This window comes from Dromiciops gliroides, chromosome 2 (genome assembly GCF_019393635.1).
Source record: "Dromiciops gliroides isolate mDroGli1 chromosome 2, mDroGli1.pri, whole genome shotgun sequence".
NCBI lineage: Eukaryota > Metazoa > Chordata > Mammalia > Microbiotheria > Microbiotheriidae > Dromiciops > Dromiciops gliroides.
The window spans coordinates 349868187-349940275 of NC_057862.1; the positions used below are offsets into that span (position 1 = coordinate 349868187).

At 35.2% G+C, this 72089-nt stretch overlaps 1 non-coding gene and 1 pseudogene across 1 annotated transcript; both read left to right on the plus strand.

The window, feature by feature from the left end:
• The first annotated feature begins 7973 nt into the window (after window positions 1-7973).
• On the plus strand, window positions 7974-9095 carry LOC122738860 (annotated as a pseudogene).
• Window positions 9096-27495: 18400 nt separating this feature from the next.
• On the plus strand, window positions 27496-27617 carry LOC122745136. Its single transcript, XR_006355421.1, has one exon. It is a non-coding gene; the product is annotated as a U6atac minor spliceosomal RNA (small nuclear RNA).
• Window positions 27618-72089: the final 44472 nt, after the last annotated feature.

Genomic DNA, 72089 nt, shown 5'->3' on the forward strand with positions numbered 1-72089 from the left:
CATCACCCTGAACCATGGCAAATTAAATGGTTCATTAACAATGTCTTCTTTCAAATATGCCTTTAGGTTAAAGGCTGCAACTGTTTAATGGTTTAATAGTTAATAGATACATGCTTAATTTTTGCTGTTATTCTTGTTTTGTAGATGGTACCTGTGATTTCACTATGTGTGGAAGTCCCTAGTATGTAAACTCCTTTCACTGATACATGTTGCCAAATTGTCTATAACTTTCAATCTTAGAAAATTAGATGGGGGCACTGAAGAGGTAAGCAATTTGCCATGTTAACACATGTTTTTTTAAAAAATTGTATATATATATATATTTCCTAAATTTACCCCACATCTTTTTTCTTCCCCCTCCTAGAAGTCTAACCTATATAATAATATTTTAAAAGGAAAAAGAAAGGGAAAATGAGAAAAAGATAACAAAAATGACATATATATATACATATACATGCATATACACATACACATATACATGCATATACACATATACATGCACATACACATACACATACACATACATGGAATACATAGATCCTTGCACACACATCAGTACAAAGGAGTTGGAGGTTATCTTCTTGTATCTATTTTTTTGTGCAAAGCTTTTTCTTTTTGTAATTTCACAATATTTGTTGGTAATTATTTTGTGTTCTTTCTATTTAAATTGTTGTAGTTGTGCATATTGTTCTGTTGCTTCTCTTTGCTTTGCATCTGTTCATTTAAATATTCCCTTGTATCTCTGTATTCATTACATTCATTGATTATTACTGTACAGAATTGTTCCATTACTGTCATGTAGCACAAATTAGTTAACTATTCCCCACTCAATAGGTGAGACTGCCAAGTGGTACAGTGCCAGGCCTGGAGTCAGGAAAACTCATCTTCATGAGTTGAATCTGGTTTCAGACACTAGCTATGCCACCCTGGGCAAGTCATTTTAGCCCTGCTGCCTCCGTTTCCTCATTTGTAAAAAGTGCTGGAAAAGGAAATGACAAACCATTCCAGTATCCCTGCCAAGAAAACCTCAAATGGGGGGTGAAGTCAGACACAACTGAAAATTACAGAACAATAGCAATATGGTGAGAATGAGTAGAAGTGAAACCTCTAAATGAAAGAGTATGGATATTTTAGCCACTTTACTTAGATAATTCCTAATTGCTTTCCAGAAGGGTTGTTCTGTCACACACACACACACACACACACACACACACACACACACACACACTCACACACACACACACACACATATTGTATGTCGGAAGCAGGGCTTGAAATCAACTCTTCCTGAATATAATGGTGAACCTTTATCCATTATCCTTAAATATTGCTTGATGCAAAATATTATACATTCATTCAAGCAATGATTATAGACATTCTTGAGAGGAGATGGCCTTGCCCATAATGTTACAACATTGAGTTTTATAAATAAGCATGGTATTTGCTGCAAACATAGGCCAAATAGAAAACTACTTATTTCTTATCCATACTTCTTATTTTTAAGGTTGAAAAAGCACATTCCTAAAAACTATCCTGTGAGGTAGATTATGAAAATAGTAGGTATTTACTCTTTTTACAGATGAGGAATCTGAAGTTCAGAAAAGTGAGATGACTTGTCTAAGGTCACAGAGCTAGGAAGATATAGGGCTCCTTGTTAAATGCAAGTCATCAAACTCTAAGTTGAGCCATTTTTCCATTACATTCTATTGTCTAATTGGATTGGTGGTTGGAGTAAATAAAAAAAAATTATCAATGAAAATTAATAGGAACAAATGCAATGAAAGAATGCTACACTGTGAGAAATGAAGAATATGAAGAATAAGACAAGATTAGAGTAGCAAAATTCAAGGATACTTTTTTCCCCAGAGGACTGGTAACTTGGAGATGAATATTTTGAATCATAGAAAGTCACAGACTATCTCCTAAGAAATAGAGAAGTTTCAAACTGAACTGATATAGAATATCTCCATGGTAATAAAAATCACAGAACCATCAAGACTTGAATTAGTTATGTGCTGAAGACAAAGTTTTTCTTTCCCATTATTATCTTTTTTTAAAAGAGGTTTTTACAAAAAGATCCCACATGTAATAAAATATTTATAGCAACACTTTTTGTTAGTGCCAAAGAGTTTAAAACAAAGTAGAAGTATACAGATGTGTTACAATGCACATATTTTTAGACTTTTTGATGTATTAATTAATTTTGTTTATTTTTATTCTCATTTTCTTTTTTTTTCTTTAAAATATTTGACACATGGGATGGTGCTCTGGGAGGGGGCAGTAATATTGGAAGAAATGTTAGTGATACAAGAAATTTTAAAAATCAATAAAAATTAAGATTAATTACTGCAATGAAAGAATGCTATACTGTGAGAAATAATGAATATGAAGAATACAGAGAAGACATTATGAACTGATGCTAAGTGAAGTAGACCTAGGAAACATATAGATATATAGATATATATCTCATGACTGCAATGATATAAGTGGAAGAAACAATAGCAAAAAAAAAAAATCAAAGCAAATACCTGAATTTTACTGTTATAAGATTATAATGTCCAGGATTAACCATGAAGAAGAGACATGACCCCACCTACTTTGCATAGATGGGGGCTGATAGATGTAGAACTCTGTATCTAATGTCAGAATTTTTTTGATGTGTAAATTATTTTTACTAAAGTATTCCCCTTTTTGTTATAAAGCATGGTTCTCTGGGAAGGGGCAAGTGTCTATTTGAAAATGAAGGTGATATTAAAACTAAACATGTCAATAAAAAATTTAAGTATTTTCTTACCTATGTCACATTAACTTCAATAGCCTCTCTTGTAAAGACTATATATACTTTTACTATATCTTGAAGAGGTAATATAATATTTAGGAATGTGGCAGTTTAATTGCCATCTGGAGGAGTAAACTGCCATAATTGGAGAGAAAAGAAACTGTTTATTGACAGAGGAAAAAATTAACCAAAATAATTTATTTTCTAAATTAACTGTCAAGAAGAAAGAATATAAAGAAATACTTCCTAAGAGCACTAAGTTTACCTCATTCTGGTGGAAAAAATATCCAGAAGAGAATTCTTAAATTTTTTTTTATTAACAGACCTCAAAGTTTATTGTAAAGTAGTAATCATCCAGACTACTAGGAAATGGTTAAAAGTAGAAAAGATTAATGGAATAAACTAGATAAATGAAAATAAAAAATAATTTAAAAAACCAGTAGCCCAGTCATTGATGACCTCAAGAATAGAAATTACTAACATATAGAATCCCAATATGACTAGAACTGCTAGAAAATTGCAAATGAGTAAGATAGAAAACAGATTTAAAGCAGCATCTAATACTATATGCAATCATAAACTGCGAAATAGATATAAGATTTCATTACCAAAAATCATAGTCTTAAAAGGGGGTAGGGGAAGCATAAGGGAAAAGTGTATTTTTCATAAGTTTACCTAAGATAAATTTTATCCATAAAAAGGGCAAATTTGATCATAAAATATAAAATAGACAATATTTATTAAATTTAATTTTTGCATTACCAAAATCAATACAGCTAGACTAAAAAGAGAAGCCATTGAGTGGAGAAAATATTTGCATCAACTATTAGTCAATAAATATAGAACATTAAGACAAATATATAAGATGAAGAGTCATTACATAGTTGATAATGATCAAAGGATATGAACAAGTTTTCGAAAGAAGAATTTTAAACAATAACCATATGAAAACAGGATGTCAAGGAGGACTAGTATCTTTGGTGTGAGGGCTGGCTGAGGCTTTTTCAGGGCTGCTCATCCACCTTTGGTGTCTACCTGGAATTCACCTCTCACTTGTGGTTCTAAGAAACTATACTATGTGTAGTAGCCACACCCTGGTAAAATCATCTTCATAGAGAAGCTAAGCCAGGTTAAGGGTAACCAACAGAACTCAAACCCATCGTTGAGTTAGGGGATTATCTACCCTCAAAATGTGAAGATTTCCTCATCAGAGTGGGTGGATGAGAAAAAATTATCCCACTGGCCATGAAAGCAGTTGAAGCACATGCTGTGGAGTGCTCCAAAGATGCCAAAGTCATCCAGGGCATGCCCTGGACTTCAGTGACTCTAGAAGACAGTGTGAGGCTGATGACTTTTTGAAGCTCTGCTTCACTTAAATCCAATTTATACAAGAGTCAAGATGTCACCCTATAAGGTCATTGGAGCTCTTTTTATGCTTCTCTAGGGTCTTGTATTTGAAAGTCAAATTTTCTATTCAGTTCATGTTGTTTTTTTTCATCACAAATGCCTGAAAGTCCTTCTTTTCATTGAAATTCCATTTTTCCCTCTGAAAAATTATACTCAGTTTTGTTGGGTAGATGATTCTTGGCTGTAGTCCCAGTTCCTTTGCCCTCTGGTATACCATATTACATGCCCTACAGTCCTTTAATGTAGATGCTGCTACATCTTGTTTTATCTTTACTGTAGCTCCACAGTATTTGGATTCCTTTTTTCTAGCTTGCTTGCATTATTTTCTCCTTGACCTGAGAGCTCTGGAATTTGGCTATAATATTCTTGGAGGTTTTCCTTTTGGGCTCTTTTTCAAGAGGTGATTGGTGGATTCTTTCAATTTCTATTTTACCTTCTGCTTCTAGAATATCACAGAAATTTTTCTTGACAATTTCTTGGAAGATTATATCTAAACTCTTATTTTGGTCATGGTTTTCAGGTAGTCCAATGATTTGCAAATTATCTCTCCTGGATCTATTTTACATGTCAACTGTTTTTCCAAGGAGATATTTCATATTGGCCTTGAATTTTTTTTTATTCAATTGTATTTGCTTTACCAAATCTTGGCTTCTCATAAAGTCACTAGCTTCCCTTTGTTCAATCCTAATTCTCAGGCAATTATTTTCTTCTGAGAGATTTTGTATCTCCTTTCCCATTTGGTTTTTCAAGCTGTTGACTTTTTTCTCATGAATTTCTTGCATTGCTCTCATTTTGCTTTCCATTCTTTCCTCCACCTCTCTAAATCTTCCTTCTATCTCCCCTACTTTCTCTTTAAAGTCCCTTTTGAGCACTTCTGTGGACTGAGACCAATTCACATTTTTTCTTGGAAGCTTTGGATATAGGGGCCCTGAGGTTGTTATCCTTTTCTGAGGGTGCAACTCGATCTTCCTTGTCACTAAAGAAACTTTCTATAGTTCTTAACTTTCTTTGCTTGCTCTTTTTGCCATCTTTTACTTGATTTTTAACACCCTCTTACAGTGGGGCCCTACTTACAAGTTACACTATCCCAAGCTTCAGAGGGTCCCAGGTGTTTGAGTTTGGGGGGGGGCAGGTTTATCTCTCTCCTGGCCTGTTCTCTGGTCCAAAGATAACCTCAAGCCAACTTGTTAATTAACCTGCCAGCAGAACTTTCTGTTCTGTGGTGGTTCTTAGCACTGATGAGCCTACACCCCTCCCCCACTTGGGCCTCCTGCCACTCAAGATTTCTTTCTGGTTCCATGCTGGGTTGGGATAGCCAAATTCCTCCTTAGGTCCCACAGACATCCCTGTATTTTCCACCACCCCCACCCCCAACCCCAGCCAGCCGTTCAGCCCTCTCAACCAACCATAAGTTTAGTTCCAGAAGATGCCAGTGCTGCAGCTGATTCAGAGGCTCAGGGGTAAGTTTCTCTGGTGCAGCCTGCCTGGGGACTGTGTTGGCATGATCTGGGTGTTGGATTCTGCTTCAAGCCCAGTATGGCTCCCTCTAATCTTTCTTTAGCTGGAAAATAATCTCAGCCCATCTTTTTGTGGGGTTTGCTGCTCCAGAGGTTGCTTGATGGCTGTTTTGGGGGTCATTCTTAAATATTTTGATTGGTCATCTTAGAGATTGGTTATCTAGGAAGTTAAATGGTGGAACTGTTTCCTGAGTTGAGTAGTTGCAGGTAGTAATTGGAGAGGAGTCTAGATAGCCTTCAAACTGTAAAATTTATATATGTCTTCATATTATTCATCATACCTTTCATAAATTATGTAGATAGTATATTTATTTAAGTCTCTGAGATTAATGGGGTTGAGAAAGATAGTAGAGGGAATCTATGAAAAAATAATTTCCTCTCATGTGTTTTGTAAATTGATGTAGAGTTAGTTAATTAATGAGAGAATTTGTGTACTTCTATTACTATGGGAGGAAACATTAGAACAGACCCCTTGATTGCCTTAGATCCCAGAATTTGAATTTATAAGAAAATGTGCCACTAACAGTTAAAGAGAAGGGTGACCATTATACTGAGGCTATATGTAGTGGGATGAGAGGAATATAATTACTAAAATCTGATACACATCTATTTTCAGTAATAAGTTCTTTTCTCACTTTCTTGATATAATAAGTCCACTGAAGTTAGGGTTCAGAAGACCTGGCTTCCATTCAGCTCCAACAATTATGAGTCCCATGAGTAAAGAAAAGTCATTTGATTTTTCTGATGATCTGTTTTTGCACCTTTCATACAGGAATAACAATCCTTATACTACTTATATCTTTGGGTTATTGTGAATATAGGCTTTTGCAAATAGCAAATTGCTAGACAAATGTGAAGTAAATTGTTATTATATTAACAAAGGCCAATATGATTTACTTATATGGTTATTCAATAGACAGAAAAGCAGGTTCCAAAAACCTTCCTATCATTGAGTGTATCCAGCCTCTCTTCCTTTTCAACTCTACCTTGCCATGTTTGCTGTAAAATGAAAAGACTTGGGCAGTGAAGTCCTGAAAGAAGGCATTTCATTAGTCCTACCTTAATCGAGTAATTCATTGGAAAAAAGTGGTTTGGTGCTAGGAAATTTCTGGATCATTAAGTAAAATAGGTTCCAAGTTATACTCAATTATACCACTATTATTGTGCAGGTTGGAGGAATTGTTCCCTTGTTTCTTAACAGGTTTGAATTGAATTATGGTCATTTCAGGTTTCCTTCTAAAGTGCACCATTGTGAGATCACAGGATAAGAAAACAATTCCTGAGCAATTAACATTTTGTATGCAGAGACAAAAAATTGGAGACATGTCCTTGAAGTAATACAAATCTTCATTCCACAATCATGCCTCCAGTTTGTCATATTTCAAGGGGCAGTGTGGTATACTGGATAGAGAGCCTTGTACTAGACTTAGGAGTCTTGGGTTCAAATTACTTGCTCTCCATCCACGTAAAAATTTTTCTAGCTATATACTTATGGGAAAGTTGTCACTCAGACCTTAATTTTCTCATCTACAAAATATGGATTATAATGCATGTACTATCTACTTCATTGGGCTATTGTGAGGATGGTACTTTATAAATCCTAAAGTCTGATAAAAATGTCATCTATTATTATAAATATAACCTGGGGCAAATTTGTGTCAGCAATTATATAATTTTTTTAAAAAATTGATTGGTGTTTTTAAAAAATCACCATCATTTCCTCCAGTATCCTTTCTCCTCCCCTTTTAAGAAAGACATAAAAATAATATTTAAAAACCAAAAGAGTAAAAAATCACTATAATTGATCAATATATTAAAAACATTTGAAAATACGTATAATGTACCATTCTTTCAGACTTTCCGTTTCTGCAAGGAGATGGGCATGGGTTATTTGAAATTTTGCAATATTAACTTTTGATATTTTTTGTTCTTTTCATTTTCATCATTCAAGTTATCTTTTTAAAGCAAAAGTGATTGTACTTAATAAAGGTTGTCTGTATCTATTGAGATAATGATGTTTTGGGGGATGTTTTTATTTTGAATATGATTAAATTATGTTGAACTTTTCCTAATGTTGATCCAATCTTGCATCTCTGGTATAAATACAACATTGTAAAAATGAATTTTTTCTCAGATAAATTGATAAACTCTTTTTGATGGGGTTTTTAAAAGCAGGTTTTATCAATATCTATTATATTGGTCTAGCTGATTGTCATGAGCTGTTTGACTCCTTGATTTCCGGGATTCTGGGCCCCTTTCTTCCCGTAGCCATGGCTACAGCCCCATGACTCCCCAAGGCCCTGGAATCCAAGCGTATTCTTCCTCTCACTACTCTGAGGGTTTTCTGGAGAAGAAGGGATCAAAAGACAAGGACTATGAGAAATTCTGGGCTGACTTCCAGAATCTCAGAATCTATCTCTACAACAGTAACTGAGACCCATCATATGTGGGAAAGGTGGATCTGAGCAACTTTTTGGCACTGCCCCCAAGGAGCATCAGGACCATGCACTCAGGTATTCAGTTATTCCTGTCATTGGAAGGTCAGGAGATCAAATTCAAGGCGGACAGCCTGGAGTCTCAGGAGATGTAAAAGGGTTCCATCATGACAGTGGTGGAGCTGAAGGTCCCTCACAACCTGACCCTGTTGCCAGGACACAGATATATGATATCTGAGGCCCTAACCAAGGAAAAGTATCACTGGGCCCAGGAGAAGCCCTTCTGCTTCCTGAATGTAATCTGGGTGGGGGTGCAGCTGTCCCTGAAAATATATCCAGACAGAAACATGCTACTGAGGCCTGGGAGTAACCACTCTGGAGGTTTCTCCATCTCTATCAACCAAATGGCCAATTGCACAGAGGTGGTGAGGCACAACAAGGTGAAGCACAAAGGGTGTGGTTATGTCATCAACCATTGTCCTGCTGTACTCTCCGTGATGTAGTGAACTACTTTGTTTCTAACACCAAGTGGACATTGGTCCTCTTCTGCCCAGATGAGTACTATAAGAAAGTCTTAGGAGAAGCCAAACAAATTCAGCTGCTGCCTGGTCTAGGCAAGGCTGCCTGGTTTCCCACACCTCTGCTATCTGTGCTTGCTCAAGATGAGAATTACATTATCCCCATCAGTGATGAGCCCACAACCCAACACATTAATGAAGATGCATTGCCCCACACATGCTTGATGGCTCCAAACACAAAACATAAGGGAAGCTGCTGCCCAAAGTGTCACCTGTGCCCAACAAGGCCAAGACAGAGCCCAAGGGTCTCATCAGCCCAAAGAAAGTTGCCCCAGTCTCTTCCCTGCCTAAGGTTCCTTCTGTCATGTCCATCTCCACAGATATCACTGAGGAATTGGAAAGAAAACTTCAGCAAAGGAGAGCCCACCTAGAGATGTGACACTGGCCATATACATGGGCAAGTCCTTAGCATCAGTGGACCCAGGACCTTATGTGGGCTCTGACCCCAGGAGATGCTGCCCATAATTCCAATTCCTCTTTCTACTCCCTCCAATTTTTGTCCTTTAGCTGGGAAGGGGCACATCTTGAGTCCCACCTTCTCTAGGTATACCTCATCCCCTCAACTTGGACAGTAAAGCTAAAGGAACATGTGTGTGTCTGTGTGTCCACACACATACATCCATATATACACATACATGTATACATACTTATATTTGTATATATACATACACATATATACATATACGCATACATACACATATGTTTGCATAGCCATCCATCCATCTATCTATCTACACATACATACTCCTTTAGCTTTAATCTGTGTGTGTGTGTGCGCGTGCCTATAGTTTTTCTCTGTACTTTATTCTTCTCTGATTTAGGTATTAAAGACTATAGTTGTCTCATAAAATGAAACTAGTAAAGCACGTTATTTATAAGTTTTTGAGAATAATTTGTGTGGTATGAGTAAGTGATAATTCTTCAAAGTTTGAAAGAATTCTCCTGTAAATCTATCAGGAACTTTTTTTTTCTTTTGGTATTTCCTTTATAGCTAGTTCTATTTCCTTTTCTGGGATTGAACTAAGATTTCTATTTGGTCCAGTTATTTTGGGTATTTTTTAATTTTTGAAAGTATTTATTTCTTTTATCTTCTCATTTTTGTTAATATATAACTGTGCATAGTAGATTCTGATATTTTTTTTCAAATTAGGATTTGACTTTGTGAATTTTCTCTTTTAGGTGATTCATCCACCCTTTTAAAATAAGATTGACAAAAGATTTATTCAATTTTATTAGTCTTTTTTTTAAAAAACAACAACATTAAGTTAATTACTCCTCTCTTTTCCATTTGATTATATGTTTGTAGGGATATGATTTTTCCCCTTTAGGACTGCTTCAGCTACATCCAGAATTTGGTATATTATTTAATAATTGACATATTCTTTGAAATAATTGTGAATTATTCAGAAGATTTATCATTTGATCCATTCATTATTTAGGATTTCATTTATAAGTATTTAAGTCTGCATCTTTTATTTGTGGTAAATGAACTGTTCACTATTTTTATTATGTTATGAGATGAAAAGGATGTATTTGCTCTTTCTGGCTTTTGCATTTGTTTATAATGTTTCTGTACCCTAAGACATAGTAATTTTTGTAAAAAAAAAAAAGTTCTGTGTGGTATTGAGAAATATGTGGTCTTTAGCAATATTTAGAAGATGCCCAAAGTCTTTTAGTTCTATTTTCTCCAATAATTTTCTTTTATTCTATATTTCCCTTAATGGCTCCAAACACAAGAGATAAGGGAAGCTTTTTTTGTGTATCTTATGTTAGACTGTAAGGTTTATATCTTCTTGTGGTTAAATTATCATTTCCTTTGTAAATTTCAGTACAAAGGCATTTGAAACATACATTTAATATTGATATTAGTTTGTCTTCCATGGTCCCTTTCAGCTTAATGTTGTTTCCTTGTCTATTCCTCTTTATCTTGGGAACATTTGTTTTTAGTTTATCTAGTTTATCCTGCTCCCATAGTTTATCTGTCGCATAGTAAATTATATTCCAGCCCCTCATTTACATACACGCACACGTGTGTGTGTGTGTGTGTGTGTGTGTGTGTGTGTATTTGTTCTTAGGTGTATGTCTTAGAGGGTTTTATAAAATCTGTCATTCTTTTTCATTTTATTAATGTTTTCTCCATTAACATTTTATATTGAGATACTAGGTGTATATGTATGTATATATGTATATACACCTAGTATCTCAATTTTATATATACATGTATATATATACATACATGTCAACATCTACATATATATATATACACACACACATAAAAACAATATTCGGTTTCTTTAGTTATCATAGCTTAATCTATTTTAAATTAACCTCATTCCTACAGGCATTCTTCCTTTCACCCTCAATGCGTCCCCCTTCCCACCCTTCTATTTGTTACCCATTTCCTTAGTTTGGAATTTTTCTTTAATACATCCACTTCTTTTTCTTTATTTATTTTATCTAGTTATTTAATTCTTACCCTCTTTTCTATTTTGTATTGCCTGTCTATTGAGTATGTAAGTAAAATCCCCCTTCTTCTCCTCTCTTCTCCTTCAACAATTTTTGCTTGTTAGGTTTTTGTAAGATTTAGTATTTTGTACATTGTATATTGTACACTGCCCTCTATTTTTTCCTTTGTATTTGCTTTATTGTGCCTTGATTTGTCATAAAGTCATTAGCTTCTGTTTGCTCTATCCTAATTCTTAAGCAATGATTTACTTCAGAGAGCTTTTGTGCCTCCTTTTCCATTTGGCCAATTTGGCTTTTCAAGCTGTTGACTTTTTTCATGACCCTCCTACATCACTCTCATTTCTCTTTCCATGTTTTCCTCTACCAATCTTATTTTAAATTCAAAGTCCTTTGTGAGTGCTCCATGTCTTGAGACCAATTCATATTTTTCTTGGAAGCTTTGGATGTAGGAGCTTTGACTTTGTTATCTTCTTCTGAGCATGTATTTTGATCTACCTTGCAACCAAAGAAACTTTCAATGGTCTGCTACGTTTTCTACCTGGTCATCTTGACCATCTATTTCTTGGCCTTTAACCCCTTCTTAAAGTGGGGCACTGCTTCCAGGACTCACTGACCCAAGTTTCAGGGGGTCTCAAATGGCACAATCTAAGGAGAGGCTCATTCTCAGCTCACCTGGCCTGTAAGAAACCATGGGCCCACGTGCTCTTTTACCTGGAAGCAGAAATCTGATTCTCTGTGGTCACAACCTTGGCATGCCTGTGCCCCTCTCCAACTGGGTCATTGCCACTGAAGTCAGCTTCCTGAACAGCACAACAGTGCTCTGCCTTATCTCCAGCAGTGACCCCTGATATCTTCCCCCACCAACTTATGCACCCACTCACTGGTCTGTGAGCCAAATTCCAGAACTAGTTGCTAACACTGATGATTCCAAGGCTCTAGAGGCATGGATCTACGCCACACACTGCACTCCTCTATCACCCTGGTACAGCAAGCCCTCCCTGTGATCCTTTTAATCTGTCTTTGGATGGAAAATGGTCTCACTCTATTCTTTTGGGAGTTCCCCTGCTCCAAGAATTCTCTCACGGCATTTTTTTGAGGTATATGGATGGATTGTGTCAGGCCCTCAGAAAGTTTCAGCCTTTCTTCCACCATCTTGGCCAAAACAGTACATTATTAATCTTTGTTTACCCCATGATAATTGTTTTCTTATTTGCCATGAAATTTCCTACCTGAGTCCATATCTTTTCACTCTTCTGGGCAGCAATTGCCTTGAGGAGCATTCCCCCTTTTACTAAAACAGCATGATTGATTTTTCTAATACTCTCTTCCTCTATAGGATCACTTATCAGGGGTACCCCTTTGTTATTATTCAGTTGTTTTTAAGTCATGTCTGGCTCTTCATGATTTCCTCTGTGGTTTTCTTGGCAATGGCACTAGGGTGGTTTGCCATTTTCTTCTCCAGATTATTTTAAATATGAGGAAACTAAGATAATCAGGGTTAAGTGATTTGCCCAGGGTCACACAGCTAGTAAGTGTCTGAGGTCAGATTTGAACTCAGCAAAGTGAGTTTTCCTGACTCCAAACTCAGCACTTTATTTAAAGTGCAACCTAACTCACTAACCAAGAAATTACCATATTATTACCCTATTTTCTGAATTGCTCACTTTGTTTCCTTACGCATTATCCTACAGTTTCCTTTCTTCCTGAGATTCCATAAGAGTTATTGTCCCTTCATTATTAGCCTTTTCCTTGGTAAAGCCACATCTATGTTTCCTTCTATCTTCTTCCTCCCTCCCCTTTTATGCATCCTTCCATTTTATAATTTAGATTCACAAAAACAAACAAAAACCAAACAAACATAGATTCACCTATAGGCAAGATGTTGTTCTGTTTTAACACCATCACTTTTATTTGACTTCAGCTTTCATCCTTATTTTCTTATGTGCATTTAGAAAGAATTTTCTTAATGTCCTCTGTGTTAATATTTTGTTGTTCTTGCTTGCTATATTTGCTTATACTTTTTATTTCTGTTGTCTGGGGTTTTTGAGAAACAAATAGCTTATTAAGGTCTAGTTTTCTTTCTTTGAATGTTTCAAATACCTCTTTTTATTTAACATTTACCTTTTTCATTTATGGTCAAGCTGAGATTTACAAAATAGTTCCCCTTGATCTGTTTCATAATCTCCAGAAAACATTGTTCCATTTTCTCCTTAACTTTATTGTGGGTTCAGAATAGTCTTGTGTTGAGTTTCATTCCCTTTTTTTTTGAAGATCATCCTCCTGGTTGCTTGCAGAATGGGTTATCCATCATTTAATTTGTTAAATTTTATCACCATATTTCCTAGGAATTGAAGCATAGTATTTTGTTGTTGTTTTTCTGGAGACAATCTGTGAATTTTGTCTATGTCTGCTTTGTTTCCTGTGTTCAGAAGTTCTGAGCAATGTGTTATTTTTTTCGTTATATTGTGCAGTTTTTTATTTGCCAAGTTTTTATGGGAGATGTCTAATCCATAGGTTGTCACTATACATTATTTCCTCAAAATCAATTTTTGTTGTTAGTATGGAGATCATGTTTGCTTTTAGCATTATGTCTTCTTGTTTTTCTTCCATATTGTCCTTTAATTCTGTGTATTTGCTTTCCAAATAATCTATTCTTTCTTTTGTTTCTTTGGTAAGATCTGATAGTATAGGTATAAAACTTTTTTCTATTGTTCCAATTATTTCTCTTGTTCTGGCCATAAATTCTGCACCCACAATTCTTATTTCTCTTTAAAACCATTCAGGAATAGCATGTTGTGGTTCTTTTCTCTCTTGGGAATTTACAGGGTCCTCTTATTTATGAGGTGTTGATTCATTTTCATTTCTCTTAATATAACTACTCATAGATGTTTGAACTTATTTGCCTTATCTAGAGGTCATAATTGCTTTTGTGATTGATATTTTCCATGTTAGTTTATTCACACATGCTCAGGCTTTTAAAAATTGATATTCTTCCATATGAGATCTTTGGCAATTTGTCCTTTTACCAATATTGCCCTATTTCTCACTTCTTGATTTTTCCCTAGGGCCTATTCCCTAGGTATCTCACCTTCATCCTACTTCAGGCAGACATGTTTTACCAGGCTTCTTGTTGTTGCTGTTGAGTCATTTCAGTCATCTCCCATTATCCATGACCCTATTTTGAGTTTACTTGACAAAGATACTGGAGTGGTTTGTTGTTTTCCTCTCTGACTCATTTGATAGATGAGGAACTGAAGCAAACAGTATTAAGTGACTTTCCTAGGGTCACACAGCTAGTAAGTGTATGAGGCAGGATTTGAACGCAGGACCTTATGACTCCAGGGTTGTTACTCTGCGCACTATAACACTGAGCTACAAATGACCTCTGAGGGGACAGAACTTGTCCCAGCTGGATTCTGGGCCCTTTGTTTCTAATAGACATATTATATCTATGCATACTATATACAGTGTTTTGCTCCAGTTCCCTCTTTCCCTCAGTTTTCTAGCTTAATACCATTTCAACACAGAATGTTTTACTCTCACCCAAAGCAAGCCTTCTGGTTTTCTGTGGCATTAGGAGGAAGGGTTGTAAAATTGAGTTCTATTATGATCAGTTGTGGAAGACTTGTACATCCCTATAAAGAGTGGGGGTTCCTCATGGAGGAGGAGCTGAGGATTCACATTAAGCACTATAAATTAGGCTTCTCTGCTAGTAGTTCATCATTAGCCAAATCTAACATGGAAGGAGAGCAGGTGCATAATCTTTTGTTTGCAGATGATTATGCTTTCAATGTAGCCTCAAAGGCCAAGATGCAGCAAAGTATGGATCAATCTTTTGTTGCTTGTCCTAATTTTAGCCTAACAATTAGCACCAAGAAAACTCAGGTTCTCTACCAGCTAGCACCACACCATTCTCACATGGAACCATCAGTTATATCAAATGGAGATATAGTGAATGTCACGGATAAGTTCACTTACCCTAGCAGTATACTTTCGAGGGATGTCCACATAGATTATTAGGTTGACATATGCATTTCCAGCACTATCTCAGTATTGGGGAGGCTTTTAAGGAAAGTATGGGAGATAAGAGGTATTAGACTGCCTGCCAAGCTGAAGGTCTGGAGAGCTGCTATCCTGACCTTATTGTTGTATGCCTGTGAATCCTAGACAGTCTACCAGTACAATGCCAAGAAACTGAATTGTTTCCATTTGAATTGTCTTAGGAAGATTCTAAAAATCACCATGCAGGATAAGGTACTGGATCCTTCCTTTAGATAAACTTCTAATCATTCAAACTCTACTGCAGAGAGCACATCTCTGATAGGCTTGCCATGTTGTTTGAATGCCAAAGGTAACTTTGCCTAAAATACAATTTTACAGAAAACTCACAAAAGGCAAGTGTTCATATAGTTGTCAGAAGAAGTGATACATGGACACCCTCAAGGTCTCTCTGAAGAATTTTCGAATTGATTGTGTGACATGGGAGAATTGTTAAAGGATTGTCCAGCATATCATGCCCACATCAAAGAAGGCACTATGCTCTCTGTGCAAAGCAGAATTGAAGTACCTCAAAAATGTGAGATGTTGAAAATTTAGAGAATCTCCTTCCCAAATGTTCATAAGGACTATTTATACCCAACCTCTGGTCGAGCATTCTTAGCTTGTATATGGTCTGATCAGCCAAAGTCAGACACTGTACCTTACCCCATCATAGTGATGTCATTTTGGTCCTCTTTGAGAGTTAAGAGCAATTATCAATCCACCAAATAATCAGGATTCATGATATTATAGACCACAGAGATAGATGAAATTGTTTTGTTTCTTGCATATATGTCTTTTTTGGGAGAGGATTGAAAGATTATGAAGGATCAGAGAAAATACTTAGTCCTCCATCTTGTTGATCATTCCTACATACTTTATTAAATATGCCTGATGATATGAGAACTGAGTAACAGAGGGAAGTGGGGCAGGACCCTAGAGTGTCTATGCATCTGCCAAGCCTAACTGCTGCTAGATGTGACTGTATAGGCCTGATGTTGATATGTGTATTTGTGTTTATTAATCTAGATTCATAATATATACATATGTGTACAAATATATACATATATACATTAGCCATACATATATGTATGTAACTACTATAGTTATTGCCATTGAAATTTTGTTTTTCCTATGGGAATTTCCTAGGACCTTAATTTCAGCTTGCCTAGTTTCTCAGAGCCACATGGTATAAAAGTAAGTAAATAAATATATGTTATTATGTACCAAGTTGATAATTTCAAGACATATATACTAAGAAGAGCTCTTTAGGATTTTTAGACAACTACCTGAACTTATGTATGATATAGTATTGGCTAGAAAAACTCAATGTCCCTATAGTCATCAAAGTATTCAGATCTCAGTTGTGTTCCTTTGCTAGTGTTGCTTGGCATTAATAAAATTGGAAGAGATGATCAGGCTTTCATCCCACATCAATGACAACAAAGGCTTAGATGAGAAACCTTTTAATATTAAAACACTTTAGCACTCCTTTAATCCAAAAAAGCAGCCTCCTGTCTGTGCCTCATTATCCACAATGACATCTGGAAGCTACAGGGCCTTTCTAATTTAAAAATATAGATTAGTCAGGGAGTAGATGCAATTATCAGTTGTTTTAGCATGTTGAACTCTAACTTTGTAGCTGTATAGCTTTATGTAAATGTATCAGCTATTACCCATGTCTATCCGATTATCTGCTTTCACCTTTCAAGATGCTCTTCTTTCACTATGTTTCTCACAGTCCACCTGCTGATGATGGCCCTATTAACTGAACTGTAAGTTAGATAGTTAGCTCTTGCTAATAAAATGCAAATATCACCCCACATGACCTTGACATCAACTAGTTGCTTTTGTAATTATCCCAGTCTGTTCTTGTAATTTTGGGGACCTTAAGGAGATTTTCACATGCAAAAGAAAAAGACAAGACAGGCCAATTATGCTTATAGCAATAGGCCTTGTTTAAATTCAAACAAAGGAAGATTTGAAGCCTAAAATGGAATATCCAGCAGGAGAAACATGTAAGTTAATGTTTATAAAAGAAGAATATCAGCAATGTCACCAGATTCTCAAGTTCAGTGGTCTTTAGATCATAGAAAGAAGAAGGGTGGGCATTTTCAGAGGTCCTACAAAAACTGCACTCGAATTTGGCATGCCCAGGTTTGTGTGTTTGTTTTGCTTTTTTCATTTTTTTCTTTCTTAAATGTAAACACTGGATCTCTTTATCTTGTCCAGGAGAGAAGTGTAGCGATCACTCATAGGTCTGATTCCACTATAGACCATCATAGAATCTAACCAGATCTGTTTCTGACGTGAGCCAGTTTCCCCCTCCTTAGGTAAACTGATGGAGCCCTGCTCTTAGGGGATGACTATATTGATGCAAAAGAGTATAGACCTTCATTTGGCAAAAATACCCAGCAGCTCAGATTCTCATGAACAAGAGCCATCAATCTCAGTCTCCTTTGTAGGTGGGATTACAGATATATACTGTCCATGCCTGGGCACACCCAGTTTCATAAGTTCTCCACCTCTATTCCAAGTCTACATCTGGGATGCCTAAATCCTTTATATTATCCCCATCAGTGCAGCTCACCAAGGATACGGTTAAACAGGGAGGACATCGACTCTCACTCAGGCCTGTCTGTTTTTCCATCCATGTTGTCTCAGTTGGTTAGATGGTAGGAATAGGTCAGGGGAGGCACTGGAAATACAATCATAATACATGAAAATTTTACAGAAAAAGGCAAAAAGATGGGCAACCCAGAGTACTATGGCAATTGAGACTTAAATCTTTAAGAGATGGCCCCAAACCACACAATGATCTCTGGCCTATTACAGTGAGGAAACATGAAATCAAAAAGTATATTTTCTGCCCTGTCTTTATCTAGGCCACCCTTTAGCTCTGTGATTTTAGGAAAATCAGACCAGGCCTACAAAATTCAGTAAAGCTGATCACCTAAGGAAAGGGGATGGGCAGAAGAGGTAAACCAGGCTAAACTTCTAGTAGAAGGCTTTATAGATAAATTAAAGGGAATCTGATGGGTCAGGATTTTTTGATCTTGGGAAACTGGTCTAAACTTATATTCATATGCAACATTATAGTCTAGAATGTATTGCCTTTGAAATTTTGTTTTTTCCAATGGAAATGTCTAAGGATCTTAATTTGAATTTGCCCAGTTTCTCAGGGTTACATGGTACAGAAATGAGGAAACTAATAGTTTATAAATATGAAGTCTGAAAGGATTTCAGAGACCCATCTAGTCTTAACCCTAATTTTACAGATGAGGATATTTCCTGGATAAAAGAATTGCCCAAAGTTACTCAAGTAATAAGGAGTGGCTTCCAAAGACTTTTTGTATTTAACTTTAGGTTATCTTGATTTATTAATTAATATGAGTTCAAACAACTACTTAATGTATCAGACTAAAATGGGATGGGGGTGATTTTGGCCCCACCTTTAATATTCATACTATGTATATTTTTATGTGTACATATTATTTTCTCCATTACAATGTAATTTCCTTGCAAATAGAAATAATTTTGTTCTTTGAATTTTATCTTCAGTGTCTAGAACATTGGCTGAGACATAGTAGATACTCAATAAATACTTGCTAATTCATTACCACCCCAAATCCTAAGATGCAATGATCACTTTCTCCCAAATTTTACATCATTCGAACATGAGCAACCATTTTCTACTTGTTGATCAAAATCAGCAAATTATTTCCTTGTCTTCTACAAGTCTAGAAGAATGAAATTGTTAAAGTAAATGGGAATTTTTCAGTTGATTTTCCTCTCACTCATCTCTGGGTTGATTAGATCCCTGGATAGTTGAAATTCCTCATCACTATTCATTCTCTCATATTTCTATGCCAGAATTGTGATATATTTCCAAATTCCTAACCTATTTTCTTCTTCTTTGTTGCTCTCCAGTATTATTCATATGACAATACCATGTCTATTTTCTGTCTATTGGCTATTAATTTAACAGTTCAAAAATTACTATCTACTCTGTGTAAGTCAAACATGAAATAGTCCTTATATTCAAGGAGCTTTCATTTTAGCAAGAGGGGGGAGGGGCAAAGGGAGGACAGAGATTCTCCATCATGCTTTTCATTTCAATCCAACGAGTATTTATTAAGGTACCTGATTTATGCAAGGCATCATGTTAGTGGGGATACAAAGACAAAATGCAAAACATGTTTACATTCTTCTGGACATTCTCACTCCACTTTCTAGATTTCTTCATATGAGCATATCTTTTCATATAATATTACTCTACCACCCTTATTGTAAATGGTTATAATTTTTGAATAAATTATGCATTTTTCTTCAGTCACAGACTCCTATTCCATCATGTCCTAATGATTCCTATCTGCTCAAACTTACCTCCTATTAAGATCTCTAGTTCACTTTATCTCTCATTCTTGTTTTGTTTGTTTTGTTTTTTATGTCTCATTCTTTTTTGTTGTTGTTGTTTTGTTTTGTTTTGTTTTTTGGTTTGGTTGATTTTTTTTTTTTGGTGAGGCAATTGGGGTTAAGTGAGTTGCCCAGGGTCACACAGCTAGTAATTTTCAAGTGTCTGAGGCCGGATTTCAACTTAGGTCCTCCTGAATCCAGGGCTGGTGCTCTATCCACTGCACCACGTTTCTGCCTCCTTATGTCTCATCCTTGATCCATCTGTCTACCTATATATCTAAAACTACAAGTGTAATTGCTAGTTTTTTTAATAGATATATCTTCTGTGAATCACTTCTCTATACTTCTGTTCTTCCTTTGACATACCTTCTATTATTTATGACAGGGGTTCTTAACTTGGGGAAGAGTTCATGGGTAGATTTCAGCAGGTTTATAAACTTGGATGGGAAAAAATAATTTACATCTGTATTTTCAATTACCTCTAATTGAAATTTAGGATTTCCTTAAATTACATTAAAACATTCTGACAGGGATTTCTTAAGCCTTGCTCAGTTGCTAAATGGGTCTATCACACACAGAAAAAGAACCCCTACACTATGATATCTTAACTCTAAGCACAAGGCAGTTATCTCCCCACCTATTTAACATTAATTCAAAGCTGTCAATCAATGGCAGGTAAGCCATTAGCAGCCCTAATTAGATGCCCACTATTATACTGAAGTAGATATTTTCTAAGGTCTTTGCTAGCTCTAAATCCTGTGATCCGGCATTGGAGAAGGTCTATGAGAACGACCTTAATATTCCCCATAAAGTGACTGATCCTCCAAAGTTCTGCACCTGGTTTCCTTGGAATTTTCCCATATGGGCCTATGAGTCATGAGGAGTTTGACTGGCAACAAGCACAATGTTGAGTGTTATGCTGCAATTCAGTTTATTTCTGAGTTTTTATTTAGTCAAAATGATGAGGATTCCAAAAGCCATAATGGTCTATCTTAATTGTTGTTTGCTCAGCCATGTAGGCAAAGCATAGAGGGCATTTCACAGAAAATGAGCAACTCAGGCATCCCTTGTTTCTACTTTTTGCTTGGAAAAAGTACCTGGAAAGTCTTCAAAAATGTTAATAGAGTCACTTGAGAAATACAATTTTAAGAAACTTATGAAGATTGAAAAATACATTAATTTCAAAGAATTCCTTTGAAACAATGGATATATAAAGAGTTTATTGGCCTATGAGATTTAAATAAATACATCATTTTCCCTTGCTTTATAAAATGTACAAACTCAACCCTGAAAAGATTTTTTCATTTTGCAAAATGCTTATTTTTTATCTTTATCAACAAGTCCCTTCTCTGAGATGCCTCAGAACAGTCTCCAGCATTCTCTTTTAAAAAACTCAGGATGTACTCAAGCAAATAAAATGAGTAGAGTGGTCATTGAATGAGTACTGCTCTTAGAGTTAAACAGAGGACCTGTCTGTGTGTCCCAGATCCCCTCTAGTTACGTAACCATAAGTGAATCATTTAATTTCTCAACAGCATGACTAAGGAATCATTCAAATGTTTCCTCAACCATAAAATGGCTTATCTATAGAATAGAAATAATGGCATTTACAGGGTCATTTTAAGGAAAGTTTTTTGTGGACTCATGATGAAAAATGCTACCCACATTCAGAGAAAGAACTGATAGAATCTCAATGCAGATTGAAGCAGATTGTTTTTCACTTCATTGTGTGTGTGTGTGTGTGTGTGTGTGTGTGTGTGTTTATGTTCTGTCTTTTTGCAGAACCTGACTAATATGGACATGTTTTGCATGAGAGCTTATGTATATCCTAGATAAAATTGCTTAACATCTCAGGGAGGGAAGGGAGGTTAGAGAATTTGAAATTCAAAATTTATTTTGAAGAATGAATGTTTAAAATTCTCTTTATATGTAATTGGAAAAAATGTTATTTTTTTAAAATCCTTTGTAAATGTTAAAGCCTTATACAATATAAATTGTACAATGTTTATTCCTTCGTTACTTACTACCAGTTGTGAATTTGAGTCCTATTAGGATACAATTTTCTTCTCTGAAAATTAAAGGGGTTGGGCAGATAAGTTCTGTTGTTAGTTTTTTATCCCCCAAATTCTCAATCAATGATTTGCAAAGAATCAGCACAACCCAAAGACCAAATGGCAGATAAAGTTGTATCAACCAAATTGTGACATGCAATTGAATGTGAAATCCATTGAGGTAGCTTATCAATTCATGTTTCTTGGACTGTTGTGGTAGATGGATGAACTGGATCCAAGTTTAAATAGAAGCAAGTTTAAATAGATCGCATTTAAAATGTTTTGCAGTACTTTCAATGATTTGAAGTATTTCCTTTAGTATAGTGTCTGGCATGTAGTAAGTACTTAATAAATGCTTCCTCCTTCCCTTCCTCCCTTCCTCCTTTCTTCCCTTCCTTGCTCCTTCCCTTCCTTCCTTCCCTGCCTCTAAACTCCTCTTTAATACTGATATTCTTCTGCTGATACCTTATGTCTCTGAATCAGAGAGTACCATGACTTTAGAAGTATCCCAATTGCATTTGTAAGGAACATTAAGATCACAGAATTCAGGGCTTGAAGGGACCTTAAAGATTGTGTGACCTGGACAGCTTTGACAGCCTGGTGAAACCCACAGACTCCTTTGCAGAATGATATTTTGAATACATAAGAAAAAATACATAATATTATCAAGGAAACCAGTTATCTTGAAAAATTTATAAAAATATATTTTTAAATAAAGTTCAGGAACCTCAGCTTAAGAACCTTTGTTCTAGTTAAATACCTAATTTTACTCATGAGGAAATTAAGGCTCAAAGAAGACAAATCACTTGCCCAAAGCCGCACAACCTAAGTCCCCTGATTTGAAATGTTGTATTCTTTCTACTTACATCACCACACTCACCTAAAGGGCAATGGCAAGAAACATGATGTAGATAAGCAAGCTGTAGCATATACCCTTTTATAACATTTGCAAAAGGTGGTGCAATGACATCATCAAGGGTATATAACTAGTCAATTTGATAAGCACCTAATATGTCTAAGGCACTGTAATAAGTTCTAGGGAATAAAGAGACAAAAACAGTCCTTGACTTCAAGAAGCTTACATTCTATTAGTGGAGACAACATGCAAATGACTATGTACACACAAGATATATAGATAGATACATGCATTTATCATTCACACTTATATGTATACAAATAATAAATTAAATATAAACAACTGTTGAAAGGGACCAACATTAAAGGGGAATATGGAAAGGTTCCTTCTAAAATCTGAGACAGAGGAAGCCAGGAGAGCATGGGTTAATTATGTAGTAAAATACCATAGTGATATTTACAAAATATATTTTTTAAAATATTTATTTTAAGGAAACAGGATATATTTTTACATAACAATCATGTTAAATGTATTTCCCCATTAGTCAAGTCAAAATACATTTCTTAAGAAACAAGAAGTAAGTCTTTAATTTGTTGAATGGGTCCCCTATGGAAAATTGATGAAAATGCAAGGTCAAAAATATAGATGAGATGTGGTGAATTGATTTTTAACTCATTGGATGCAAGCACTGTAGAACTGTTTCATCATTTTCTTTGTATGCTCTGTATTTCAAACACTACCTGGAATATAAGATGTTAATGAATGCTTGGTAAGTTAAATAGAATTGTAACAGTTAAGGAATTACCCAAGCCAATAAGACTGAAGATCCACTAAAGTATTTAGTGAATATAACAATTCCAAGGCAATAAAATAATACTCCTGGCAATATGAACATCCTCAAAATTAGCTTTCAAAGCATGCTTCCAACTTAGACTTTTTAAAAAATTTATCATTTAGCAGAGAGTTTCTTAATCTGTAATCTCTAGACTCCAAAGCTGTACATATTGATTTCTGGAAGTCCATGAACTTAAGGAACAATACATACATACATACAAACATACATACCCACATACATACATACAAACATATATGCATGCATACATCTTCCATTTCAATAACCTTTACTTTCCTTTGTAATCCTATGTATTTTATTTTATACATTTAAAAAGGTTGTTCTTCAAAGGATTCCATTGGCTTCACCAGACTACCAAATAGGTACATAACACAAAAAAGTGTAAGAATACGTTATTTAGTTGCTTGGGATAAAGGAGAGGAGGAGGGAGGAAGTCTTTAAACATACATTAGCATGGGCTTTCAAAGAACCTATACAGTTTTCATTGATATAATATAACTAGTCCAATTCATTTTATGGATGATGCTTCTCTAAGCCAAAGCTTCTTGAACTGTGGGGTCACAACACTACATGGGGTCATAGAACTGAATGTGGGGGTCATGAACAATTTGACAGTAAATGTTTGATCTGAATGCCTATTTTATATGTCTATGTAACCAGGGTTGTGTAAAAATTTCTCAGGCAAAAAGGGGTCATGAGGGGAAAAAGTTTAAGAAGCCCTGATCTAAACAAAGTCCTTCCTCCCCCACTGATTTCTATGTTAAATAAATAAATACTTTATTAAGACCCTAATATCTTCAAGGCCTATCATGTAGTAGGCACTTAATATTTATCAATTGATTGCTAGTTTAATTCAAGACACTATGCTTTTTTCTATATCTCAAAGCTAATTGGCTTATTGGTGATTTATGTGTTGTCTTTCCCCCACTCTAATGTAAGCTCCTTGAGTGCAGGACTTGTTTTTGTTATTTGGTTATTTGTTGTGTTTGTTTTATTTTTCAATTTTAATTTGTATCCTCTCTGTAGTGCTTAGTGTATACCTGAAACATAGTGAGATCTTAATAAGAAATTGTTGATTGACTATGAGACATATGGACTGCATCTGTCCAGGGACTAAGGGTTTGGCTTTCGACCAGCCCCATGTTCTTTTTTTCACATGGGAGGCAGGGCCTCAACTGAAGGTGGTGATATAGGTTTAGAACAACTATATTGCTCTCTGGGGAAGATAGGGCTCAGCAGAAGATAAACTGCCTGCTTCTCTAACAACTCAGCATTATTTTCCAATATGGCGATGGGAGAAGGAGTATTCAACCTCAGGGAAAGATTCAAAGTTGAAATATTGGATATATTCCTGGGCACAATTGGAGCCCATGAAAGGGAAATTTCACTGTCTCCTGGCTCTGACATGAGTCATTTTCTATATTCTGTTGTACATTTAAGTGTGTTTGTGTATATATTTGTGTATGCTTATGAAGATAATTGGGAGGGTTGTTTTTAGTATTTTATTTTTCCCATTTGCATGTAAAAACAATGTTAATATCTATTTTTAAACTTTGAGTTTCAAATTCTTTCCCCTACTTTGAAAAGGCAAGCAGTTTGATATAGATTATACATGTGTAGTCATGCAAAACATTCCCATATTCACCATGTTGTGAAAGAAAGTAGACAAAAACCCTTAAGAAAAACAGTTTTTAAAATATACTCCAATCTGTATTTAGATACCATCAGTTCTTTCTCTGGGGTTGGATAGTACTCTTCATCATAAGTCCATCAGAGCTGTCTTGGATCATTGTATTGTGAAGAATAGCTAAGTCATTCACAGCTAATCATCCCATGACATTGTTATTACTTTGTACACAGTATATTCCACTTTGCATCATCTCATATCTTTCTCAGTTTCAGAGCATCTTGCTCAGGAATTCTTATAGAACAATTATTTTCAATTATAAATCACATACCACAATTTGTTTATCCGTTCCCCAATTAATGGGCATCCCCTCAATTTTTAATTCCTTGCCACCAACAAAAAGCTGCTATAAATATTTTTGTATCTATAGATCCTTTTACTTTTTGTTTTTATCTTTTTTTGGATACAGACCTAGTAGTGGCATTGCTAGCTCAAAGAGTATGAAAGGTTGTATAGCACTTTAGCCATTGTACCAAACTGCTTTACAGAATTGTTGAATTAGTTTATAACTCTACCAACAGTGCATTAATATCTTATTTTTCCCACATCCCCTCTAATATTTGTCATTTTTCCCTTCCATCCCACTAGCCAATATAGTAGCTATGAAGTAATACCCCAGAATTGTTTTGATTTACATCTCTCCAATCAGTAGTGAGTTAGAACATTTTTAATATGGCTATAAATAGCTTTGATTGCTTCATCTGAAAATTGTTCATATCTTTTGATAATTTAGGAATTGAGGAATGGCTCTTATTTTTATAAATTTGAATCATTTCTCTTTAAGTTTGAGAAATGAAGCCTTTATCAGAGAAACTTGCTTCACATTTTTTCCAGTTACTATTGCCAACTATATTTCCTTTGATCCTATTCCCCATTCCCATGTGTTCTATTCTCTCTCTCCTTTCACCCTGTCCCTCCTCAAAAGTGCTTTGTTTCTAACTATTCCCTCTCCCAATCTGCTCTCCCTTTCCTCCCACCCCCTCTTATTATCCTTCCCCTCCTATTTTCCTGCAGGATTAGATAGATTTTTATACCCAATTGAATGTGCATATTATTCCCTCTTTGAGCCAGTTTTGATGAATGTAAGGTTCACTTACTCCCCTTCAGATCCCCCATCTTCCTCTCTACTGTAAAAGCTTTTTTATGCAAAAAATATTTTTCTTGCTTCTTTTATGGGAGATAATTTACCCCACTGCATTTCTCCCTTTCCCTTTCACCCAGTGCATTCCTCTCTCAACCCTTAATTTTATTTTATTTTATATTTATATTCATATTCAACTCCCATCCAAGTGCCCTAATAATGAAAAAGTTTTTTGAGTTATAAGTATCATCTTCCAATGTAGGAATTTAAACAGTTTAACCTTTTTAATTCCTTTATGATTTCCCTTTCCTTGTTTACCTTTTTATGGTTCTCTTGAGTCTTGTACTTAAAAGTAAAATTTTCTATTCTTCTCTGGTCTTTTCATCAAGAATGCCTGAAAGTCCTCTCTTTCATTGAAATCCCATTTCCCCCCTCAATTTTGCTGGGTAGTTGGTTCTTGGTTGTAACCCCAGTTTTTTTCCCTCCAAGATATCATATTCCAAGCCCTCAAATCCTATAATGTGGAAACTGCTAAATCTTGTGTTATACTGAATGTGACTCCACAGTACTTGAATCATTTCCTCCTGACTACTTGACATATTTTTTCCTCTAACCTCATAGCTCGGGAATTTGGCTATAATATTTCCTGTAAGTTTTCATTTGGGAATCTTTCAGGAAAGTAAATTGGGCAGATACATTAATATCTATATTATCCCTCCATTGATAAATATGAGGGCAGTTTTCCTTGAACATTTCTTGAAATTTGATGTCTAGGCTCCTTTTTTGGTCATGGCTTTCAGGTAGTCCAATAATTTTAAAATTATCTCTCTTGGATCTATTTTCCAGGTCAGCTGTTGGTTCACATTAGTTCACGTTGTCTTCTACTTTTTCATTGGTTTGGTTTTGTTTGGTTGTTTCTTGATTTCTCATAAAGTAATTAGCTTCCATTTGCTCTATTCTAATTAAGGAATTATATTTTTCACTCAGTTTTTTCTAACATCTTTTCCTTTGTGGCCAATTTCTAGTTTTAAGGAGTTTTTTTCTTCAGTGCTTTTTGTGCCTCTCTTACCATTTGGCCTAGTATGTTTTAAGATGTTATTTTCTTCAGTATTTTTTGTGTCTCCTTACCAGCTATTGACTCTTTTTTCTGATTTTTTCTTGTATCACTCTAACTTCTCTTCCTAATTTTTCCTCTGCCTCTCTTACTTTATTTTCCAATTCCTTCTTCTCAGAATGACCTAGTACAAAGTCTTCCTTTTAAGATGGTGGAGGAAAGGCAGTAAGCAATCAGATCTCCTGATTTGTTTCCAGGTTAAAGATCAAGCAGCCTAGTGTTGTATGAAAGGAGAGATTAGCACTCCCCTTGATAAGGATGGAAGAGGTCCTAGTGGCCTTTACAACACAAATATGGTTAAGACATTGCCACCTACTCTGTGGCATCTAACCATGTTTTGAGGGGGGGCAGCAAGGTGCTACAATTGATAAAGCACTGGTCCTGGATTCAGGAGGATGTGAGTTCAAATCCAGTCTTAGACACTTGAAAGTTACTAGCTACATGACCCTGAGCAAGTCACTTAACCCTCATTGCCCTGAAAAAAAGTCAAGCAGCCTGTGGTTACTTACAGACCAGAACACAGGCCATGTGAGCTGAGAACATGCCTCTCCTTAAATCTTACTACCTGGGACCCCCTGAAGCTTGAGATAATGCATCCTGGAGGCAGTGCTCCACTTAAAGAAGGAGTCAAGGGGGCAGCTAGGTGGTGCATTGGATAGAGCATCGGCCCTAGATTTAGGAGTGTCTGAGTTCAAATCCAGCCTCAGACACTTGACATTTACTGGATATGTGACCATGGGCAAGTCATTTAACCCTCATTGCCCTGGAAGAAGAAGAAGAAGAATGAGGAGGAGGAGGAGGAGGAGGAGGAGGAGGAGGAGGAGGAGAAAGAGAAGGAGAAGGAGAAGGAGAAGGAGAAGGAGAAGGAGAAGGAGAAGGAGAAGGAGAAGGAGAAGGAGAAGGAGAAGGAGAAGGAGAAGGAGAAGGAGAAGGAGAAGAAGAAGAAGATGAAGAAGAAGAAGAAAAGAAGAACAAGAAGAATAAGAACAAGAACAAGAACAAGAAGTCAAAAGTCAAGAAATAGGCTGGTAAGATGAGCAGGTAGAAAAAGGGGAAGACCATAAAGAGTTTCTTTGGTGACAAGAAAGATCAAGATAGATGGTTGCTAGCTGTGTGACCTTGGGCAAATCACTTAATCCCCATTGCCCCACAAAACAAACAAAACAAAACAAAAAAAAAAAGATAGACACTAAAATGAAGATAGCAACACCAGGCTTCTATATCAAAGCTTCCAAGAAAAATATGAATGGTCTCAAGTCATAGAAGTGCTCAAAATGGACTTTGACGATAAAGTAAAAGAGGTAGAGGAAAAAAAATAAGAGTGATGCAGGAAAGTCATAAAATGTCAAACAGCTTGAAAAGCCAAATGGAAAAACTCTCTGAAGAAAATAATTGCCTAAGAATAGGATTGACCCAAATGGAAACTAACTAATTTATGAGAACCGAGACACAATAAAGCAAATCCAAATGAACAACAACAACAAAAAAATAGAGGTCAATGTGAAATACTTCTTGCAAAAACAGCTGACCTGGAAAATAAGTCCAGGAAAGATAATTTTGAAATTAATGGACTACCTGAAAACCATTATAAAAAAAAAGAGCTTAGACATCATCTTCCAAGAGATTATCACATATAATTGACCTGATATTCTAGAAACAGAAGGTAAAATAGAAATTGAAAGAATCCAACAATCACCTCCTGAAAGAGATCCCAAAATGAAAACTTCCAGGAATATTATAGACAAATTCCAGAGCTCCCAGAGCTCAAGGAGTAAATATTGCAAGCAGCCAGAAAGAAACAATTCAAGTACTATGGAGCCATAGTCTGGATAGCACAAGATCTAGCCCCTTCTACATTAAAGGATTGGAAGGCATGGAATATGATATGCTGGAGGGCAAAGGAATTGGGATTACAACCAAGAATCACCTATCCAGGAAAACTAAGTATAATCTTTCAGAGGAAAAATGGAACTTCAATAAAAAAGAGGATTTTCAGGCAATCATGATGAGAAGACCTGAGCTGAATAGAAAATTTGATTTTCAAATAGAAGACCCAAGAGAAGCATAAAAAGGTAAACAGGAAAAAGAAATCATGAGAGATGTTAAAGGGTTAAACTGTTTACATTTCTACATGGGAATATAATATGTCTAACTCATAAAAACTTTCTCAAAATTAGGGCAGATGATAGGAGGAAATTTAGACAGAGGGCAAGGTAGTAATTGATTATGAAGGGATGATATCTGTAAAGCATTTTTTTGTTGATCTTTTTTTTTGGTGGGATGGTCAGGGTTGGGTGAGGGTCTTGTATTTGAGGCTGGATTTAGGTTCAGGTCCTCCTGAGTCCAGAGTGGGTGCTTTCTCCCCTGTGTCACCTAGCTGCCGCATGATGACATTTTAGGGTAGAATTGAGGGTTGAGAGGATTGAATTGTGAGAGGGAGAAAAGGAGAGGCAAAATGGGGTGAAATCCCACACGAAAGAAGCAGGAAAAGTGTTTATGGAGTGGGGACAGAGATGGAGGAGGAGCAGGGTAAAAACCTTAATTTCATCAGAGTGGGCTCAAGGAGGGAATAGTATGCACACTAAATTGAGTGAAGTAATCTGTGTAATCCTGCAGGAAAGTAGAAGGGGAAGGGGACAGGGAGGGAGAGGTAAAAGAAGGGAGGGAAGAGTGGGGGAGAGGGAAGTCAGAAGCAAAATGCTTTTGAGAGTGCATATGGTAACACAAGATAGAAAATATAGTAAATATCATGGGGGAAGGAATAGGATGGAGGGAAACAATAATAGTAACTGAAAAAAATTAAGAAATGTAAAATGATGATGATGATTGTTTGATGGATTGATGATGATTGGAGGAAAGTGAGAATTAATTGGTGAGGATTGATAGAGGAGGAGGACTGATTGATGATGATAAAGATTGAATGATGATGAGGATCAATTGATGTTGATGATGATTGATTGAGGATGATGATAAAACATATGGTATTTACTTTGCTGGACTATTGTGAAGAAAATTCTTTTTCAGGTATAAGGTACTATATAAGTGTTATCTATTACTGTTGTTGCAATACTCAGCCTCATGGGTTTATTGTAAGGAAATCTCTGTTTAAAGTACTATATAAATGTAGTTTTACTATAAAAATTTGAGGGAGCAGCTAGGTGGCGCAGTGAATAGAGCACCAGCCCTGGATTCAGGAGACTTGAGTTCAAATCTGGCCTCAAACACTTAACACTTACTAGCTGTGTGACCCTGGGCAAGTCACTAACCCAAATTGCCTCACACACACATGCAAAAATGATGAGCAGGATGCTATCAGAAAGACATGGAGGGACCTGCATGAGCTGATGCAAAGTGAAATGTACTGTATACAAAATAATAGCAATATTGTGAGATGATCTGCTGTGAATAACTTTGTTATATTCAGAAATGAAATGATCCAAGACAACTCTGAAGGTCCTATTAAAAATGCAATCCATCTACAGAGAAAGAACTGATGATATCTGAATACAGATTGAAGCATAATTTTTTGTTAGTTCCTTTATCTGAAGTTTCATTTTTGACTGTTTTCTTTCACAACCTAGCTAATGTGGAAAGGTTTTGCATGATTGCTCATGTATAGCTTAAATTTAATGGCTTGAGTTCTTGGGTTGGGGAGATGGAAGGGAGGAAGAGAATTTGGAACATGAAGTTTTAAAAAATTGATGTCAAAATTTGTATTTTACATGTAATTTAGGAAAATAAAATACTAAATATTTTTAAAGTCCTTTTTGAGCCCTTCCATGGTCTGAGATCAATTCATATATTTTTTTTTTCTTGGAGGCTTTGGATGTAGGAGGTTTGCCTTTGTTATCTTCTTCTAAGGGTATATTTTGTTCTTCCTTGTCACCATAGTAATTTTCTATGGCCAGAATTTTTTCTGTTGTTTGCTCATTTTCCCAACCTATTTCATGACTTTTAACTCTTTGTTAAATTAGTGCTCTGCTTTCATGGTGGAGGGCTCACTCTTCCAAGCTTCAGGGGTTTTGCATAGCTGTTTTCAGAGATACTTCTAGAAACCTGTAAGTTTTCAGTGCTTCTGAGGTGATATGATTTTTTTTTTATTCACACAAAAACATTTTATTTTTATCATAATCACACATTTTTGAACCAAAAGTATATAAAAAGACCAAAAAATTCTGGGAAATTGGCAATGGGTTAATATCAACTGTAAAAAAAAACAACCAATTATTTAATTTTAACTAGATGCATTATTTCAAATTCAGCCTGTGATGGATAATTAACACTGAGGAAAACAATCTGAGCTATATGACTTATTAGCACTCAATTCCTGCTACCATAACAGAATGAAGTTTGGTTCATAGGAATAAATTTCAGGTACCCTAAGTAGAACTTAAGATGTTGACCACAGAAATAGCATTTCTCATTAATGACTAATGCTGCTACCAGGAAGAGAGTACATAAGTACATACTTTTGGAAGTGAAAATCTTTAGTTCTATCAGTTCTTGGGAAGACTATTATAATATTGGTTATCATTTTTTTAATTGGCAATAAGCAGTCCTGAGATACAAGTGGTGTAGTTTTTAAGAATCTGTAGCTTAGCCCTACAGAGTTTTGGGGATAGTTCTGACATACTAATAGGCCAAACAATGATGCTCTTTATTTTCTTTTCTTTTAGCTTCCCCACAAATTATTGGGGAAATTATTGAGTAAAAAAGTTATTACCTTAAATGTGGGTCACAGATTTCCTCTGTGTGTAGCCCCTTCAGGACTCTGAGAATGTAGAGTATGTCCAATTTTAAAAATTCTTCTGTAGCCCCATCAGTGCTAAAGGTTTAATAGATTCAATAAATACGAGGTGATATGATTTAAGGAGAGGTATGTTTACTACTCTTCTGGTATATGCTCAAGTCTGTGAGTGAGCACAAGAACTCTTTTCCATCTTAGAACTGTGAGGTGGGTTCCTGATCCACTGTATCTGCTGCAAGCTCTGTTATGCTACTGCTCCTCCTTGGCACTCCCCCCAGGACTGTGACCCCAATTGGAGTATGGGCAAAGACACAGCTGTAATTTCCTTACTGTCTGTTGTCTGAGAGCTCTCTAAGCAGCTGCTGCTACTACTGATTCAGTACCTCTCAAGGCCTGCTCCTGGTTTGCTAGAGCCTGGTTTGCATTGATGTGGCCTGTACTAGACTGTGCTCCCACTCTCACCTTGGTACAACAGACCTTTCCTGTCAATCTTATGAATTGTCTTGGCCTGTAAAATTATTTTAACCTGTCCTTTTGCAGGTTCTGTTGCTCAAGGAATTGTCCTATGGCATTATTTAACTGTATTTAGAGGGGTTTGGGGGAGAGCTCAGGCAAGTCACTGCCTTTCCTCTGCCATTTTGGCTCTGATCCTGGGATTCTAGTTTTGCGAGGTTCATTGTTCTTTATTTTATTACCTTACACTGCATATATCTTATATATACATAGCAGGTTATATTCTATTTCCTTTGGTAAAATGTGAGTTTCTTGAGGGAAAGAAACATATTTTTGCCTTCCTTTGGATCCCCAGCACTTAGCACACTGATTGACATGAAGTAAATGCTTAATAAATGTTTGTTGGCTGACTGGCCATGCCATGATAGGTTTCAGGGTTTTTTTTTTGTATTGTTGTTTTTTAAAACTCAATAGGCAGGGCAGCTAGGTGATGCAGTGGATAGAGCACCAGCCCTGGAGTCAGGAGTACCTGAGTTCAAATCTGGCCTCAGACACTTAACACTTACTAGCTGTGTGACCCTGTGCAAGTCACTTAACCCCAATTGCCTCACAAAAAAACAAAAAACAAAAAACAAAAACAAAACAAAACAAAAAAAACCTCAACAGGCATGGGGGGCAACTAGATGGAGCAGTGGATAAAATACTGGCCCTGGATTCAGGAGGACCTGAATTCAAATCCTGCCTTAAAGAATTGACACTTACTAGGTGTGTGACCCTGGGCAAGTCACTTAATCCCCACTGCCTTACAAAAAAACAAAACAAAACAAAAAAAACCCTCAATAGAAATGAACCTTCTATAGGATGTCTTTGTTGGTTGTCCTTAATTCTAGTGCTTTCCCTAGTCATTTTTTCCCAAATTTTTCCTGTATATAGCTTGTTTGCATATTATCTCTCCCATTAGATTGTGAGCTCATTGAAGACAGGAACTGTTTTTTGCCTTTCTTTGTGTTCCCAACCCTTAGTACAGTGCTTGGCACATAGTAGGTCCTTAAAAAGTTTTATCGACTGAGTCACAAAATTCAACTAAAATTACTTTAATAATTAAAGTTTTAATTGATTAAATATACTATCTATCTCCAAAGAAAGAACTGATATTGATGGAACAAGCTCTTCACCAGAAAGTTCACTATAGAGGGACATGGCAATTGATTGATAGAGAACCATCTACTTAGAATAATGCTTGGCACATAGTGAGCATTTAATCCATGCTTCTTGATTGGTGGATTGATTGATGCCAAGGCAGGGGTTGAGAGGTGGTGAATGTGGTGGGGGTCGGGGGCGGGGCACGAGAGGATTCATTGTTTATAATAGGACAATAGCATTGTTCCTAGAATAATAGATCCTGGAAATAGTGAAGAATTTTGGCATTTAATACCATATTACTTCTCTTTCACTCTACATATCCAATCAGTTGTCAAGTCCTCTCATAGATGCTCAGTTATATCCTCTGACATTGCCATCACCATGTTACAAGTTCTTAAGACCTCATGCATTGACGATTGCAATAAATTCTTTGTTATTCTCCCTCTCAACTCTCTTTCCACTCCAGTTCATCCTCCATGCACCTGTCAAACTGACCTTCCAAGTCTAACCATGGCATCTCCCTCCCACTACTCAAAAAAACTCCAGCAGTTCCCTATTACCTCCAGGATCAAATATAAGATCCCCTGTGTGTCCTTTAAAGCCCTTCATAATCTGTCCCCTTTCACCTGTCCAGTCTGCTTATACCTCACTCCCCTCCACTATGATTCTAGGACACTAGCCCCCTTCTTCTACAAAACACTTCATCTTCCAACATCATGAATATTCATTGACTATCTTCCACAATTGGACTTTTCTTCTACAGCTCCATTTCCTGGGCTCCTTCAAGTCCCAAAATAAAACTCATCTTTTCAAGAAGGCTTTTCTGGTCCTCTTAAATTCTAGTGCTTTTCCTTTGGGATTACCTCCAATTAACCCTTGTTTGTATCTTATCTATACACAGCTGTTTGAATATTGTACCCCCCCACCCACTCACCCACATTAGACTGTGGGAAACAAGAATAGGAACTGCTTTTTTGGTTTTGTTTTTTGTCTTTTTCATTGGTTTGGTTGTCTTTTGTTAGTGCTTAGCCCAGTGGCTAATACATAATAGATGCCTAATAAATGTTTCTTAACTCGACTTAATTTCCTTGGAATGCCTTTTATATTAGGATGTGTTTGTTGTTTTCTTGTTCAGTTCTTGTATTGCTATTTAGTTTTTTTATATATGTGTTTATTTTGTTTCCCTGTTTATATTATCTGCTTTCTGGGAGCAAGAACTAGACTGTTAGAATTGAAAACGACCATTTAATGTGACCCTTTTATTTTAGATTTAAGAAGACGAAGTCCGTGGGAATAAAGTATTCAAGGTCATATACTTTACAAGTAACAGTAGGGATTTGAATGCAGATCTCCACCTAATGCTCTTTTCCCTATACCACATTGCCCTTTCTTTGAATCTACCATAGCCCCTAGCTTCAGTCAACATGTGTTTAATGAGTCAATGGTTATTAAATGGGAGTGTTTGCCAGTATGTATTTTCCTCTATTTTTCATATCAATTCCTTGTGCTTTTATTTCTCCATAGAGTAAGAAACAGACAGATGGCCCTCCATTTGGGATGGTTTAGATATCCACCTGCCTATAGGCAGCTATGTTGGACCAGATGCTCTATCAGAGCCCTATCCAGCTTAAGAAATCTGTGCAGAATGGACAATCTCACCAAGTGATTACAGTTTATGACCTTTGGATTCCATTATGGGTATATTAGAAACATCTGGAATTTATCTCAAAATCAAAATAAATTGCTCGTTTCAGAAACTATCCTAGAAAAATACCTCAATTGATATTTTATGACTTTTAAATACAGAAAAGAATTTTCCAATTTACTATTTCAATTCCTTTTTATTGGTGAGGAAACTGAAATTCAGATTGGGGAAGTGAGTTGTGTGAAGTTACTCATCGAGTTAATGGCAAAGATGAGATGAATACTCCCAGGCCTCTGGGTTTTCTCTTCCCCCTATCCTATGCTACCTTTCTCTTAATTCTAAAGGGGAAAAAATCAATAAATAAAATAACTGCATGTAAAGAAAAAGGAGACTGCTTGCAATATCTCACAGCATTTCACACCACAAAGCTGCTATCCAGCTAACTGCTTTGAGGCACCCATTCAGCCTGCAAACATTACTCAGACCTGTTGATGACGATGATACTTGCCACAAGTCATCTCAATAATGAATCAAGTGGTTATTTTAAACATTCCTATTAAAAACCTTTTTTATGTCATTGTTAAAGAGGAGGGGGTGGGGACAGGATGCTGAGAAAAATACAGAGGAAAAATTATTCATTTTAATAATTATAGATATGTCAAAGGACAATTCTAGGCTGGGGCTCTGGACTCCCTTGTGATTCCAACACCATCACTACCACCCCAACACTAAACCCACCAAACATGATCCCAGGGATATGTTTATACCACCACCCTATGTAGGGAGGAAGTAATAGGGAGGGGAGCTTGGTTAGGAGTCTACCTAACAAACTTAAGAGGAATATGTATATAACTAAAAATCACTTGGTCATGTCCACCAGTCAGATATATAAGTCAAGAATTTTTTTTTGGGGGGGGTGGGTGTCATATCTTGTTCTTTTGCAAGTTTAGAGCTTTATATTATCTTTTAAAATATGGTATTCAATAACCTTCAGTCTCTTCCCTTGCCTTAAACAGCTCCCTCTCCTACAACAGTGGAGATAGACAGAGAGGCCAGAAACTCCAGGCATTGTGGTGCTCTCCAGACCATTAGGCCTGCTTATAGCCAAGCCTTTGTTGTTATTATCTAGAGAAGAGATGTCAAACTCTCTGCCTATAATCCAAAGCTGCCTATAAAATTTCCAAGTGTCCTGACTGGATTAAAATGTAATTGAGAAATGTTTCACAAAATAAATAAAAATACTACACAACACAACACAGATAATGTTAATTTGTGATTTTCTAAGTCAATATGCTATGGAAGCTGTTTCTATTTGAGTCTGACAACACTGTTAGGGAAGAAACCTTTTTGGTGATGTAACTTAGCAACCACCTACCTTTTCAGGAACTACAGCACCTACCTCCTCAGCAACCAAAGCTATTGAGGATTAAGAAAGTTCTAACTACCAGAGTCCTTGGCACTGTCAAATGGCTTAATGTAAGAAATAGATATGATTTTTAATGAATATAATGTTAAAGAAACTACATTGCCATCTGCTTTGTCACTGTACCCCAAGGACCATATGGCCTTTCCAGATGACTTATAGCTGAAACTACCTTATATGTGTTATCTTCCCCTATTAGCATGTGGGTTCCTTGATAACAGGGGATGATTTGCTTTTCTATTTCTATCTCCAGTGTTTATTTTTTAAATTAAATTATATTTTATTTTTAAGGCTAAGCCTTCTCTCCCTCCTGCTTCCCCCTCACCCACTGAGAAAATAGAAAAAACAAAATGCCTCATGCAAATATGCAGTCAAGCAAAGCAAAATTTCTCATTGACTATGTCTAATATATGCATATATACATATATATGCATGTGTATATGTGCATATAAACATATGCATGTATGTTATATATATACATACATATATGTTTAGGTGTTCAGTCATTTCAGTTGTGTCTGATTTTTGTGAGCCCATTTGGGGTTTTCTTGGCCATTTCCTTCTCCAGCTCATTTTGCAGATGAGGAAACTGAGGCAAGCAGAGTTAAATAACTTTGCCCAGGGTCGCATGGCTAGTAAAGTCAGATTTGAACATGCAAATATGAGTTTTTCTGATTTCAGGCCTGGCACTCTACCCACTGTGCCCCCTAACTGCCTATACATATGTGTGTATATGGGTGCATATGTATGTATACATTTTTATATATACATATATGTGTGTATACATATATATGTATATGTGTGTGTATATGTGTATATATATATATATATATATACCTATGTGTATACTTATATCAGCCTCTGAGTCCTTCAACTCTATAAGAAAGTAGGTAGCATATTTCCACATTAAGTCCTCTGAAATCCTGATTGCACATTACACTGATAAGAATTCAGCATAGTAGTATTCCATTACAATTGCATACCATTACTTGTTCTTCTATTCCCCAATTTATTGGTACTCTCTTGGACTACCATTCTTGTCACCTCAAAAAGAACTATATATTTTTTTCAAGTGGTTGGTTTGCTTTACATGACTAATACCTCCTTCAATCTATCCTCTTTCCAATTCCCCCTTCTCCCCTTTCTCTCCTATTTTCCTGTTGAGTGAAATGTATTTCTGTGGCCAAATATGTGTGTTTTCCTTCTTTTGATAAGTTCAGATGAGAGTGAGGATGCTCCCTATCCCCTCTTTCTTATTTGTATAGATGTCTACTTTTACACGTTCATTTTGTGAGGTTATTTCCCCTAACCTTCCTTCCTCTTACCCCACAGTAAGGGATTCCCCTTCCTTTTCTCCTATTATTTTCTTAAAATCATCAAAACAGAACAGAATAGCTGACAGGCTTTGTCTAATTGGACTCCCTCTCTGAAAAGTGATGATGATAGTGATCAAAGAGGACATGTATGATCTTCTCATTTTTGAATTGTAAGCAATTTATTTTTGCTTGTCCTTTATCATTATTCATTCATGTTTAACTTTTTATGTTTCTCTTCACTCCTGTGTTTGTACTTCAAAGTTTCTCTACAGTTCTCATCTTTTAATTAGGAATGCTTAGAAATTCTCTATTTCATCAAAGATCCATTTACCCCTGTAATATACTCAGTTTTGTTGAGTTATTCTCATCTGTTAAGCTCACATCCTTTGGTCTTCATATTTCAGGATCCCTGACCCTTTATAAGAATGGCTGCTAAATCATTTGTGATCCTTTTTGCGGCTCTTTGTTATCTGAATTCATTTCTTTCTGACTTCTTACAGTATATGTTTTTTTACTTGGAAACTCTGAATTTTGGCTATGAAATTCCTGGGAGTTTTCATGTGGGGTTTTCTTTCATAAGTGACCAGTGGGTTCTCTCCATTTCCATTTGTCCTTGAATTCTAAGAGATCTGTGAAATTTTCTTTTAAGACTTAAGAAATATTTCTAAGCTCTCCTTTTTAGTCACAATGTCAGATAATTTGATGATTTCAATTTTTTTTCTCTTTGATCTGTTTTCTAGGCCAGTTTCTTTTTTTAAATATATTTTACATTTATTTTTTTATTTTTTCAGGTGTTTGATTTTATTGCCTTAAGGAGTCACTGGCTTCTATTTGTTCCATTCAAATTTCTAGGTAGTTTGTTGCTTGGGCAAGGTTTTGTACCTCTTGTGCCAAGCTATTAATTCCCTTTCCAATATTTTTTCTTCCATAGCTCAAATTTCTTTTCTAATTTTTTCATCAAGGACTCTTGTTGCATTTATAAAATCATTTAACTATTTTTATACCTTTATTTTATCTCTTCTAAGAATTTTAGTTGAGATTATGCCCAAGCTATGTCCCCCACCACCCGACCCCAAGGAAATGCTAATAGATGTCTTAGAGTCCATCCCATTCTACATTTGTGTCTTGAATGCCCCTGCCACTGAAATGGCACATATGTTGACTGCTGTGGTACTCCACTCCTATCATCCACCTGGAAAGTTCTGATGGCTCACAGCAGTAGAATTGTAAGCTCCACTTTGGTCTGTGTTTCCCAAGTTGGTTATTCCTCTGTAAATTGGACTAGGTGTTCAAAGTAAGACTCTGCTCTGTGCCTGAAATTTGAACCTCACCATTGCTATTACTGCCTTCTTAACTTCCTCAATTCTACATACACTACCTAGGAATTCCTTAAATGGATGCAGCTTTGATGTGTGTGTGTGTGTGTGTGTGTGTGTGTGTATGTGTGTCCTCTTTTGCTCCAAATTGGATATGCAACCCTGGACTTCATAGTGGGTAACAAAGATGCCAATTGGTACCTTTCCCCATCACATTACCCAGTTGTGGGTGTAAGAGTACCCCATTATGAGTGTGAGACCTCTTCTTGCCTTGGTGCACTTCCTGGGTGCTAGAGTGCTTCATGTAGTGAGCTGCTAGCAAAACTCTGTCTCCAGCATCTACAAACCCTCTTGTCTGTCTCCTTATGCTGAGTTGGACTGAACAAATGACCCATTGTAATTTTTTTTCTCAATTTTCCTATCAGGATTAAGTTCGTCATGTTTTCTAGAACTGTTAGGAAATGTTTGTAGGAAGGACCTCACTAAATTTCCAGTGTTACTCTGCCATATTTACACATAGTAAACAATAAATGTGTTTTTTATTTATTCGATTTTCTGAAGATCTTTAAACTACCTTAATTCCCCAAAATTCTCCTTTCTTTGAACTTTTAAACCTATGGACCTTATCATTCACTGGATGCATATGTGTGTGCACACACATACATGTATATATATAGCAAACTTTTAATCTTTTCTAAACCACCTCCAAAACAAAGTTCAGTCAGTCTTTCTTTCTTCCAATATTTCTGTCTTTTCCTCTGTCTTTTCCTCTTTTACTTTTTTCTTTCTTTTATTCTTTCTTCCCTTTTCCTTTCCTCCTTCCCTCTTTTGTTTCTTCCTTCCTTCCTTCCCTTCTTCCTTCCCCTCTGCTCCCTCTTTCTCTGTCTGTCTTTGTTTCTCTGTCTCTGTCTCTTTCTCTCTCTTGTATCTCTAACCAGAGATCAGTTCCCATTCTCAACTCCCCCCTCCAATAAAATCTCCCAAAACAAATCCATTATGAATGTTTTTTTACATTTTTGTTAGATGAAGAAAGGACTGGACATCCTAAAAAAAACTCCTGAAAAGTCTTCCAAATTCATTTTTCAGCTGAAGACAAAGAGCCAATAAAGACAATGACCATGATAAACTTATTCCTGATAATCCAGAAAATTGATCATAGTAACATCTTCAAAATAGCCTTGCTGAATTATTTACAAGGCTATCATCTTGGATTCCCTTTAAATGACTGCCTTAAATCCTTGAACAGTGATGATGTCAAGATATCTTGATGCTAGCAAGATCAAGTTGTGATGATGAGTGATTCTAAATTGATCTGACTCAATAATAATACTCCCTTAACGTATATAGTTTTCTACAGTTTGCAAAGTGATCTATAGACAGTACTCATGTGACTGTCCTCATTTTATTTGAGAGATTTTTGTTCCTCAGTTGTCAAATAAGGAAGCCATACTTAGTGTGTTTTATGGGACATTTTTTCACCAATTCTAATAATAAGATCCTAATGTTACACTGCCACTTGACAAAGCCAGGATTCCAGCCCATGGGCTCTGTCCTCCAGTCCAGTGCTCTTCCTACTGTACCAACTCTTTGTAACTTGTTGAGAGGAAAATCATTTTTCCATGAATGCCTAATATCTACACCATCTTAGCAAATCATTCCAGTGTGTCAACTTCAGAAACTTGCCCTGTCTGATAAGAAAGAGCTAGACTGTGCTTTCCCTTCCTTTTTTTCTTTTATTCTTTTTTTTGGTTATGATACTTTCTTACAGAACATTGCCTTTCCTGCTCTGGGCCAAACATCCGCTGCTATTTTTCTCCTGATTTGGAAGGATCACCTCCAGTTAAACTCAGTGGCATTTTAAGAACAAGAGCATTTATCTTTTCTATTTTTAAGTTCTTCTTCAATTAGCCCCAGAAATGCCCAAAACTTGAACCAAGAAATTGAGCTTTCTGGATTCTCTTCCTGACAAAGTCAGATACTCTTATGGTTTAGGCATGACTTATTTCTCCTAGCTTTTCACCAAGATTTATCTATGGTAAAAGCCTGGAGTTATATGTACATAGTCAATGAGAAATGGATTGAGGTTAATAGGTCTACATAAAAGGTGTTAAATACAGAAGACAGTATTGGTACTGAGGGGAAGGAGGTACCATGGGGAAAGATAAAATGTAGTCTCTTATGGTTTGGTGTTCCATGATTTTCAAGATATAATATTACTGGAAGAATATTAATGTGAGAAAGATAGACTTTTCTTTCAGGATGAATCAATGTAGTTGAGGCTAACACAAAGGGAAATTGAGTGGAACATGGTAACAATGAGTAGTTCATGTAATCCATTGGTATCCTCACAGTGGACAGCTCCATTGATATCTTCACAGCACCAAGAAAACCTGATAAAGACCTCCAGAATGAAGAATGAATGAAAAAGCATTTATTAACCCCCTAATATATATTTTACTATGCTTAATTCTGGCCATGCAAATACAAAATGAAGATATTTTTTGCCTTCAAGGAACTTACATTCTAATAGGGGGAGACAACACATAACAGGAGCATGGTGTCCAGGAAGAAGTATTTATGTTTAGAAAACAAAACCATCATAGATGATGAATAGAGCTATAGGCAAGTAGATTGACACACCTTTTATAGTATACAGTGGATAGCAAGAAGATAGTAGTGAATAAAGTAAACTTAGGCTGATCTGGATATAGTGGATCATGATCATGTAAAACATTTAACAACCAGAACAATGGGAGCACCAGAACTCTGAAGCTGAAGAATTATTGTTCAAAGTACTCATAGTTTCTGGTCTGGGTTGCAAGGTGGCTATCAAGAAAATGACAAAAGCATGAATAAGAATTCCTCAGTTCAGGCCGGCATACAAGGGCTTTAATCTCTGTTACTGCTGGGATAGTAATCATTCCACATCAATGACATAGAATATCATTTGGGATTATCGATGCATCCATTACAAGGAACAATGGAATGTTTCATTATTTTGATACTGAAATATAATAATGAAAATTTACCTGTGTTAGGAGTGACAGTTCAAATACTGCTTCTGAATTATAAGAACTTAATAAATTAACATTTATATAATGCTTTAAGTTTCGTAACAGCTATATGAAGTGTGTAGTACCTATATCATTACACACATTTTAGAGATGACTAAACTGATAATATGAGAGATGAAATGACCACCTTATGATCACATAGTTGATAAGTTTCTGAGCCATTATTCAAATCCAAAACTTCTGATTCCAAACTCAGCACTTTATTTGCTATGCTAGGTGCTCTTCCCCCAACCCTTCCCAGTAGTGTGGATTCTGGACAAGTCATTTCCCATAACTAGGTTTTCATATAGATATGTTTAACAGTAAAGAAACAAACACAGAAGGGAAGAATACACATGAATCAATAATAAATTGGTATTTATTAATAATAATAATAATTTCTAACATATATACATATGCATATATATAGCATTTTAGGGTTCTAAATCACTTTACATATATTATTTCTTTTCATTCTTACAACAACACTGTGAAATGGTTATACCCATTTTACAGATTACAAAATTGACACTAAAACATATTAAGTCACTTGTCCAGGATCACAGTTGGAAAGTATCTGAGATAAGATTCTACCTTGTCTTCTGTCACTAATTCTACAACTCTGTTCAATACAACAAATTACCTCATATTAATGATCCTTCAAGAATACCCAAGTTTCAAAAAAGTGAAAAATAGAGCTTATATTTTACCAAAGGAAAAAGTATATAACAGATATATGTCTATCTGCAAAACATGTGTAAAATAGATATAATAAATTTGGGAGAAAAGCACAAACATTTGGCAGAGGGAGCCCAAGATGTCTTAGAGAGAAAATAGTACTTGAGCTGAGTATTGAAAAAATAAGGATCCTAAGAGTTACACATGAGGATGGTGCATCAATTAAGTAATTGATAAACAAGTTGTAGTATATGATTGTGATAAAATACTATTGCACTATAAGAAATGATGAAGCAAGATGCTTTCAGAAAATCCTAGAAAGATTTACATGAACTGATGTAAAGTAAAATGAGGAGAAGCAGGAAACATTGTACACAGTAACAATAGTATGATGATCAACTATGAGTGACTTAGCTATTCTCAGGATGATGATCTAAAACAATTTCAAAGTATTTATGAAAAATTCTCTCCACCTCCAGAGAAAAAAACTAATGCAATATGAATGCAAATTGAAGTATACTATGTTTTACTTAATTTTTTCATGATTTTGGTCTGTTTTTTTCTTTCACATGACTAATATAGAAATATGTTTTGCATGATTGTACCCACATCAAATTTCAGGGACATATGATCCCAGGAAGCAGGGATAGGAGAGGGAGGAAGGAGAGAATTTGGAACTCAAAATTTTAAAAATAATTGTAACAATTGTTTTTCCATTTAATGGGGAAAATAAAATATTAATAAAAAATAGGATGGTGCATATACTGGGTATGCGAATGGGAGATGGAGTATCATGTATGAGGAACCCTAAAGAGTGCATTTTTCCAGACCATAGAGTATGTTATGGCAAGTACTATGTAACAAGGCTAGAAAAGTAAGTTGTTTCCACATAGTAAAGAGCTTTTAAAAATCCCTTTCCTTATGTAGAGGAAAAGGTCTATTTATTGCATGCATTTTTTCAGATCCCAGGTTCATTTAAATGATTTATTGCCTCCCATTATTTGAATATATCATATGTATGAATAAATCCCCAATACTTGAGGTGAAGTAGTAGGTCTTCTAGTATAGGGACAGCTAGGTGGAGCACTGGATAGAAGGCTGACCCTGGAATCAGTTGGACCATAGTAATTTAGCATATGATAAACCAAAAGATCCAAGCTTTTAGAACAAAAACTCATCATTTGACAAAAATTGCAGGAAAACTGGAAATTAGTATGGCAGAAACTAGGTAGAGACTAAAATCTCACACCATATACCAAGATAAGGTCAAAATAGGTACATGATTTATATATAAAGGATGATACCATAAGCAAATTAGGAGAGCATGGAATAATTTATCTCTCAGATCTATGGATAATTGAAGAATTTAGAACCAAATAAGATATAGAGAGCATCACGAGATGTAAAAAAGATAATTTTGATTGTCTTATATTAAAAAAGTTTTACACAAAGGAAACCAATGCAACCAAAATTAAAAGGAAAGCAGAAAACTTGGGGAGGGGAATTTTGTATGAATATCTCTAACTACTATGGTTATTTACTATAATGTATTGTGTACCTAACCCATTCCACTGATCTACCACTCTTTTTGTTAGTCACTGTCAGATTATTCTGATGACTACCACTTTATAAAACAGTTTGAAATCTGGTACAGCTAGACCACCTTTCTTCACATTTTTTCATTGATTACCTTGATATCCTTGACCTTTTATCTTCCAGACATATTTTGTTATTGTTTTCTAGCTCTGTGAAATAATTTTTGTTTGTTTGATTGGTATGACACTGAATAAATAGATTTAGGCAGAATTATCATTTTTATTATGTTGGCAATTAATATGTTTCCAGTTATTTAGATATGAATTTATTTATGTGAGCAGTGTTTTGGAATTGTGTTCATATAGTTCATGGGTTTTTCTTGGCAGGTGGACTCCCAAATATTTGATATTGTCTACAGTTATTTTAAATGGGATTTCTCTTTCTATCTCTTGCTGCTGGACTTTGTTGGCAATATATAGAAATACTGATGATTTATGTGGGTTTATTTTGTATCCTGTAACTTTGCTAAAGTTGTTAATTTTTTCCACTAGTTTCTTTTTTCAGTTGATTCTAGGATTCATCTCTAAGTGTGCCATCATATAATCTGCAACGAATGATAGTTTTGTTTCCTCATTACTTATTCTAATTTCTTTGATTTCTTTTTCTTCTCTTATTGCTATAGCTTACATTTTGGTACAATATTGAATAATAGAGATGACAATGTGCATCCTTGCTTCACTCCTGATTGTACTGGGAAGACTTCTAGCTTATCCCCAATACATATAAAGCTCACTAATGGTTTAGGTAAATATTACTTATCATTTAAGGTAAGCTCTCTTTTCCTATGTTATCTAGTGTTTTTAATAGGAATGGGTATTATTTTTTTCAAAGGCTTTTTGTGCATCTATTGAGATAATCATATGTTTTCTCTTAGTTTTGCCATTGAGATGGTCAATTATGCTGATAGTTTTCCTAATATTGAACTAGCCCTTGTATTCCTCTTATAAACATCAGCTGATCATATTGTGTGATCCACGAATGACTTTTCCTATGGAATTTAATCTGTAGGATTCTATTTTTCCTCTCAACCCCTTAAAACATGCTTTCCTAAAATCTAGAATGCATTTCTGATTATGTACACCTTTCATATTACTTTTATTTTTTTTAGTGAGGCAATTGGGGTTAAGTGACTTGCCCAGGGTCACACAGCTAGTAAGTGTTAAGTGTCTGAGGCCGGATTTGAACTCAGGTCCTCCTGACTCCAGGGCCGGTGCTCTATCTACTGCGCCACCTAGCTGCCCCTTCATATTACTTTTTAATGACTATGCCTTATAATTAGAAATGCCACATTTAATGAACTTGATTTTTTAAATAGGAAATTCTAAATTCTGAGGAAAAAAGTAAAACAGGGCTTGGGTTTGCCTTCTTGGAGTTGCTGGTCAGAGAGAAAAATGTTAACCTTCAGACTGACAGACTGATCAATTGTGAATGTTGAACTAGGAAATGTAAATCATCTGTTTCTTAGAGTTTTGAAAAGAAGGACACATTGATTGGTATATGATAGAGTTGGGGGAATGGGAATTTGTTATGTTGATGAAATGCATTGGAGAAACAATTTGCAACAGAACTGAGAGGAACAGTACCAATGGACTGAAGACAGATAATGGTATGTCTAAGCTTCCCTTGTTCAATGCTCAACTTACTGAAATTAAAGTGTGGTTAATATGTTTTCCCTAACTTTAGGGGGAAACTGATGATATACTTTGTGCTCTTCCTTTTTTACCTACAAAATTCTGGAATACCACAGAAATTAGTATCTTCCCCACAAAACGTATTTGTTTCATAAGGGTTTTGTACATGTCTCTATGTGTGAATGCTGTATGTCCCACCAGAGTGTGAGTTCCTTAATGACAGAAACTGATAGACTTTTTCTCTTTGTAAATCCAGCTCCTAAACTATGCCTGGAACAAGTTGGTATTTAATAAGGGCTTGGAGATTGGTTAAATTACTTTGCTTTCCACAAAGGAAAAAAAAATAGACTATATCAGTTAGATCCCAAAAGACACAGTATAGGGTGGGAGCAGAACCTGAGGCTTTAAAGCTAGAGGGACTTTGTGAGTAACAGTGTTGGTGCTTGTGGATAACTAGGTAGAAATTGAATAGAAAGCAATAGCAAAACTGATACAAAAGTAGAAACAGGGCAGTCCCCTATTTTTCTGGAAAAGTTAATGGAATTTGCTATTTGAGGCAATTAGCCACAAATCACCTAAGGTGCAGAAAAGTCATAGATACTGAACCCTGTAGACCTATATTTTCACTGCCTGATGCATAAAGAAGGAATGTAAAAAATGGATCAAAGTGGTTTTTTTTTTTTCCCTGTACAGATGATGGTGTCTAATCTAAAAAACATACCACTGAATAATGTTATTTACTCCAAAAAATTATTGTGGGAGAAATCATTAATACTGACACATTATTTGATTATGACATATTTCAAAATGTAGCATTCTCATGTAGTCTTGTTTGTTTGTTTGTTTGTTTTAGTTTCACTCTAGAAATTATAACCCTACTCTATAATCATAATAAAAACTCTTTGTGAATTCACTTCACATTTTGTCTGGGCCTCTGGGTTGAAATTCAAGGAATAGTAAGTCTCATTTCTCATCTCTTATAATGAATCCATATATTTAATTTATAAAGAAGGGGAATAAAATCATAATAATTGATGACTAAGTGATTCAACCAAGTAGCAGATGTTTATTGTGGTTTTATTCTTGACAAATCTGTGTTTTAAACAACTTGGAAAATACTAGAAAATATTCATTCCAACTCTTTCCTGAGAGGAAAAAATTTTAAAAATAATTTTTCTTCCAACATGTATGATATAATATTATAGAAAGAATGCTAGATTTGTAGTCAAGAGATCTGTAGTCAATAAGAAACTTATTACCTATATGACCTGAATCTCAGTTTACCAAGTTATAAGATGCAGACATTAGACTACATGGTCTCTAAACTTTCTTCTAGTTTAGAGGAAAGTAAACTAGATTTAGAAACTAAATCATGATACAATGGGGAGGGGGGGAAGTGCTGAAATTAGTATCAGAAGAAATCTGTGTTTGAATCCTGCCTCAGGCACTTATTATCTTAACGAATATAAGGAAGTCATTTAAGCTTCCTGGACCTGTCTCAGTGTGACACCTATAATGTTTACCTTACAGGAATATTGTGGAAAAAAATGAGATAATGTTGGTAAAGCATTTTATAACCATTAAATATAAGCTATTATTAGCAATTCCCAGAGAGTACTGGCAGGATGGCTAGGTACATAGTTGTAATTAAACCCAGCTCCTTTTCAACACCTCAAAACAGCAACCAAATAATACAAAAGGAAAGAAAACACACAAAGAAGGGAAATTAAAGAAAAAGTCATGGGGAGAATTAACTTGAAGGGAAAATAATGCAAAAGAAATGAAGAAACAAATATACAAGAAAATTTACAAGTACAATGAGCAAGTGTGGGTTAAAAAGAAAGTTAATGGGGATAGCTAGGTAGCACAGTGTATAAAGCACCAGCCCTGGATTCAGGAGGACCTGAGTTCAAATCCCACCTCAAACATTTGACACTTACTAGCTGTATGACCCTGGGCAAGTCACTTAACCCTCATTGCCCCGCCAAAAAAAGAAAGAAACAAAGAAAGAAAGAAATAAAGGAAGTGAATCAAAGTCTCTTGAAGAAAAGAACAAGACAATGCAAGAACAATATTTAAAACCACACCCCTCCCCCCAGAAGTGAAATTATGTTTGTTGTAAGAACTTTCAGAGTTATTAATAAGCTAAGAAAAGAAAATAAAGGAAGTTCTATAAAGATGCCATAGAAGTCAACAAAGGAAATACAAAAAAATCCCAAAAAACAAAAAAGAGGAAAATAAGACTTGACAATTCAGAACAAAGTATGGAATATTAGTAAATCAGTAACTTCTCTGAGGAATAGAAGTGTCCAGATGGAAGAAAAAAATTAAAAGGTGAGAGAAAAGAATTTTAAAATATATAAAAAAATAAGCCAGGACAACTGAAAGGCTTGAGATTCATATAGATAGTGAAAATAGAAAATATATTTCAATGAGACAATCTATGTACTTGTCTTTCATAAAAACTGTGAGAAACAAAGGCTCTGAGTACCATATTTTAGGAAATCATATAGAACAATTAACCAGTAATTTTTAATTCAGAAGGCAAAAGTCAGTTTAGGAAAATTTCCAAGATACAAGAGAATTCTATATTTAAATAGTCATCAAATTTCAGAACCTCAACAATAAGGAATCTTAAATATACAAAGCAAGAAAAATACCAATTCAAATCATGCAAGATTTATAAATAATTATGAGAAATAAAGGAAATTCTGAAATGTGGTTTAAAAAAAACCTAGGAGAAATCAGTTTTCATGTCCAAATTGTCTCTCCAGAAAAACAAAATATATTCTGCATGAGAAAAGATGCATTTTAATGAAACCAAAGATTTCTTTTTTCTGAAATTAAATATTTTATGTTCCACAATTACATGTAAAAACATTTTTAAAATTATTTTTTGGTCTTTTATATAGTAACTATTTTTTTCTCTGTTCATCCTAGATTGACGTTGTCAATAGTCACAGATCAGCATATGATAATAATGGTTTAACTATTTATAATTTACAATATCTTTCCCTGGAAGTGTAAGTACAAAATCAAAGTAAACAAATAAGGTACTACCATTAACATTTGTCTTTAAATATTTTTGAATTCCAAATTCTCCCCTTCCCTTCCTTCCCTCTCCCCACATTGAGAAGGCAAGCAATTTGTTATAGATTGTACAGGTACAGTCATGCAAAATATATTTCCATGTTAGACAAATGAAAGAAAACAGGGGGAGGGGGGGAAAGTATGTTTTTATTTGCATTCAGACTCCATCTGTTCTTTCTCTGGAAATGAATAGAATTTTTAATCATAAGTCCTTCAGAATTGTCTTGGATCAGTGTATTATTGAAAATAGCCAAATTTTTCATTATTATTATTCATTCAATATTATTATTTTTAACTTTTAAAAATATTTATTTATAACTTAACTTACCCAATTACATGTAAAAACAATTTTATTGTCCATTTTTAAAACTTTGTGCTCCAAATTCTCTTCCCTCCCCCCTTAAGAAGGCAAGCTATTCAATATAAGTTATACATATGTAGGCATGCAAAACATTCCTATGTTAGGCAGATTGTGAAAGAAAACAGACAAAAATGCAAGAAAAATAAATTTAAAAATTATGATTCAATCTGTATTCAGACACCATCAGTTCTTTCTCTGGAGATGGATCACATATTTCATCATAAGTGCTTCTGAGTTGTCTTGAATCATTGTAGTGCTGAGAGTAGCAAAGTCATTCACAGCTAATCATCTTACAATATTGAAATCATTTTGTATAAAGTACATTTCACTTTGCATCAGCTCATGTAAGTGTTTCCAGGTTTTTCTGAGAGCATATTTCTCATCATTTCTTATAGCACAATAGTGTTCCATCTTAATCACATCCCCCAATTTATTCAGCCATTGCCCTATTGATTTTTATCTCTTTTTGGATACCAACTTAATAGTGGTATTATTGGGTCTAAGAATATGTATGCATAGTTTCATATCCCTTTGGCCATAGTTCCAAATTGATCTACAGAATGTCTGAATCAGTTTACAACTCCACCACCATATCCCCTACAACATTTGTCAGTTTCTTCTGTCCTATTACCCAACCCAATCTGTATGAGGTAATACCACAGAATTGTTTTTTGACTTGCAATTTTTCTAATCAAAAGTGAATTAGAGCATTTTTTCATATGACTATAGATCAGTTTGTTTTATCTGAAAACTATTAATATCTCTTGATGATTTACGAATTGGGGAATGGTTCTTTCTTAATTGTTTTTAATTTTTAATTTTTTTATTTTTTCCAGTTACATGTAAAGGTAATTTTCAACATTATTTTTTATGAGATTTAGAGTTCCAAATTTTTCTCCCTCCCTCCCTTTCCTTCCCCCTCCACAAGACAGCAACCAATCTGATATAGGTTATATATGTACAATCCATAAGCACTCTTTTTTTTAGTCTGTGTTCAGTCAATCAGTTCTTTCTCTGGAGGTGGATAGTATGCTTTGTCATTAGCCTTTTGGGATTGTCTTGGATCATTGTATTGCTGAGAGTAGTTAAGTCATTCACAACTGCTCATAGAACAATACTACTGTCACTGTGCACAATGTCCTCCTGGTTCTGACCACTTTACTATACATCAGCTCATATGAGTCTTGCCAGGGTTTTCTGAAATCCTGCTTGTCAATTCTTATAGCACAATAATATTCCATAACAATTATATACCACAGCTTCTTCAGTCATTCCCCAATTGATGGACATTACTTTGATTTCCAATTCTTAGTTACCACAAAGAGGTGCTATAAATATGTTTTGTACAATTTTTTTCCCTTTTCTCTTTTTCACAATTACTATTTTAACTGTTTCCCTCCATCCTATTCCTTTCCCCAACATATTTAATTTATTATCTATCTTCTTTCCCCCTATCCCTCCTAAAATGGATTTGCTTCTGACTGTCCCCTTCCAATCTTCCCTCCCTTATTTTGCCCCCTCCCTCCTTATGCCCTTCCCCTCCTATTTTCCGGCAGGGTTAGATAGATTACTCCATTCAATTGAGTGTATATTTTACTCCCTCCTTGAGTCAATTCTGATGTGATTAAGGTCTTTGAGCCTATTCTGATGACTGTAAAGTTCATTTACTGCCCTGCTACTCCCCCATCTCCATAAGCCTTTTCCTGTTTCTTTCATGTGGGATTTCACCCAATTCTACCTCTCCCCTTCCCCCTTCCCAAGTGTTTTCCTCTCAGCCCTCAATTTTACCCTAAAGATGTCATCATGGGACAGCTAGGTGACATAGTGGACAAAACATCCACCCTGGACCCAGGAGGACCCAAGCACAAATCTGGCCTCAGACACAAGACACTCACCCACTGAACAACCCTAGGCATGTCACCCAACTCCAACCACCCCACAAAAAAAGATAAAACAAAAAAAATGCTTTGCAGGTATAATCCCTTCGTAATCAATTACCACCTGTGCCCTCTGTCTAAATTTACTTCTATCATCTTCCCTAATACTGAGAAAGTTCTTATGAGTTAGAAATATTATGTTCCCATATAGGAATGTAAACAGTTTAACCTCTTAACATCCCTCTTAATTTATTTTTCTTGTTTACCTTTTTATGTTTCTCTAGGGTCTTGTATTTGAAAGTAAATTTTCTATTCAGTTTAGGTCTTTAAATCATAAATGCCTGAAAGTCCTCTGTTTCATTGAAGTCCCATTTTTTCCTCCAAGAGATTATACTCAGTTTTGCTGGATAGTTGATTCTTCATTGTAATCCCAATTCCTTTGCCCTCTGGAATATCATATTCCATGCCCTCTGATCCTTTAATGTAGAAGGCACAGCAGCCCCCTCCTTCTGACCTTCTAAACCATCTTTTGTTAGAAAATGATCTCAGGAATTAGAATAGGCAAGGAGGAAACAAAACTATCACACTTTGCAGATGATATGATGGTACACTTAGAGAATCCTAGAGAATCAACTCAAAAATTACTTGAAACAATTAACAACTTTAGCAAAGTAGCAGGAAATAAAATAAATCCACATAAATCATCAGCATTTCTATAAATGACCAATAAAGTCCAGCAGCAAGAGATAGAAAGAGAAATTCCATTTAATGTTATGGTAGATAATATAAAACACTTGGTAGTCTACTTGCCAAGACAAACCCAGGAACTCTATGAATACAATTACCAAACACTTTTCACACAAATCATATCGGATCTAAAAAATTGGAAAGATATCAATTGCTCATGGATAGGCTGAGATAATATAATAAAAATGACAATTCTACCTAAATTAATTTACTGATTTAGTACCATACCAATCAGACTACCTAAAAATTATTTTATAGAGCTATAAAAAATAATAACAAAATTCATCTGGAATAACAAAAAGGCAAGAATATCAAGGGAAATAATGAAAAAATGCACAAGAAGGTGAGCTAGCTGTACCAAATTTGGAGCTTTACTATAAAGCGGCAGTCATCAAAACTATCTGGTACTGGCTAAAAAATAGAGTGGCAGATCAATGGAATAGGTAAGGCACAGGAAACACAGTAGTAAATGGCATTAGTAATGTACTGTTTGATAAACCCAAAGACTCCAGCTTCTGGGATAGAAATTTTGTATTTGACAAAAACTGCTAAGAAAACTGGAAGATAGTATGGCAGAAATTAGGCATAGACCAACATCTTACACCTTATAGTAAAATAAGGTCAAAATGGGTATGTGATTTAGACATAAGAGGTGATAGATACCATAGGTAAATTAGGAGAGGAAGGAATAGTCTACCTTTCAGATCTTTGGAAAGTAGAACAGTTTATGACCAAACAATAGATAGAGAATATTATGAAATGCAAAATGGATGATTTTGATTACATTAAATTAAAAAGGTTTTGTACAAACAGAAGCAATGCATCCAAAATTAGAATGGATGCAGAAAGCTGGGAAACAATATTTTATAGCCAGTACTTCTGATAAAGGCCTCATTTATAAAATGTGTAGGGAACTAAATCAAATTTATAAGAATCCAAGTCATTCCCCAATTGAGAAACGGTCAAAGGATATGAACAGGCAGTTCTCTGATGAAGAAATCAAAGCTATCTATTGCCATATAAAAATGTTCTAAATCACTATTGATTAGAGAAATGCAAATTAAAACAACTCTGAGGTACCACCTGACACCCATCAGATTGGCTAATATGACAAAAAAAAAAGGAAAATAATAAATGTTGGAGAAGCTGTGGGAAAATTGGAATACTAATGCATTGTTGGTAGAGCTGTGAACTGATCCAACCATTCTGGAGAGCAATTTGGAATTATGCCAAAATACAATAAAGCTGTGCATACCCTTTGACCCAGCAATACCACTTTTGTGTCTTTTTCCCAAAGAGATCATAAAAAAGGGAAAAGGACCCACATGTACAAAAAAATTCATAACTGCTCTTTTCGTGGTGGCAAGGAATTGGAAATTGGGGGGCTGCCCATCAATTGAAGAATGGCTGAACAAATTGTGGTATATGAATGTAATGGAATTCTATTGTGCTTTAAGAAACGATAAGGAGGAGGAGTTCAGAGAAACCTGGAAAGACTTGCATGAACTGATGATGAGTGAGATGAGCAGAACCAGAAGAACATTGTACACAGTATCATCAACATTGTGTGTTGATCAACAGTGATGGACTAGATTCTTCTCACCAATGCAATGGTACAGGAGACTTCCAGGGGACTCACGATGGAAGGGGATCTCCAAATCCAGGGGAAAAAAAGAACTGTGGAGTATGGATGCTGATTGAGCAATACAATTTCTTTTTTTCGGGGGGGGGGCTATTGTTTTTCTATTTTGAGGTTTTTCCTTATTGCTCTGATTCTTCTCTTATAACCTGACTAATGCAGAAATATGTTTATATATATATATATATATATATATATATATATATATATATATATATATATTTCTCATATCTAGTTACCTGCTGTCTAGGGGAGGAGGAAGGGAGGGGAGGGAGACAGCAAAATTTGAAATTGTAAATCTTATATAAACAAATGTTGAAAACCGTCTTTACATGTAACTGTTAAAAAATAAAATACTTTTATCAGAAAAAAAGGAAAAAAAAGAAAATGATCTCAGGATATTCTTTTGTGGGTTTTGATGCTCCAGGAATTGTCCTATGGCATTATTTCAGAATGGCTCTTATTTTAATAAATTTGACTCAGTTCTCTATATGTTTGAGAAATGAGGCTTTTATCAAACAAACTTGCTTCAAATATATTTTACAGTTACTACTGCTAACAACACTTCTCTACATTTTATTTCCTCCCAATGACATTTATTTTTTGTTTCCTTTTACCCTGTCCCTGCTCAAAAGTGTTTTACTTCTGATTGCCCCCTCCCCCAATCTGCCCTCCCTTTTATTATACCCCCATTATCACCTTCCCCTCCTACTTTTCTGCAGGGTAAGATAGATTTCTATACCCAATTGAGTGTATATTTTATTTCTTCTTTAAACCAATTCTTATGAGAGTAAGATTCACTCATTCTGTAGTACTTACCCCATCTTCCTCTCTACTCCATAAGCTTTTTCTTGCTTCTTTTATGTGAGATACTTTACCCCATTCCACATCTCCCTTTTCCTTTCTCCCAGTGCATTCTTCTCTCACACCTTAATTTTATTTTTTAAAGATATCATCTCTTTACATTCAGCTCATATCTATGCCCTCTGTCTAAATAGATTCTATTCAACTGCCATAATAATGACAAAGTTCTTTTGAGTTACAAGTATCATCTTCCCATGTAGGAATAATATCCCTTATGATTTTTTTTTCTGTTTACCTTGTTATGCTTCTCTTGAGTCTTGTATTTGAAAGTTAAATTTTCTATTCAGCTCTGGCCTTTTCATCATGAATAGCTGAAAGTCCTCTTTTTCATTGAAGTCCCATTTTTCCCCTGAAGGATTTTACACAGTTTTTCTAGGTAACTGATTCCTGGTTGTAATCCCAGTTACTTTGCCCTCCAGAATATCATATTCCAAGCCCTTTTAACCTTTTCTGTGGAAGCTGATAAACCTTGTGCTATCCCGATTGTGGCTCCACAATACTTGAATTGTTTCTTTCTGGTTGCTTGCAATATTTTCTCCTTGACATGGAAGCTCTGAAATTTAGTATAATATTCCTAGAAGTTTTGATTTTGGGATCTCTTTCAGGAGGTGATTGGTGGATTCTTTCAATTTCTATTTAGCCTTCTGGTTCTAGAATATTAGGACAATTTTCCCTGTCAATTCCTTGGAAGATGATGTCTAGGCTCTTTTTTTTAATCATGGCTTTCAGGTAGCCCAATGATTTTCAAATTATCTATCCTGTATATATTTTTCACGTCAGTTGTTTTTCCATTGAGATATTTCACATTATTTTCTATTTTTTTATTCTTTTGGTTTTGCTTTATTGTTTCTTGATTTCTTATAAAGTTGTTAGCTCCCATTTGTTCAATCCTAATTTGTAAGGAGTTATTTTCTTGAGAGAGTTTTTGTACCTCTTTTTCCTTTTGGCCAATTTGGCTTTTCAAGGCATTCATTTCCTTATTGGCTTTTTTGTATCTCTTTGACCATTTGGTGTAGTCTGTTTTTTTTTAAGATGTTCTTTTCTTCAGTATTTCTTGTGTCTTCTTTACCAAGTTGTTGACTTTTTTCATGATTTTCTTGCATCACTCTCATTTCTCTTTCCATTTTTTTCCTCTACCTCTCTTACTTTATTTTCAAAATCTATTTTGAACTCTTCTATGGTATAAGTCAAATTTATATTTTTTCTTGGAAGTTTTGGATGTAGTAGCTTTGACTTTGTTATCTTCTTCTGAAATTGTATTTTGATATTCCTTGTCACCATAGAAACATTCTGTGGTCAAGATTTTTTCTGTTTGCTCATTCTCCCAGATGATTTCTCGACTTTTAACTCTTTGTTGAAGTAGAGCACTGCTTCCTGGGTGGAGGATGCACTGTCCCAAGCTTTAGGGGGTTTGTGCAGCTGTTTTCAGAAATACTTCTAGAAATATGTAAGTTTTTATTTCTTCCAAGTTGGTATGATATAACAATAGCTATGTTTACTACTCTCATGGACCATGCTCTGGTCTGCAAGCAACCACAGGCCTGCTTTTCTGCCCTGGAACTATGAGCAGACTTCTGCTACACTCTGGCTGCAAGCTTTGGTGGGCTTGTGTTCCTCGCCAACTCTGGTAGCTCAGAGTCATTTTAATTTACATTTATCTAATCAGTAGTGATTTATAACATTTTTCACAGGACTACTGAAGGCTTTGATAACTTAGTTTGAAAAATGCCTGTTCATATCCTTTGACCATTCATCACTTGAGAAATGGCTCTTAATTCTCTAAATTTTACTCACTTCCCTATATATTTGAAAAGTTAGTCTTGTCAGAGAAATCTGATGTAATTTTTATAGTTATGATGACTAGGTCTTTCCCTCCATCCTATTTAACCCTTATTTATTTTACTCTTCTCCTTTTACTCTGTCCATACTAAAAAGTGTTTTGCTTCTTACTGCTTTTCCACAAACCACCATTCCTTCTATCAGTCCCCCAACCCAACATACAAACCTTCTTTTATCCCATTCCTCCTGACTTTCCTGCAGGATAAGATAGATTTCTATACCCAACTGAGTGGGTATGTTATTCCCTCTTTGAACCAATTCCAATGAATGTAAGGTTCACATACTGGCTCCACCTCCCCCATCTTCCCCTCCACTGCAAAAGCTTTTAAATGTCTCTTTAATGTCAAATAATTTACCCTATTCTACCTCTCTCTTCCCCTTTCTCCCAATGTATTCTTATTTCACACCACTTAATTTTATTTTTTACGTAATCATCCCATCATCTTCAACTTACACATGTGTCCTCTGATGAGAAAGTTTTTAGAATTTACCATTATCGTTTTCCCATGTAAGAATATAAACAGTTTAACCTTATTGAATCCCTAATTATTACCTTTCCTGTTTACCTTTTTATGCTTCTCTTGAGCCTTGTATTTGAAAGTCAAATGTTATATTCAGCTCTGGTCTTTTCATCATGAATGCTTGAAAGTTCTCTATTTACTTGAATATCCATTTTCCCCCTGAAGGACTATATTCAATTTTGTTGGATATTTGATTCTTTGTTGTAATCCTAACTTTTTTTGCTTTCTGGATTATCACATTCCAAGCCCTCCAGAAATTGAAGGTTTCTAAACTTTCTCCCCAAAACAGTGAAGATGGTCATATGTTGATAAAAACATAATAATATATTAGGTGAATTTAAAGATTGCAATCTAGAGTATAAATGGATTTAATTCACCCATAAAAAAGAGTTATATCATAGGGGAAAGCAACAAAAGAGTTTGTTGAGTGAGCTCACATAAAACATAGGGGCATATAAAAATTTAAATCTGAAGCTGAAATAAAAATACTACTTTTTCACCTGAATCCAAAAATAAAAGAGTTTTTGCTCATAGTTAACTACAAGGTAACTGAACAAAATAACTAAATAATGTCTAAAATTTCCATAGGCAATGAAACAGTAACAATATTGAGTATATGTGAAGCAAAGAAAAAACCTATGAAACATAGAGTACTGGGGATATTTGCTTAAAGGAAAAATTGAAAAAATGCCAAACTGGGCCATGTAATAATATAGAAGGGATATGTGTTGCAATCTACTTCATGAAATTAATTAAATGACATTGAGATAAATTAAGTAACTTGCCCAAGGTTACAAAGGTAAAGCCTGAGAACCATTATTTGAACACCAAATTACATTACAATATTTATCATAAAATATTAGTAGATGGGGATGTGAATATTCTTCTTTTGGAATTTGACAAATCAAATAAATATAATCAATGATGAGATTACAAAGAGAATGTTGGAAAAATTATTTTGATAAATGAATGAAGATAATTGGATTAAGATGACAAGATTTTTGTTGTTGTATATTTGGTTAGCAGATATGCTTTTACCAAACTATTTTTAAGGGCATAAAGAACTCATAAATAGTTGATAAAAGACAAAAATAGTTTAATTATATTTTCCTTGAATGATTAGAGAACATTTTGAATATTAAACAAATTTTTGTTCATATTGATACCTTTGCCAATAGTCAAGTAATGCACATAATTCACTAATAGAATATTAACCAGAAACAAAGATATTTGTTACACTGCCTATCTATTGAGATATCACTGAATAAATATAGTTGAAAGACCTGACTTCCACAATCAGGAGAAAAATTATATCTGTTATCACCACAATACATATTATTTAATTTGGTGCCAAAAATGTATTTGAAGCATTCTTAGAATTTCACATCTCTAAATTTTAATGCAAGCTCCTTTGAATATACATATGTTCCCTTCCCAACTTGGTAGCACAGGGAAAAATAATATTATAATCATGCTTCCTGCAAGTGACTGATTTATTTGAGAAAATGCAAGTACAATGGATGACTTGCCAAGGTCCCCTGAGGTTCCTATGCACTCTTACCTAGGTAAGATTTATGCTGAACCATATCTCATACCAAACTGGAACCAAACCTAATCAGATCCCTGCTTCAGGTTCATTTAGTGGCATTATAATCTTTGCTCCATGGATACCCCTCCCCCACCACATACCTACTATACTCCTGACAAATTTCATCATGACTCCTATCCCTCCAGAGGAGGTGTTAGGGTGAGTTTGGGGAAAGAATATTTGCAGGATATTAATGGCTTATTTAAAGGAGAAATTATGAATTTATTTTTAAAATAATATTTTATTTTCTACCATTTACACATGAAAACAATTTGAACAATTTTAAGTTTTAAGTTCCAAATTCTATCCATCCTTCCCTTCCTTCAGCCCTCTCTGAGATGTTAGTCAATCTGAAAGAGGTTATACATGTGTGACATGTAAAACATTTGCATTATCAGTCCTTTTGTGGAAGAAAACTCAAACTTAGATGTAAAAGAAAGTGAAAATAGCATGCTTTTGTTTGTATTAAGACATCACCAGTTCTTTCTCTGGAGGTAGATAGCATTTTTCAGCATGAGTCCTTTGGTACTGTTTTGGATCACTGTATTGCTGAAAATAGCTAAATTATTCACAGTTGTTAATCACACTATAATGTTGTTAATGTGTACAATGTTCTTCTGGTTATGCTCACTTTACTCTGCATCAGTTTGTATAAATCTTTCCAGTTTTTTTTTTCTGAAATCATTCTGCTCATAATTTCTTATAACAAAATAATGTTCCATTATAATCAAATACCATGACTTGTCTAGTCACTCCCAAACTGATGGGCATCCCCTCAATTTTCAACTTTTTGCCACCCCAAAAGTGTACTGGTACAAATATTTTTTATCCAAATGGGTGCTTCCTCCTTATTTTTATCTCTTTGGGATACAGATTGAATAATGTTATTACTACATCAAAGGGTATGCACAATTTTATAACCCTTTGGGCAGAGTTCCAAATTGTTCTCTGGAATAGTTGGATCAGTTCACACCTCCACCAACAGTGAACCAGCTGTCCCAGTTTTCTAACATTACCTCCAACATTTAACATTTTTGCTGTTCTATCATATTAGCCAATCTTATAGGTGTGGGGTAATACCTCAGAGTTTTAATAAGCTTTAGTAAATTTATTTTTAAAGTTGTTTTAATAAATTCTCTAGTCAATGGTGATTTAGAGAGTATTTTTCATATGGCCATAGATAGCTTTGATTTCTTTGTCTGAAAACTTCCTATTCATATCCTCTAACCTTTATTAGGTGGGAAATGACCTGTGTATGTATATATCCACATATATATATATATATATATATATATATTTGATTCAATTTTCCATAAATTTGAGGAAAAAGTACTTTTATGAGATATTTGCTATAAATTCACTCCCCAGTTTTCTGCTTTCTTTCTAATTTCTGTTGTATTGGTTTTGTTTGTATAAAAAACATTTTAATATAAGATAGTCATAATTATCCATTTTGCATTTCATAATGCTTCCTCTATCTTATTTGGTACTAGATACTTCCCTTATCCTTAAATATGAAAAGTAAATTATTGCATGCTCCCCTAATTTATTTATGGATTACCCATTATGTGTAAATCATATACCCATTTTGACCTTGACTTGATATATGGTGTGGGATGTTGGTCTAAACCTCATTTCTACCATGCTGTTTTCCACTTTACCTGGTAGTTTCTGTCAAATAATGAGTTTTTATCTCAAAAATCTTGGATCTTTGGGCTCATCAAACACTAAATTACTACAGTATATTATATACACATTTTATCCCACTAATGCAAAATGCTATTTATTAGCCAGTACCAGATTATTCTGATGATTACTGAAATCAACAGTTTGAAATCTGGTACAGTTAGACCAAGTTTCTTCACATTTTTTCTTGATTCCCTTGATATCCTTGACCTTTTTCCCTTCCAGATAAATTTTATTATTTTTCTAGCTCTATTAAAAGAAAATTTTGGTTGTTTGATTGGCATGTAACTGAATAAATAGATTAATTTAGGTAGCATTTTCATTTTTATTATATTGGCTTGGCCTACCCATGAGCAATCATATTTTTCCAATTATATAAATCTGACTTAATTTGTGTGAGAAGTGTTTTGGAATTGTGTTCATGAAGTTCCTGGGTTTTCTTGGCAGGTAGACTCTGAAATATTTTATATTGTCTACAATTGCATTAAAAGGGATTTTTCTTTCTATCTCTTGCTGCTGGACTTTGTTGGAAATATATGGAAATGTTGATGATTAATGTGTGTTTATTTTACATCCTGCAACTTTATTAAATTGTTCATTATTTCCACTAGTTTTTTAGTTGACTCTTTAGGATTCTCTAAGTATGCCATCATATTATCTGCAAAGAGTGATGGTTCTGTTTCTTCATTTGGTATTCTAATTCCTTCCAATTATTTTTCTTCTCTTATTGCTATAGATAGCACTTTTAGTACAATACTGAATAATAGAGGTGATAAGGGGCATCCTTGCATCAACTCTGATTTGTAAAGTCCTATAATTTTTCCTTATTACAGATAATGCTTGTTGGTGGTTTAGATATATATTACTTATCATTTAAGGAAAACTCTATTCCTATGATCTCTAGGGTTTTTAATAGGGATGGGTGTTGTACTTTGTCAAATGTACATTTTGTACATCTTAAGATAAACATATGATTTTTCTTCCTGATACATTAGGTTATGCTGATTGTTTACCTAATACCAAACCAGCCCTGCATAACTGATATAAATCACACCTGGTTCTAGTGTATAGTACTTGTGATATATTGCTGTGATCTACTTTCAAGTATTTTATTTTAAACATTTGCATCAATATCCTTTAGGGAAATTAGCTTATAGTTTTCTTTACCTATTTTGGCTCTTCCTGGTTTAGGTATCAACACCATATTAATATCATTAAAAGAATTTGGTAGGACTCCTTTGCCTATTTCTAAATAATTTTTAAAGTATTTGAATTGATCGTTCTTTAAATGTTTGGTAGAATTCAGTTGTGAATACATCTAGCCCTGGGAATTTTTCTTAGGGAGTTCATTGGTGAATTGATCAATTTTTTTTCCCCCAAGATACAGCTCTTTACGTATTCTATTTACCCTTTTGTTAATCTGGGCAATTTATATTTTTGTAAATGTTCTTTGATTTTGCTTAAGTTGCCAGATTTATTGGCATAATGGGAGGAAATAGCTCTAAATAATTATTCTAATTTCTTCTTAATTGGTGGCAAATTCACCCTTTTCATATTTGATATTGGTAATTTGGTTCTCTTCTTCCTTATTTTAAAATCAAATTAATCAGGGTTTTATATATTTTGTGGTTTTTAATAAAACCTAATTTCTTGTTTTATTAGTTTAATGGTTTTCTTTTCATTATATTCAACTTCCTTTGATTTTCAGAATTTTCAATTTGATGTTTAATTGGAGATTTTAAATTTGTTCTTTTTTTTCTATTTTTAGTTGCATGCCAAATTCACTGATCTGCTTCTTTTATATTTTATTGATTAAACATTTAAAAATATAAATTTTCCTCTAAGTACTGATTTATCTGAGTCCCATAAATTTTGGTGTTATCTCATTGTTGTCACTGTCTTTAATCAAATTGTTGATTATTTCTATGATTTATTCTTTGGCCCATTTATTCTTTAGGATTTGATTACATAGTTTCCAATTAATTTTTAATATATCTTTCTATTGTCTTTATTAAATGTAATTTTTATTGCATTATGACATAAAAAGGAAGCACATAATATCAGTGCTTTTTTGCATTTTTGTGAGGTTTTTATGCTATAATACATGTTAATTTTTGTGCAGGTTGCCATATCATTTTTTTAATTCCCATTCAGTTTTCTTCCAGCAATCTTATCATATCTAACTTTTCTAAAATACTATCCACCTCCTAAATTTCTTTCTTGCTTATTTTTGTTAGATTTATCTAGTTCTGGAGAACAGAAAATCAAGATCCAAAATAATAATAGTTTTATTGTCTATCTCCTCCTGTACCATATTAATGTACTCCTTCTAAAATTTAGATTCTATACCATTTGGTACATATATATTAGTACTGGTTATTGTCTTCTTTGTCTATGATATGTTTTAGCAACATATAGTTTTCCATCCTTATATCTTTTAATTAGCTCTATTTTTTTTTTTTTTTGGTTTTTGCTATGTCTGAGATCAGAATTGCTACTTCTGGGTTGCTGTTGTTTTTAATTTCAGCTAAAGCATTATAGATTCTGCTCTAGCCCCTTAACTTTATTCTCTATATGTCTGTGCTTCAAGTGTGCTTCTTATAGATAGTATATTATAGAAGCTTTTTTTTCATGACTTTGCTATCTGATTCTATTTTTATGGGGGTTTATCATATTCATATTTATAGTTATGATAACTAACTATATATTTCCTTCCATCCTATTTTTCCTTGTTTATCCATCTCTCTCTCATTTTTCACCTTGTCTCTCCTCACAATGGTTTTTACTACTGAGTACCACATCCCCCAATTTGTCACTTCCTTCTATCAGTCTGTCTCTTATCCCCTCCCTTTTCACTTCCCTATAGAGTAAGATAAATTGGCTATATCCAAGCGAGTGTCTCTGTTATTCCTTCTTTGAATCAATATGATGAGAGTAAGGTTCCAATGCCTACCTGCCATGCCCCTGCAAACACCATCTTTCCCTCTGGTGTAGTAACTTTTCTGTGTTCTTTTATGTAAGACAATTTACCTCATTCTATTTCTCCCTTCTACCTCTTCTACTAGAGCAACCTTTTTTATACCCCTCAATTTAGTTTTTTTGTGACATTCAATCTCATCATAATCAGCTCGTTACTTTTACCCTGTGTCTATGTTTACTCCTTCTAATTTGCCTAATACTGATAAAGTTCTTAATGAGTCACAAATATAATCTTAACATATAGGAATATAAACGAGTTTAACCGTATTGAATGTCTTGTGTTTCTCTTTCCTTTTTATGTTTTTATGCTAACTCTTGAGTCTTACATTTGAAGATAATTTTTTTTTGTTCAGTGTCTGATCTTTAAATTAGGAATGCTTGAAAGTCCTTTGTATCATCAAATACGCATTTCTTCCCTGAAGGACTGTGTTCTGTTTTGCTGGGTAAATGATTTTTTGGTTGTAATCTAGCTCCTTTGCCCTTTCAAGAATAAAAATCTTCCAAGCCATCTGCTCCTTTAATGTAGAAGTACTGTCTAATCCTGACTGTGGCTCCATAATATTTTTTTTTCCTTCTTGTTGTTTAAAATGTTTTCTCTTTGGCCTGGGAGCTCTGGAATTTAGCTATGATATTCCATGGGAGTTTCTATTTTGGTTTCTTTTCATGTGGTAATTAGTGGATTCTTTCAACTTATATTTTACCTTCTGATTCTAGCAAATCACGGAATGTTTTCCCTTGACTAAATTTCTTGAAATATAAGAACCACAGAAGAATGGGCTGAGATCATTTTCTATCCAAAGACAGCAATAGAAAGACAGCATGAGGTGGATGCTGTGCCAGGTGGAAGTGGAGCCCAACCCCAAGGTTAAGCTGAAACAGATCCAATCCCCAGCAGGCTGAGCCAGAGAAAGAGACCCGGGAGCCTCTGGTATCAGGCTGCAGTGCTAATTTCTTCTGGAACTAAGCTCATGGTCTGGTAAGAGGGCTGAGCAGTTGGCTAGGGGGAGATTACTTAGGTTTTTCACCCCTGCTGGGAACCAGGAAGTAGGCTTGAGTGGTGGTGGCCCAGGTGGGGGAGGGGTGCAGGCATTTCAGAACTAACAACCACAGCCACAAAGTTTTTCTGCCTTGTTAATGAGAAAGTTGGTCTGAGATTATCTACAGACCATAAAAGAGGCCATGCAAGTGAAGAACCTGCCCCTCCTTAAATCATACCACGTTAGACCCCCTAAAACTTGGGACAGTATATCTGGAAAGAGTGCCACACTTTAAGAAGGAGGTAAAAGTCAAGTAAAAGATGGGCAAAATGAGCAGACAGAGAAAGAGGAGACCAGGAAGATCAAGGTGCACCCTCAGAAGAGGAAAGCAACATCATGACTCCTAAATCCAAAGCTTCCAAGAAAAATGTGAACTGATCTCAAGCCATAGAATCAGTCAAAAAGGACTTTGAATATAAAGTCAGAAATGTAGAGGGAAAAGTAAGAGAGGTAGAGGACAAAATGGAAAGAGAAATGAGAGTGATGAAGGAGGGTCATGAGAAAAAAGTCAACACCTGGAAAAGTCAAATTGGCCAAATGTAAAAGGAGGTACAAAAGCTCTCTGAAAAAATCATTGCTTATAAATTAGGATTGAGCAAATAGAAGCTAATGACTTTATGAGAAATCAAGAGACAATAAAACAAATCCAAATGAATAAAAAAAAATAGAGGGCAATGTGAAATAGCTCCTTGGAAAAACAGCTGACCTGTAAAATAGATTCAGGAGAGATAATTTGAAAATTATTGGACTACCTGAAAACCATATTCAAGGAAAGAGCTTAGACATCATCTCCCAGGAAATTGTAAGGGAAAATTCCCCTGATATTCTAGAAGGAGAAGGTAAAATAGAAATTGAAAGAATCCATTGATCACCTGCAGAAAGACATCCTAAAATGAAAACTTCCAGGAATATTATAGCCAAATTCCAGATATCCCAGGTCAAGGAGAATTTAAGTACTGTGGAGCTACAGTCGGGATAACACAAGATCTAGCAGCTTCTATATTAAAGGACCAGAGGGTGTGGAATATGATATTCTGGAGGGCAAAGGAACTGGGATTACAACCAAAAATCACCTACTCATAAAAACTGAGTATAATCCTTCAGGGGCAAAAATAAGACTTTAATGAAAAAGAGGACTTTCAGACATTTATGATGAAAAGTACTGAACTGAATAGAAAATTTGACTTTCAAATATAAGACCCTTGAGAAGCATAAAAAGGTAAACAGGAAAAAGAAATCATGAGAGATCTTAAAAAGTTAAACTGTTTACATTCCTATATGGGAAGATAATACTTCTAACTCATAAGAATTTTCTCAGGATTAGGGCAGCCGAAAGGAATATACTTAGACAGAGGGCACAGGTGTAAAGTGAATATGAAGGGGTGATATCTATAAAGCATTTATTTTTTGATTATCCTTGTTTTCTGAGGGGCAGGCAGGGTGGGGTGGCTTGTGTCTGGGGCTGGATTTAGGCACAGGGACTCCTGGGTCTAGAGCTGGTGTTGTGTCACCTAACTGCCCTATCATGACATCTTTAAAATAATGTTAAGGGGTAAGAGGACTGCACTGGAAGAAAGAAAAAGGGAAGGGTAGAAGGTGGTAAAGTAGCTCACATAAAAGAAACAAAAAAAAAGCTTATGGAGTTGAGGGGAAGATGGGAAAGGAACAGGAGAGTGAGTGAGCCTTACTTTCATCACAATTGGCTCAAAGAGGGGATAATATACACACTCAATTGGATATAGTAATATAGTTTGCCCTGAGAGAAAGTAGGAGGGAAAGGTGATAAGGGGGGAGAGGCAAAGGAAGAGAGGGCAGATTGGGGGAGGGGGCAGTAAAAAGCAAAACACTTTTGAAGAGGGATAGGGTGAAAAAAGATAGAAAATGGAGTAAATATCAAGGAAAGGGAATAGGATGGAAGGCAATGCAGATAACAATAGTAACTGTGAAAGAAATGATGAGCAGGATGCTATCAGACGGACATATGAAAAATGCAAACTATCAACAGATAAGAACTAATGGTATCTGGAAACAGATTGAAGTATAATTTTATTTGTTAGGTACCTCTTTCTAAATATTTGTCTATTTTCTTTCACAACCTGACTAATGTGAAGACGTTTTGCATGACTGCATATCTATGACTAATATTGAATTGCTTGATTTCTTAGGGAAGGTAGAGGAGGGATGGGAAGAAGAAAATGTAGAACACTATAGGTTTTTAAAATCAATGTGAAAAAATTGTGTTTTTTTTACACGGAACTTGGGGAAAATTCCAAATTTTTTTTTAAAAAGGGGGGGGGAAGAAATAGAAGAACAACCACAGGATAAAAATTCTATGAAGGGATACATATTTTTCTTAATTTCCCCTAGGGCATGTAATTAACTCTGTGATTAAACATTTTAAAATTGCATTTAGGAAGTCCTTTTGATAAACTGTAAATTAAATGGTGAATTTGGGAGATTGAATTTAAAAGTCATAGGTCCCTAATATCATATATTATAGCACTAAAAGAGACCTGAGTCATCTTGGTCAAACTAAACCTGACTATGAATAGCCTCTGTAATATCCCCTGCAGGTGATAAAGTCCTTTAGATTCTCCTTTTTGAGCAATGGCATCTGACCTTAAAATATCACAGGGTATAGTGACATTCATGATTATTAAAAATATATCAGCCTAATGGTCAATATAGCAAAAAACTAATCTCATAAGAATGTCTATAGCTGGGGACAGTTATGTGGCTCAATGGATAAAGCACCGGTCGGGGATTCAGGAGGACCTGAGTTCAAATCCGGCCTCAGACCCTTGACACTTACTAGCTGTGTGACCCTGGACAAGTCACTTAACCCTCAATTCCCTGCAAAAAAAAAATAATAAAATAAAATAAAATAAATGTTTATAGCTAAAAGTATGACATATATTTACTACATATAATGCACACACATATGAGACACTGCTAATAGACACAATAGTCTCAGAATTTAAAAGGAGCAATAAAATAGGCTATGTTGCATTTGACGAATTTGTGTATTACATTAAGCAATCCCCAATTACTCTCCTGTGAAAAGACTCTTATTTTCAATAGACACTGCTAACTATTCATGAATCTTGGAACAGTACTATTTTCAAGGACTGATAGTTACTGGTGGTCCAAAGTTGAATGAATAGATTTTTGATGAGTACATGCAAGCTACAACAAATTCCCAATGATGATCTATGCTATAGAAGTAGTATAAGGCATATGACTAAATTATAAAGGGTAAGAAATAATAATTGGTCATGTGAGTTCTCTACTTTTGCTGTGACAGTAGTATCTGTAAAAAGAGGGGTTTGACTTGCTGACCTCTAAGTTCTAACTATCATCCTATGATAATTTGATCCAAGGACCAATGTTCTAGCTTTAGGGCTTTTTTTTTTCATTATCTTGATTCGTTCACCGGATATGTTAGTTCTACTCCTTTGAACTTTGTATCATATTCCTATTTTATCAGCAAGCCAATGATTTCTTCTTCAAGCTCATAGATTAAAAATGTTAAATGTTAAGAATTGATAAGCAGGATGATTTCATAAAAACCTGGAAAGACTTATATGAACTTATGTATAGTGAAGTGAGCAGAACCGGGAGAACATTGTGCACAGTGACAGCAATATTGTTCTATGAGCAATTGTGAATGACAACTACTCTCAGCAATACAATGATCCAAGACAATCCCAAGGGACTAATGATGACTAATACTATCCACTCCCAGAGAAAGAAATGTTATTAATTGAACACAGACTGAAGCATGCTATTTGTCAATTTCTTTTTTTTTTACTTGAGTCTTTTTATATAAGATGACTCATATGGTCATGTTTTACATAACTGCACATGTGTAACCTATATCTGATTGCTTACCACCTCAGGGAGGGGGGAAGGCAGGAAGGGAAGGAAATGGAGAGGGATAGAATTTGGAACTCAAAACTTTAAATTAAAATGTTATTAAAAATTTTAAAAAAGGTCATGAGTCCATTGAAGTAGTGCAGTTCAACATTTCTATTGGAAAAAGGCAGAAATCAAGCATGAAAAGAAGACTTTTTTTAAAGTAGACTTGGGAGAGGAAGGAGGTATGTTTGATCATAACTGGAACCAAGATTAGCCATTGCATTTAATCTTATTTCTAATATTTAGTAGTACTATATATAACTTTAGCTATTGTTATTGAACCCATATTGTTGTCTCTTCATTCACACTACATCAATTAATATAAGGTCTTTCCATCTTTATCTGAACCCTTAATATTCATTGTTTCTTTTGGCACCATATTCCATTACTTTCATGTGATGGTCTGCTTAGGCAATCCTCCAGTGTATAAATAACCACTTCATTTCAAGGATTTATTGCTACAAAATTTAAGCTTTTGCTTTCTTTAACTATCTGAGGCCCTGTCTCCACAGCCAAAATGTGGTGGATCTATGGGTGAATGAATGAATGGATGAATAAAAATACATTTATTAAGCATTTATTGAGTGCAAAGCACAGTCCTTAGCACTAGGGATAAAAATTGAAAAGGAACACAGTCCTTACTCTCAAGGAGCTCAGACACATGCAAAAAGTGTTAGCTACAAATGAGGGGAAAAGACTCCATAGTCTATAGGGTACAGAAGCAAAGCAGATGATATTGTGGCTACTTTAGTGGTTGTTTGGTTCTATCAGTAGTGCCAGACTCTGTGACATAATTTGAGGTTTTCTTGACAAAGATACTGCAGTAGTATGCCATTTTCTTCTACAGCCAATTCTGCAGATGAGGAAACTGAGGCAAACATGGTTAAGTGACTTGTCCATGGTCACACAGCTATTGTCTGATGCTGGATTTGAACTCAGGTCTTCCTGACCCCAGGCCCAATGCCCTATCCACTATACCACCAAGCTGCCCAACTTCTGTGGTACCATTCCCATTAATGAAACCATGTCAGAATCTGAAGTTGAACTACAAAGAAGCTAGGTCTTAAGCCCATACAAAGGTATTTCAAACATACAAGTGTTGCCCCTGGTGGATTCAGGATATGGTTCTCTACCTACCAAGATCCACAGTTAGCACTTGTGTAAAGAAACCAAGGATGAAAGTTTGAGACCTTTGAGAAGCATTCCCATATGGTACTCCCTCTTCATCCCTGCAGAAAGGGAGTTGGACCTGTGGAGAATGGAAGGCAGAGAGGCATTAGAATTGGATTTCTGTAGCTTTTTCCTTTTTCTCCCAGCCTCCTGAAGAGATTATGCTTCTTCCTCAAGCATTTTCAACCAAGTTTTTATTTATCTTCACATGGGGAACATGTGCAGCCTTCTTTATAACATGAGTCATATGGAAAACAGTCCCAATTGATCTACCTGTTTTCAAGATGAGTCTGTTAAATGTCATCTCTTAGCTGGGCTCTCTTTGGGGGTTAGGAGATATTTCTTGTAAGCTGACAAAAGCAATAAATTCTTTTGTTCTTTTTTTTCCTTCTGGAAAATTTTGTCAATTCCCCAATTTCTGTGAATATACAGCCTGTGGTTTCCTGGGATTTTGAGAAGGAAGGAGTCTTGGAGCTAATTCAATACAACTTCCTTAGTTTACAGATAAGTAAATGGAAGCTGAGAGACTGAAAGTGATTTGTCAAAGGTCATATAGGTAGTAAGTAGCAGAGTGAAGATTCAAACTTATGTTTTTTGGCCAAGTCCAGTGGGCTCTCTATCTCTGTGTCTCTCTGTCTTTCTCTGTCTCTGTCTCTGTCTCTGTCTCTCTGTCTGTCTCTGTCTGTCTCTCTGTCTCTGTCTCTGTCTCTCTGTTTCTCTGTCTCTGTCTCTCTCTCCACTTCTTCCTCACAACAATCCTATGAAATAAAGTAGTTATTTTATTTTCTCTCTCTTTTACAGATGTAGAAACCAAGTTTTAGAACAATTAGGTATCTTGCCCTAGGTCACCTAGGATTTGTACCTTTTGACTCCAAATCTAGGGTTCTTTTCATTCCCTGTGAGAACATGAGAGTCAGACTGGTACAGTGACAAGAATACTGCATCTAAAGTCAGAAGACCTGGGTTTGAATCTTGCCTCCATTACTTCTTGGGAGATCTTAAAGTCACATAATTTCTCAAGGATTCAGTTTCCTCATTCATAAAACAAAGGGATTTGGCTAGATGTCCTATGAGATCCCTTCCAGCACTAAATCTGTGACCGGGTGACCACATTAAGATATTCTCTAGAGGGCAGCTAGATGGTGCAGTGGATAGAGTACCGGCCCTGGATTCAGGAGGACCTGAGTTCAAATCCAGCCTCAGACATTTGACACTTATTAGCTGTGTGACCCTGTGCAAGTCACTTAACCTTCATTGCCTTGAAAATAAATAAATGATTGATTGATAAACAAACAAACAAATAAATAAAGAGGCAAATAAATAGATAAATAAATAAGATATTCTCTGGAGAATTAGATGCACCTTATGCCACCCTTTGCCCATTCTAAAGACTTCAGCACTAAGGAAGGGGAAAAGGAGAAAAACAGGAGAGAGGAGTAAACCAGTTCTTCCTGCTTTCTGTAGCATGGGCAGTTCCTTTGTGAATTCTATCACAACTTGGCTTCTAGCTTCTAGATCTGAAAGTCAGGATGTTTATTCCATATATAGTAAGATTTTTTAAAAAATGAATAAAAATGGGGGGCAGCTAGGTGGCACAGTGGATAGAGCACCAGCCCTGGAGTCAGGGCTACCTGAGTTCAAATCCGGCCTCAGACACTTAACACTTACTAGCTGTGTGACCCTGGGCAAGTCACTTAACCCCAATTGCCTCATTAAAAAAAAAAAAAAGAATAAAAATGGGGGGCAGCTAGGTGGTGCAGTGGATTAGGCACAGCCCTGGATTCAGGAGGACCGAGTCCATAATCCAGGCCTCAGATTACTTGACACTTACTAGCTGTGTAACCCTGGGCAAGTCACTTAACCCTCATTACCACTCAAAAAAAAAAAGGGAATAAAAATAAAACAGAGCTATCAAAGCCATTATTCGCAAATCCTATAAAAAAGAAGATAAAGGCTTACAAAATAAACCTAGTACTAAACAGAAGACAAATTAAGTCATATGCATAAACCCATATTTGAATTAATAACTGTTGTTGCTTTTCCGATGCACAGGGTCAATACTGAATGCATTTTTCTTTGCTAAATGTTACTTTTGAACAAGTAAGGTTTATTATAATTCCATTCCAAAATGAACATATTGTATTCCAAAGCTATGGAAACTTAAGTTCACAATTTAAATTTGAATGGCTAAGGCTAAATTGATGTGTACTATTAATAGACTAGAAAATTTAAAACCTAGAGAACTATTTTGTCCACACACACACACACACACACACACACACACACACACACACCTCACTTTTTTTTTTGTTTGTTTGTTTTTTTGCGGGGCAATGGGGGTTAAGTGACTTGCCCAGGGTCACACAGCTAGTAAGTGTCAAGTGTCTGAGGCCGGATTTGAACTCAGGTCCTCCTGAATCCAGGGACGGTGCTTTATCCACTGTGCTATCTAGCCGCCCCCCACACACCTCACTTTTAAAGAGGAAGGAACTGA